This window comes from Electrophorus electricus, chromosome 2 (assembly GCF_041902795.1).
Source record: "Electrophorus electricus isolate QZ-2024a chromosome 2, ASM4190279v1, whole genome shotgun sequence".
In the NCBI taxonomy this organism is placed as follows: Eukaryota; Metazoa; Chordata; class Actinopteri; order Gymnotiformes; family Gymnotidae; genus Electrophorus; species Electrophorus electricus.
The window spans coordinates 5404000-5470658 of NC_137498.1; the positions used below are offsets into that span (position 1 = coordinate 5404000).

The 66659-nt window shown below is 39.8% G+C and overlaps 1 protein-coding gene, 1 long non-coding RNA gene and 11 other non-coding genes across 13 annotated transcripts; 1 reads left to right on the forward strand and 12 right to left on the reverse strand.

The window, feature by feature from the left end:
• Positions 1-5832: 5832 nt before the first annotated feature.
• trnav-aac (transfer RNA valine (anticodon AAC)) lies at positions 5833-5905 on the reverse strand. The gene has a single exon. It is a non-coding gene; the product is annotated as a tRNA-Val (tRNA).
• A 2202-nt stretch (positions 5906-8107) lies between these two features.
• Positions 8108-8180, reverse strand: trnav-aac (transfer RNA valine (anticodon AAC)). Its single transcript has one exon. It is a non-coding gene; the product is annotated as a tRNA-Val (tRNA).
• Positions 8181-10373: 2193 nt separating this feature from the next.
• On the reverse strand, positions 10374-10446 carry trnav-aac (transfer RNA valine (anticodon AAC)). Its single transcript has one exon. It is a non-coding gene; the product is annotated as a tRNA-Val (tRNA).
• A 2202-nt stretch (positions 10447-12648) lies between these two features.
• Positions 12649-12721, reverse strand: trnav-aac (transfer RNA valine (anticodon AAC)). Its single transcript has one exon. It is a non-coding gene; the product is annotated as a tRNA-Val (tRNA).
• Positions 12722-14923: 2202 nt separating this feature from the next.
• On the reverse strand, positions 14924-14996 carry trnav-aac (transfer RNA valine (anticodon AAC)). Its single transcript has one exon. It is a non-coding gene; the product is annotated as a tRNA-Val (tRNA).
• A 2202-nt stretch (positions 14997-17198) lies between these two features.
• On the reverse strand, positions 17199-17271 carry trnav-aac (transfer RNA valine (anticodon AAC)). The gene has a single exon. It is a non-coding gene; the product is annotated as a tRNA-Val (tRNA).
• Positions 17272-19473: 2202 nt separating this feature from the next.
• Positions 19474-19546, reverse strand: trnav-aac (transfer RNA valine (anticodon AAC)). Its single transcript has one exon. It is a non-coding gene; the product is annotated as a tRNA-Val (tRNA).
• A 2816-nt stretch (positions 19547-22362) lies between these two features.
• On the reverse strand, positions 22363-22435 carry trnav-cac (transfer RNA valine (anticodon CAC)). Its single transcript has one exon. It is a non-coding gene; the product is annotated as a tRNA-Val (tRNA).
• Positions 22436-27504: 5069 nt separating this feature from the next.
• Positions 27505-27577, reverse strand: trnav-cac (transfer RNA valine (anticodon CAC)). The gene has a single exon. It is a non-coding gene; the product is annotated as a tRNA-Val (tRNA).
• Positions 27578-35217: 7640 nt separating this feature from the next.
• trnav-cac (transfer RNA valine (anticodon CAC)) lies at positions 35218-35290 on the reverse strand. The gene has a single exon. It is a non-coding gene; the product is annotated as a tRNA-Val (tRNA).
• Positions 35291-40359: 5069 nt separating this feature from the next.
• Positions 40360-40432, reverse strand: trnav-cac (transfer RNA valine (anticodon CAC)). Its single transcript has one exon. It is a non-coding gene; the product is annotated as a tRNA-Val (tRNA).
• A 10813-nt stretch (positions 40433-51245) lies between these two features.
• On the reverse strand, positions 51246-56610 carry LOC145659972 (alpha-1-antitrypsin homolog). Its single transcript, XM_081723866.1, has 6 exons — positions 56399-56610; positions 56063-56210; positions 53166-53477; positions 52625-52905; positions 52398-52487; positions 51246-52255 (listed from the first exon to the last, which is right to left on the reverse strand). Exons 1-3 carry the CDS (start codon positions 56584-56586, stop codon positions 53463-53465), a joined length of 351 nt encoding a protein of 116 aa, XP_081579992.1. The 5' UTR covers positions 56587-56610; the 3' UTR covers positions 51246-52255; positions 52398-52487; positions 52625-52905; positions 53166-53462.
• Positions 56611-62729: 6119 nt separating this feature from the next.
• LOC145659973 (uncharacterized) lies at positions 62730-64999 on the forward strand. Its single transcript, XR_014126182.1, has 3 exons — positions 62730-62792; positions 64587-64640; positions 64945-64999. It is a non-coding gene; the product is annotated as an uncharacterized LOC145659973 (long non-coding RNA).
• Positions 65000-66659: the final 1660 nt, after the last annotated feature.

The following is a 66659-nucleotide window of genomic DNA, read 5'->3' on the forward strand; positions in this document are numbered from 1 at the left end:
CACAATTGTAATTTTCAGAAATATCTGATTCAAACTGTCAGAAAAAAATGCTGTTTAGCTGAAAGGGAACCCTCTAGTCCGACCTACACATCAGTCCAAACTGGTGGTCCTGGAAAATTGTAGGTTCTGTTCTTGCTTTCTAAACCTATGTAGCAGGGCCGTGTGAGCTCTTCACTGCTTAAGGCCATAAAAACCGAAGATCTCTTTCTTTGCAGTCCCAATAGTTGTCCTCAGAACCTCACTCCTCTCAATTCTACCTTGAAGTCATGAACAGTATTTCCTTTTTTTACCATTTTGAGTGCAGTTAAATAGCAGCTCAGCTGCAGTTCCATGATGCTGAGTTTAAGTTGATTTCCCTGTGCAGTTCTTTAGCCTCGCCTGCCCATGCTTCCCTTTGTTCCAACCATTTTATACAGTAAACACCAAAAATGGATGAAAGAGAAATGCTTCTGCACAGTATGGAAGCTGGGACATGTGACCTGGAAAGCAAATGCAATGACCACTACTCTAGACAAATCAAGAGAGTTCAAGATCTATATCAATCAATAATGATCCCCCAAAAAGGTCTTTTAGTCAACAGGATTTATGACAAAATGATGTTGCGATTAGACAAGGAGCTTGGTGCCTCAGTCTGAGGACCTAAAGGGCAAACCGCACAAAGAGTCTCCCAGTTGATACACTGCTTACAAAAAGCACGTGCCCAACTACTGTGCTATCAAGAGGGATGTTTCTGCCAGGTATGGAACAGAGGACCTTTCTCGTGTTAGGCGAACACGCTGAGCACTACACTACAGAAACCACTTTAAAATGCTTCTTTGCCTCTCCAGCTTTTGCTCATTTTTGGGGCTTGAAAATCATAGCTTTAAATCTGGCTAAGCAGTATGACTTCTCAAGCATTAGGATGAAAATTCAGACAACCCCACCAAAGTTCTCTTGTTTCCTACCCTTCGAGAAACAGACTGTTGCTAACTAGGCATAATATGAAGAGTTTTACTTTATCTCTGTAGTTCTCTCATTGGCATTTAGAGCATAACCTATTGCACAAATTGTGTATGCTTGATATTGCCTTGCAAGGATTTGTTCTTTGCCATAGACTTGATGAAAGTAACTTTTAAATTTCAGCTAATTAGCATAACCTCTGTTAGGAAACAAAATGAGAACACACTCACTGAAGTTTATGCTTGAAAGACTTGAATTAGCACAGCCATTATGCTAAGAATTTTAATTAATCAGCTTGCCCATTAATTAAGGAGCCTGACATTTCTCTGTGAAGAACTGCTCTCCATTCAATTGAAAGGACAGCAGTTACACATCTACCAAGAGCTGTGTGCCTGCCTGGTATCGAGCCAGGGACCTTTCGCGTGTGAGGCAAACGTGATAACCACTACACTACAGAAACCCTACAGCACCGGCCGTTCAGGATCAGCCCAGCATTTCCTCCTTTTTGGTGCCTGCAAGGCATAGTTTAAAAACTGGCTTGAATTGTCTTCTCCCCGTTAGGACGCAAAATTCAATCCCACCAAGCAATGTTTTCTTGTTTCATTGCCTTTGAGAGACAGAATGTTACTCCCTAGGAATAATATGAAGAGCTTTACCGGATCACTGTAGGCTTATTCATTGGCATGGAAAGCAGTCCCTAGTGCACAAATTCTGCATCATTAACATTGCTTTGCATAGATTTTAATTGTCAGGAGACTATAAGGATGTTACTTTTAAGAATTTGCTAAGTAGCATAACTTATCTCTGTTAGGAGATCAAATGCAGATGCACTCGTGGAGTTTCTGTTTTGTTTAATTTTGTTTGAAATACATGGATTAGCACAACCATCATGCTACAATGAGTTTTACATCATCCCTGTGACAATTGAAATCAGCCTTAAACACAGCTCCTAAAGCACAGTCCTTGCATCACCGGAGGACAAGCCTGCTGCATATATTGACTTTCTCGGTTTGCAAATGGAGACAGTGATGGGATATTTTTTTCCAACAGAGAAGCTACTCTTTATGTCCATACTAAGATGCTAGTAATCTTCTGATCTTGAAATTTCCATTTTGCACAATGTAGAACCAAGTTGCAGACGAAGAGGTTAGGGATTTCACATGCGTTATAGTGCCGGAGTTTGGAGTACAGGACTTGGAGAACTCAATTGGAGTAACTAGGGAGTTCAGAAAATCATTTCCCTCTGCTGCAAGAAGGCCATTCGATTCCCTGGTGTCTACTTCAAATAGAAGACACAGAAACCAAAGAACCAGCTAATGTTTCTGCTCAGCTTCAATTCAAGGTCCTTTCACACATAATGCAAACGTGATGACCAATTCACTACAGACACCATGCAAAAATGCCTTGATGCAGTATGGTATCACTGCAATTTCAGAACAATTTTTTCACCAGCTCATCCCCAAAACTGAAAATGTGTGCAAATTATTTAGGAGAAAGAATGAACATCATTTATGCCAAAACCTTTCATATTTGGAAGTTCACAAATAGCTGCCATTTTATGCAAATTTCGTGGGTATGTTGGATGGCCTAAAATGCATTTCATGAGCAGACGTAACTAAAATTCAAATGGTTCACAATTGTAATTTTCAGAAATATCTGATTCAAACTGTCAGAAAAAAATGCTGTTTAGCTGAAAGGGAACCCTCTAGTCCGACCTACACATCAGTCCAAACTGGTGGTCCTGGAAAATTGTAGGTTCTGTTCTTGCTTTCTAAACCTATGTAGCAGGGCCGTGTGAGCTCTTCACTGCTTAAGGCCATAAAAACCGAAGATCTCTTTCATTGCAGTCCCAATAGTTGTCCTCAGAACCTCACTCCTCTCAATTCTACCTTGAAGTCATGAACAGTATTTCCTTTTTTTTACCATTTTGAGTGCAGTTAAATAGCAGCTCAGCTGCAGTTCCATGATGCTGAGTTTAAGTTGATTTCCCTGTGCAGTTCTTTAGCCTCGCCTGCCCATGCTTCCCTTTGTTCCAACCATTTTATACAGTAAACACCAAAAATGGATGAAAGAGAAATGCTTCTGCACAGTATGGAAGCTGGGACATGTGACCTGGAAAGCAAATGCAATGACCACTACTCTAGACAAATCAAGAGAGTTCAAGATCTATATCAATCAATAATGATCCCCCTAAAAGGTCTTTTAGTCAACAGGATTTATGACAAAATGATGTTGCGATTAGACAAGGAGCTTGGTGCCTCAGTCTGAGGACCTAAAGGGCAAACCGCACAAAGAGTCTCCCAGTTGATACACTGCTTACAAAAAGCACGTGCCCAACTACTGTGCTATCAAGAGGGATGTTTCTGCCAGGTATGGAACAGAGGACCTTTCTCGTGTTAGGCGAACATGCTGAGCACTACACTACAGAAACCACTTTAAAATGCTTCTTTGCCTCTCCAGCTTTTGCTCATTTTTGGGGCTTGAAAATCATAGCTTTAAATCTGGCTAAGCAGTATGACTTCTCAAGCATTAGGATGAAAATTCAGACAACCCCACCAAAGTTCTCTTGTTTCCTACCCTTCGAGAAACAGACTGTTGCTAACTAGGCATAATATGAAGAGTTTTACTTTATCTCTGTAGTTCTCTCATTGGCATTTAGAGCATAACCTATTGCACAAATTGTGTATGCTTGATATTGCCTTGCAAGGATTTGTTCTTTGCCATAGACTTGATGAAAGTAACTTTTAAATTTCAGCTAATTAGCATAACCTCTGTTAGGAAACAAAATGAGAACACACTCACTGAAGTTTATGCTTGAAAGACTTGAATTAGCACAGCCATTATGCTAAGAATTTTAATTAATCAGCTTGCCCATTAATTAAGGAGCCTGACATTTCTCTGTGAAGAACTGCTCTCCATTCAATTGAAAGGACAGCAGTTACACATCTACCAAGAGCTGTGTGCCTGCCTGGTATCGAGCCAGGGACCTTTCGCGTGTGAGGCAAACGTGATAACCACTACACTACAGAAACCCTACAGCACCGGCCGTTCAGGATCAGCCCAGCATTTCCTCCTTTTTGGTGCCTGCAAGGCATAGTTTAAAAACTGGCTTGAATTGTCTTCTCCCCGTTAGGACGCAAAATTCAATCCCACCAAGCAATGTTTTCTTGTTTCATTGCCTTTGAGAGACAGAATGTTACTCCCTAGGAATAATATGAAGAGCTTTACCGGATCACTGTAGGCTTATTCATTGGCATGGAAAGCAGTCCCTAGTGCACAAATTCTGCATCATTAACATTGCTTTGCATAGATTTTAATTGTCAGGAGACTATAAGGATGTTACTTTTAAGAATTAGCTAAGTAGCATAACTTATCTCTGTTAGGAGATCAAATACAGATGCACTCGTGGAGTTTCTGTTTTGTTTAATTTTGTTTGAAATACATGGATTAGCACACTCATCATGCTACAATGAGTTTTACATCATCCCTGTGACAATTGAAATCAGCCTTAAACACAGCTCCTAAAGCACAGTCCTTGCATCACCGGAGCACAAGTGTGCTGCAAATATTGACTTTCTAAGTTTGCAAATAGAGCCCCAACAGAGAAACTACTCTTTATGTCCATACTAAGATGATAGTAATCTTCTGATCTTGAAATTTTAATTTTGCACAATGTGGAACCAAGTTGCAGAAGAAGACGTTGGGGATTTCACATGAGTTATAGTGCCAGATTTTGGAGTACAGGAATTGGAGACTCAATCGGAGTAACTAGGGAGTTCAAAAAATCTTTTCACTCTGCTGCAAGAAGGCCATTTGATTCCCTGATGTCTACTTCAAATACAAGAGTCAGAAACCAAAGAACCAACTACTGTTTCTGCTCAGCTTCAATTCAAGGACCTTTTACGTATAATGCAAAGGTGATGACCACTTCACTACAGAAATCATGCAGACTCCTTGATGCAGTATGGTATCAATGCACTTTCAGAACAATCTTTTCACCAACTCATACCCAAAACTGATAATGAGTGCAAGTTATTGAGTAAAAGAATGAATAACATTTATGCCAAAACCTTTCATATTTGCAAGTTCACAAATAGCTGCCATTTTACGCAAATTTAGTGGGTATGTTGGATGGCCTAAAATGCTAATAAAGAGCAGATGTAAATAAAATTCAAATGGTTCACAATTCCAATTTTTCAGAAATATCTTATTCAAACTTGCAGAAAAAATATTGGATAGCTGACAGGAAACCCTCTAGTCCGAGCGACACTTCAGTCCAAACTGGTGGTCCTGGAAAATGGTAGGTTCTGTTCTGGCTTTCTAAACTTATGCAGCAGGGACATGTGAGATCTTCACTGCTTAAGGCCATAAAACCCGAAGATCTCTTTCTTTGCAGTCCCAATAGTTGTGCTCAGAACCTCACTCCTCTCAATTGTACTTTGAAGTCATGAACAGTATTGCCTTCTTTTAACGTTTTGAATACAGTTAAAAAGCAGCTCAGCTGCAGTTCCATGATGGTGAGTTTAAGTTGATTTCCCTGTGCAGTTCTTTAGCCTCGCCTGCCCATGCTTCCCTTTGTTCCAACTATTTCAAACAGCTAAAATGGATGAGAAATGCTTCTGCACAGTATATAAGCTGGGACCTGTGACCTGGAAAGCAAATGCATTGACCACTACTCTAGAAAAATCAAGAGTGTTCAACATCTATATCAATCAATAATTATACCCCCAAAAGGTCTGGTTGTTAACAGGATTTATGACAAAATGATGCTGCGATTAGACAAGGAGCTTGGCGTCTCAGTCTCAGGACCTAAAGGGCAAACTGCAAAAAGAGAACCACTTCATACACTGTTTACAAACAACAATTGCCCTACTAGTGTGCTATCAAGAGGGATGTTTCTGCCCAGTTTCGAACTGAGGACCTTTCGTGTGTTAGGCGAATGTGATGACCACTACACTACAGAAACCACTGTTAAAAGAGTCTTTGGGCTCACTCTCCAGCTTTTGCTCATTTTTGGCACTTGAAAATCATAGCTTTAAATCTGGCTAAGGAGTCTGACTTCTCAATCATTAGGATGGAAATTTTCACAACCCCACCAAAGTTCTCTTGTTTCTTACCATTTGAGGAACAGACTGTTGCTAACTAGGCATATTATGAAGAGTTTTACTTTATCTCTGTAGTTCCCTCATTGGCATATAGAGCATAACCTATTGCGCAAATTCTGTATGCTTGACATTGCCTTGCAAGGATTTTTTCTTTGCCATAGAATTGATGAAATTAACTTTTGAAATTCAGCTAATTAGCATAACCTCTGTTGGGAAACAAAATGAGAACACACTCACCAAAGTTTATGCTTCCTGTAGTAATGTTTAAGAAACTGGCTTGAATAGTCTTCACCCCATTAGGACGCAAAATTCAAACCCAGCAACCAATGTTTACTTGTTTCATTGCCTTTGAGAGACAGAATGTTACTCTCTAGGAATAATATGAAGAACTTTACCTGATCACTGGAAGCTGTTTCATTGGCATGGAAAGCAATCCCTAGTGCACAGATTCTGCATCATAAACATTGCTTTGCATGGATTTTAATTGTCAGGAGACTAGAAGGAATTTACTTTTAAGAATTAGCTAAGTAGCATAACTTATCTCTGTTAGTAGATCAAATACAGATGCACTCGTGGTGTTTCTGTTTTGTTTACTTTTGTTTGAAATACATGGATTAGCACACCCATCATGCTACAATGAGTTTTACATCATGCCTGTGACAACTGAAATCAGCCTTAAGCACAGCTCCTAAAGCATAGTCCTTGCATCACCGGAGCACAAGTGTGCTGCATATATTGACTTTCTAAGTTTGCAAATAGAGCCCCAACAGAGAAACTACTCTTTATGTCCATACTAAGATGATAGTAATCTTCTGATCTTGAAATTTTAATTTTGCACAATGTGGAACCAAGTTGCAGAAGAAGACGTTGGGGATTTCACATGAGTTATAGTGCCAGATTTTGGAGTACAGGAATTGGAGAACTCAATCGGAGTAAGTAGGGAGTTCAAAAAATCTTTTCACTCTGCTGCAAGAAGGCCATTCGATTCCCTGATGTCTACTTCAAATAAAAGAGTCAGAAACCAAAGAACCAACTACTGTTTCTACTCAGCTTCAATTCAAGGACCTTTTACGTATAATGCAAAGGTGATGACCACTTCACTACAGAAATCATGCAAAGACTCCTTGATGCAGTATGGTATCAATGCACTTTCAGAACAATCTTTTCACCCACTCATACCCAAAACTGATAATGAGTGCAAGTTATTGAGTAAAAGAATGAATATAATTTATGCCAAAACCTTTCATATTTGCAAGTTCACAAATAGCTGCCATTTTACGCAAATTTAGTGGGTATGTTGGATGGCCTAAAATGCTAATAATGAGCAGATGTACCTAAAATTCAAATGGTTCACAAGTCCAATTTTTCAGAAATATCTGATTCAAACATGCAGAAAAAATATTGGTTAGCTGACAGGAAACCCTCTAGTCCGAGCGACACTTCAGTCCAAACTGCTGGTCCTGGAAAATGGTAGGTTCTGTTCTGGCTTTCTAAACTTATGCAGCAGGGCCATGTGAGATCTTCACTGCTTAAGGCCATAAAACCCGAAGATCTCTTTCTTTGCAGTCCCAATAGTTGTGCTCAGAACCTCACTCCTCTCAATTGTACTTTGAAGTCATGAGCAGTATTGCCTTCTTTTAACGTTTTGAATATAGTTAAAAAGCAGCTCAGCTGCAGTTCAATGATGGTGAGTTTAAGTTGATTTCCCTGTGCAGTTCTTTAGCCTCGCCTGCCCATGCTTCCCTTTGTTCCAACTATTTCAAACAGCAAAAATGGATGAGAAATGCTTCTGCACAGTATATAAGCTGGGACCTGTAACCTGGAAAGCAAATGCATTGACCACTACTCTAGAAAAATCAAGAGTGTTCAACATCTATATCAATCAATAATTATACCCCCAAAAGGTCTGGTTGTTAACAGGATTTATGACAAAATGATGCTGCGATTAGACAAGGAGCTTGGCGTCTCAGTCTCAGGACCTAAAGGGCAAACTGCAAAAAGAGAACCACTTCATACACTGTTTACAAACAACAATTGCCCCACTAGTGTGCTATCAAGAGGGATGTTTCTGCCCAGTTTCGAACTGAGGACCTTTCGCATGTTAGGGGAATGTGATGACCACTACACTACAGAAACCACTGTTAAAAGATTCTTTGGGCTCACTCTCCAGCTTTTGCTCATTTTTGGCACTTGAAAATCATAGCTTTAAATCTGGCTAAGGAGTCTGACTTCTCAATCATTAGGATGGAAATTCTCACAACCCCACCAAAGTTCTCTTGTTTCTTACCATTTGAGGAACAGACTGTTGCTAACTAGGCATATTATGAAGAGTTTTACTTTATCTCTGTAGTTCCCTCATTGGCATATAGAGCATAACCTATTGCGCAAATTCTGTATGCTTGACATTGCCTTGCAAGGATTTTTTCTTTGCCATAGAATTGATGAAATTAACTTTTGAAATTCAGCTAATTAGCATAACCTCTGTTGGGAAACAAAATGAGAACACACTCACCAAAGTTTATGCTTCCTGTAGTAATGTTTAAGAAACTGGCTTGAATTGTCTTCACCCCATTAGGACGCAAAATTCAAACCCAGCAACCAATGTTTACTTGTTTCATTGCCTTTGAGAGACAGAATGTTACTCTCTAGGAATAATATGAAGAACTTTACCTGATCACTGGAAGCTGTTTCATTGGCATGGAAAGCAATCCCTAGTGCACAGATTCTGCATCATAAACATTGCTTTGCATGGATTTTAATTGTCAGGAGACTAGAAGGAATTTACTTTTAAGAATTAGCTAAGTAGCATAACTTATCTCTGTTAGTAGATCAAATACAGATGCACTCGTGGTATTTCTGTTTTGTTTACTTTTGTTTGAAATACATGGATTAGCACACCCATCATGCTACAATGAGTTTTACATCATGCCTGTGACAATTGAAATCAGCCTTAAGCACAGCTCCTAAAGCACAGTCCTTGCATCACCGGAGCAAAAGTGTGCTGCATATATTGACTTTCTCAGTTTGCAAATAGAGCCCCAACAGAGAAACTACTCTTTATGTCCATACTAAGATGATAGTAATCTTCTGATCTTGAAATTTTAATTTTGCACAATGTGGAACCAAGTTGCAGAAGAAGACGTTGGGGATTTCACATGAGTTATAGTGCCAGATTTTGGAGTACAGGAATTGGAGAACTCAATCGGAGTAAGTAGGGAGTTCAAAAAATCTTTTCACTCTGCTGCAAGAAGGCCATTCGATTCCCTGATGTCTACTTCAAATACAAGAGTCAGAAACCCAAGAACCAACTACTGTTTCTGCTCAGCTTCAATTCAAGGACCTTTTACGTATAATGCAAAGGTGATGACCACTTCACTACAGAAATCATGCAAAGACAGCTTGATGCAGTATGGTATCAATGCACTTTCAGAACAATCTTTTCACCAACTCATACCCAAAACTGATAATGAGTGCAAGTTATTGAGTAAAAGAATGAATATAATTTATGCCAAAACCTTTCATATTTGCAAGTTCACAAATAGCTGCCATTTTACGCAAATTTAGTGGGTATGTTGGATGGCCTAAAATGCTAATAATGAGCAGATGTACCTAAAATTCAATTGGTTCACAATTCCAATTTTTCAGAAATATCTGATTCAAACTTGCAGAAAAAATATTGGATAGCTGACAGGAAACCCTCTAGTCCGAGCGACACTTCAGTCCAAACTGGTGGTCCTGGAAAATGGTAGGTTCTGTTCTGGCTTTCTAAACTTATGCAGCAGGGCCATGTGAGATCTTCACTGCTTAAGGCCATAAAACCCGAAGATCTTTTTCTTTGCAGTCCCAATAGTTGTGCTCAGAACCTCACTCATCTCAATTGTACTTTGAAGTCATGAACAGTATTGCCTTCTTTTAACGTTTTGAATACAGTTAAAAAGCAGCTCAGCTGCAGTTCCATGATGCTGAGTTTAAGTTGATTTCCCTGTGCAGTTCTTTAGCCTCACCTGCCCATGCTTCCCTTTGTTCCAACTATTTCAAACAGCAAAAATGGATGAGAAATGCTTCTGCACAGTATATAAACTGGGACCTGTGACCTGGAAAGCAAATGCATTGACCACTACTCTAGAAAAATCAAGAGTGTTCAACATCTATATCAATCAATAATTATACCCCCAAAAGGTCTGGTTGTTAACAGGATTTATGACAAAATGATGCTGCGATTAGACAAGGAGCTTGGCGTCTCAGTCTCAGGCCCTAAAGGGCAAACTGCAAAAAGAGAACCACTTCATACACACAACAATTGCCCCACTAGTGTGCTATCAAGAAGGATGTTTCTGCCCAGTTTCAAACTGAGGACCTTTCGCATGTTAGGCGAATGTGATGACCACTACACTACAGAAACCACTGTTAAAAGGTTCTTTGGGCTCACTCTCCAGCTTTTGCTCATTTTTGGCACTTGAAAATCATAGCTTTAAATCTGGCTAAGGAGTCTGACTTCTCAATCATTAGGATGGAAATTCTCACAACCCCACCAAAGTTCTCTTGTTTCTTACCATTTGAGGAACAGACTGTTGCTAACTAGGCATATTATGAAGAGTTTTACTTTATCTCTGTAGTTCCCTCATTGGCATATAGAGCATAACCTATTGCGCAAATTCTGTATGCTTGACATTGCCTTGCAAGGATTTTTTCTTTGCCATAGAATTGATGAAATTAACTTTTGAAATTCAGCTAATTAGCATAACCTCTGTTGGGAAACAAAATGAGAACACACTCACCAAAGTTTATGCTTCCTGTAGTAATGTTTAAGAAACTGGCTTGAATTGTCTTCACCCCATTAGGACGCAAAATTCAAACCCAGCAACCAATGTTTACTTGTTTCATTGCCTTTGAGAGACAGAATGTTACTCTCTAGGAATAATATGAAGAACTTTACCTGATCACTGGAAGCTGTTTCATTGGCATGGAAAGCAATCCCTAGTGCACAGATTCTGCATCATAAACATTGCTTTGCATGGATTTTAATTGTCAGGAGACTAGAAGGAATTTACTTTTAAGAATTAGCTAAGTAGCATAACTTATCTCTGTTAGTAGATCAAATACAGATGCACTCGTGGTGTTTCTGTTTTGTTTACTTTTGTTTGAAATACATGGATTAGCACACCCATCATGCTACAATGAGTTTTACATCATGCCTGTGACAATTGAAATCAGCCTTAAGCACAGCTCCTAAAGCACAGTCCTTGCATCACCGGAGCAAAAGTGTGCTGCATATATTGACTTTCTCAGTTTGCAAATAGAGCCCCAACAGAGAAACTACTCTTTATGTCCATACTAAGATGATAGTAATCTTCTGATCTTGAAATTTTAATTTTGCACAATGTGGAACCAAGTTGCAGAAGAAGACGTTGGGGATTTCACATGAGTTATAGTGCCAGATTTTGGAGTACAGGAATTGGAGAACTCAATCGGAGTAAGTAGGGAGTTCAAAAAATCTTTTCACTCTGCTGCAAGAAGGCCATTCGATTCCCTGATGTCTACTTCAAATACAAGAGTCAGAAACCCAAGAACCAACTACTGTTTCTGCTCAGCTTCAATTCAAGGACCTTTTACGTATAATGCAAAGGTGATGACCACTTCACTACAGAAATCATGCAAAGACTCCTTGATGCAGTATGGTATCAATGCACTTTCAGAACAATCTTTTCACCAACTCATACCCAAAACTGATAATGAGTGCAAGTTATTGAGTAAAAGAATGAATATAATTTATGCCAAAACCTTTCATATTTGCAAGTTCAGAAATAGCTGCCATTTTACGCAAATTTAGTGGGTATGTTGGATGGCCTAAAATGCTAATAATGAGCAGATGTACCTAAAATTCAAATGGTTCACAAGTCCAATTTTTCAGAAATATCTGATTCAAACTTGCAAAAAAAATATTGGTTAGCTGACAGGAAACCCTCTAGTCCGAGCGACACTTCAGGCCAAACTGCTGGTCCTGGAAAATGGTAGGTTCTGTTCTGGCTTTCTAAACTTATGCAGCAGGGCCATGTGAGATCTTCACTGCTTAAGGCCATAAAACCCAAAGATCTCTTTCTTTGCAGTCCCAATAGTTGTGCTCAGAACCTCACTCCTCTCAATTGTACTTTGAAGTCATGAGCAGTATTGCCTTCTTTTAACGTTTTGAATATAGTTAAAAAGCAGCTCAGCTGCAGTTCAATGATGGTGAGTTTAAGTTGATTTCCCTGTGCAGTTCTTTAGCCTCGCCTGCCCATGCTTCCCTTTGTTCCAACTATTTCAAACAGCAAAAATGGATGAGAAATGCTTCTGCACAGTATATAAGCTGGGACCTGTAACCTGGAAAGCAAATGCATTGACCACTACTCTAGAAAAATCAAGAGTGTTCAACATCTATATCAATCAATAATTATACCCCCAAAAGGTCTGGTTGTTAACAGGATTTATGACAAAATGATGCTGCGATTAGACAAGGAGCTTGGCGTCTCAGTCTCAGGACCTAAAGGGCAAACTGCAAAAAGAGAACCACTTCATACACTGTTTACAAACAACAATTGCCCCACTAGTGTGCTATCAAGAGGGATGTTTCTGCCCAGTTTCGAACTGAGGACCTTTCGCATGTTAGGGGAATGTGATGACCACTACACTACAGAAACCACTGTTAAAAGATTCTTTGGGCTCACTCTCCAGCTTTTGCTCATTTTTGGCACTTGAAAATCATAGCTTTAAATCTGGCTAAGGAGTCTGACTTCTCAATCATTAGGATGGAAATTCTCACAACCCCACCAAAGTTCTCTTGTTTCTTACCATTTGAGGAACAGACTGTTGCTAACTAGGCATATTATGAAGAGTTTTACTTTATCTCTGTAGTTCCCTCATTGGCATATAGAGCATAACCTATTGCGCAAATTCTGTATGCTTGACATTGCCTTGCAAGGATTTTTTCTTTGCCATAGAATTGATGAAATTAACTTTTGAAATTCAGCTAATTAGCATAACCTCTGTTGGGAAACAAAATGAGAACACACTCACCAAAGTTTATGCTTCCTGTAGTAATGTTTAAGAAACTGGCTTGAATTGTCTTCACCCCATTAGGACGCAAAATTCAAACCCAGCAACCAATGTTTACTTGTTTCATTGCCTTTGAGAGACAGAATGTTACTCTCTAGGAATAATATGAAGAACTTTACCTGATCACTGGAAGCTGTTTCATTGGCATGGAAAGCAATCCCTAGTGCACAGATTCTGCATCATAAACATTGCTTTGCATGGATTTTAATTGTCAGGAGACTAGAAGGAATTTACTTTTAAGAATTAGCTAAGTAGCATAACTTATCTCTGTTAGTAGATCAAATACAGATGCACTCGTGGTGTTTCTGTTTTGTTTACTTTTGTTTGAAATACATGGATTAGCACACCCATCATGCTACAATGAGTTTTACATCATGCCTGTGACAATTGAAATCAGCCTTAAGCACAGCTCCTAAAGCACAGTCCTTGCATCACCGGAGCAAAAGTGTGCTGCATATATTGACTTTCTCAGTTTGCAAATAGAGCCCCAACAGAGAAACTACTCTTTATGTCCATACTAAGATGATAGTAATCTTCTGATCTTGAAATTTTAATTTTGCACAATGTGGAACCAAGTTGCAGAAGAAGACGTTGGGGATTTCACATGAGTTATAGTGCCAGATTTTGGAGTACAGGAATTGGAGAACTCAATCGGAGTAAGTAGGGAGTTCAAAAAATCTTTTCACTCTGCTGCAAGAAGGCCATTCGATTCCCTGATGTCTACTTCAAATACAAGAGTCAGAAACCCAAGAACCAACTACTGTTTCTGCTCAGCTTCAATTCAAGGACCTTTTACGTATAATGCAAAGGTGATGACCACTTCACTACAGAAATCATGCAAAGACAGCTTGATGCAGTATGGTATCAATGCACTTTCAGAACAATCTTTTCACCAACTCATACCCAAAACTGATAATGAGTGCAAGTTATTGAGTAAAAGAATGAATATAATTTATGCCAAAACCTTTCATATTTGCAAGTTCACAAATAGCTGCCATTTTACGCAAATTTAGTGGGTATGTTGGATGGCCTAAAATGCTAATAATGAGCAGATGTACCTAAAATTCAAATGGTTCACAAGTCCAATTTTTCAGAAATATCTGATTCAAACTTGCAGAAAAAATATTGGTTAGCTGACAGGAAACCCTCTAGTCCGAGCGACACTTCAGTCCAAACTGCTGAACCTGGAAAATGGTAGGTTCTGTTCTGGCTTTCTAAACTTATGCAGCAGGGCCATGTGAGATCTTCACTGCTTAAGGCCATAAAACCCGAAGATCTCTTTCTTTGCAGTCCCAATTGTTGTGCTCAGAACCTCACTCCTCTCAATTGTACTTTGAAGTCATGAGCAGTATTGCCTTCTTTTAACGTTTTGAATATAGTTAAAAAGCAGCTCAGCTGCAGTTCAATGATGGTGAGTTTAAGTTGATTTCCCTGTGCAGTTCTTTAGCCTCGCCTGCCCATGCTTCCCTTTGTTCCAACTATTTCAAACAGCAAAAATGGATGAGAAATGCTTCTGCACAGTATATAAGCTGGGACCTGTAACCTGGAAAGCAAATGCATTGACCACTACTCTAGAAAAATCAAGAGTGTTCAACATCTATATCAATCAATAATTATACCCCCAAAAGGTCTGGTTGTTAACAGGATTTATGACAAAATGATGCTGCGATTAGACAAGGAGCTTGGCGTCTCAGTCTCAGGACCTAAAGGGCAAACTGCAAAAAGAGAACCACTTCATACACTGTTTACAAACAACAATTGCCCCACTAGTGTGCTATCAAGAGGGATGTTTCTGCCCAGTTTCGAACTGAGGACCTTTCGCATGTTAGGGGAATGTGATGACCACTACACTACAGAAACCACTGTTAAAAGATTCTTTGGGCTCACTCTCCAGCTTTTGCTCATTTTTGGCACTTGAAAATCATAGCTTTAAATCTGGCTAAGGAGTCTGACTTCTCAATCATTAGGATGGAAATTCTCACAACCCCACCAAAGTTCTCTTGTTTCTTACCATTTGAGGAACAGACTGTTGCTAACTAGGCATATTATGAAGAGTTTTACTTTATCTCTGTAGTTCCCTCATTGGCATATAGAGCATAACCTATTGCGCAAATTCTGTATGCTTGACATTGCCTTGCAAGGATTTTTTCTTTGCCATAGAATTGATGAAATTAACTTTTGAAATTCAGCTAATTAGCATAACCTCTGTTGGGAAACAAAATGAGAACACACTCACCAAAGTTTATGCTTCCTGTAGTAATGTTTAAGAAACTGGCTTGAATTGTCTTCACCCCATTAGGACGCAAAATTCAAACCCAGCAACCAATGTTTACTTGTTTCATTGCCTTTGAGAGACAGAATGTTACTCTCTAGGAATAATATGAAGAACTTTACCTGATCACTGGAAGCTGTTTCATTGGCATGGAAAGCAATCCCTAGTGCACAGATTCTGCATCATAAACATTGCTTTGCATGGATTTTAATTGTCAGGAGACTAGAAGGAATTTACTTTTAAGAATTAGCTAAGTAGCATAACTTATCTCTGTTAGTAGATCAAATACAGATGCACTCGTGGTGTTTCTGTTTTGTTTACTTTTGTTTGAAATACATGGATTAGCACACCCATCATGCTACAATGAGTTTTACATCATGCCTGTGACAATTGAAATCAGCCTTAAGCACAGCTCCTAAAGCACAGTCCTTGCATCACCGGAGCAAAAGTGTGCTGCATATATTGACTTTCTCAGTTTGCAAATAGAGCCCCAACAGAGAAACTACTCTTTATGTCCATACTAAGATGATAGTAATCTTCTGATCTTGAAATTTTAATTTTGCACAATGTGGAACCAAGTTGCAGAAGAAGACGTTGGGGATTTCACATGAGTTATAGTGCCAGATTTTGGAGTACAGGAATTGGAGAACTCAATCGGAGTAAGTAGGGAGTTCAAAAAATCTTTTCACTCTGCTGCAAGAAGGCCATTCGATTCCCTGATGTCTACTTCAAATACAAGAGTCAGAAACCCAAGAACCAACTACTGTTTCTGCTCAGCTTCAATTCAAGGACCTTTTACGTATAATGCAAAGGTGATGACCACTTCACTACAGAAATCATGCAAAGACAGCTTGATGCAGTATGGTATCAATGCACTTTCAGAACAATCTTTTCACCAACTCATACCCAAAACTGATAATGAGTGCAAGTTATTGAGTAAAAGAATGAATATAATTTATGCCAAAACCTTTCATATTTGCAAGTTCACAAATAGCTGCCATTTTACGCAAATTTAGTGGGTATGTTGGATGGCCTAAAATGCTAATAATGAGCAGATGTACCTAAAATTCAAATGGTTCACAAGTCCAATTTTTCAGAAATATCTGATTCAAACTTGCAGAAAAAATATTGGTTAGCTGACAGGAAACCCTCTAGTCCGAGCGACACTTCAGTCCAAACTGCTGAACCTGGAAAATGGTAGGTTCTGTTCTGGCTTTCTAAACTTATGCAGCAGGGCCATGTGAGATCTTCACTGCTTAAGGCCATAAAACCCGAAGATCTCTTTCTTTGCAGTCCCAATTGTTGTGCTCAGAACCTCACTCCTCTCAATTGTACTTTGAAGTCATGAGCAGTATTGCCTTCTTTTAACGTTTTGAATATAGTTAAAAAGCAGCTCAGCTGCAGTTCAATGATGGTGAGTTTAAGTTGATTTCCCTGTGCAGTTCTTTAGCCTCGCCTGCCCATGCTTCCCTTTGTTCCAACTATTTCAAACAGCAAAAATGGATGAGAAATGCTTCTGCACAGTATATAAGCTGGGACCTGTAACCTGGAAAGCAAATGCATTGACCACTACTCTAGAAAAATCAAGAGTGTTCAACATCTATATCAATCAATAATTATACCCCCGAAAGGTCTGGTTGTTAACAGGATTTATGACAAAATGATGCTGCGATTAGACAAGGAGCTTGGCGTCTCAGTCTCAGGACCTAAAGGGCAAACTGCAAAAAGACAACCACTTCATACACTGTTTACAAACAACAATTGCCCTACTAGTGTGCTATCAAGAGGGATGTTTCTGCCCAGTTTCGAACTGAGGACCTTTCGCGTGTTAGGCGAATGTGATGACCACTACACTACAGAAACCACTGTTAAAAGAGTCTTTGGGCTCACTCTCCAGCTTTTGCTCATTTTTGGCACTTGAAAATCATAGCTTTAAATCTGGCTAAGGAGTCTGACTTCTCAATCATTAGGATGGAAATTCTCACAACCCCACCAAAGTTCTCTTGTTTCTTACCATTTGAGGAACAGACTGTTGCTAACTAGGCATATTATGAAGAGTTTTACTTTATCTCTGTAGTTCCCTCATTGGCATATAGAGCATAACCTATTGCGCAAATTCTGTATGCTTGACATTGCCTTGCAAGGATTTTTTCTTTGCCATAGAATTGATGAAATTAACTTTTGAAATTCAGCTAATTAGCATAACCTCTGTTGGGAAACAAAATGAGAACACACTCACCAAAGTTTATGCTTCCTGTAGTAATGTTTAAGAAACTGGCTTGAATTGTCTTCACCCCATTAGGACGCAAAATTCAAACCCAGCAACCAATGTTTACTTGTTTCATTGCCTTTGAGAGACAGAATGTTACTCTCTAGGAATAATATGAAGAACTTTACCTGATCACTGGAAGCTGTTTCACTGGCATGGAAAGCAATCCCTAGTGCACAGATTCTGCATCATAAACATTGCTTTGCATGGATTTTAATTGTCAGGAGACTAGAAGGAATTTACTTTTAAGAATTAGCTAAGTAGCATAACTTATCTCTGTTAGTAGATCAAATACAGATGCACTCGTGGTGTTTCTGTTTTGTTTACTTTTGTTTGAAATACATGGATTAGCACACCCATCATGCTACAATGAGTTTTACATCATGCCTGTGACAATTGAAATCAGCCTTAAGCACAGCTCCTAAAGCACAGTCCTTGCATCACCAGAGCAAAAGTGTGCTGCATATATTGACTTTCTCAGTTTGCAAATAGAGCCCCAACAGAGAAACTACTCTTTATGTCCATACTAAGATGATAGTAATCTTCTGATCTTGAAATTTTAATTTTGCACAATGTGGAACCAAGTTGCAGAAGAAGACGTTGGGGATTTCACATGAGTTATAGTGCCAGATTTTGGAGTACAGGAATTGGAGAACTCAATCGGAGTAAGTAGGGAGTTCAAAAAATCTTTTCACTCTGCTGCAAGAAGGCCATTCAATTCCCTGATGTCTACTTCAAATACAAGAGTTAGAAACCCAAGAACCAACTACTGTTTCTGCTCAGCTTCAATTCAAGGACCTTTTACGTATAATGCAAAGGTGATGACCACTTCACTACAGAAATCATGCAAAGACTCCTTGATGCAGTATGGTATCAATGCACTTTCAGAACAATCTTTTCACCAACTCATACCCAAAACTGATAATGAGTGCAAGTTATTGAGTAAAAGAATGAATATAATTTATGCCAAAACCTTTCATATTTGCAAGTTCACAAATAGCTGCCATTTTACGCAAATTTAGTGGGTATGTTGGATGGCCTAAAATGCTAATAATGAGCAGATGTACCTAAAATTCAAATGGTTCACAAGTCCAATTTTTCAGAAATATCTGATTCAAACTTGCAGAAAAAATATTGGTTAGCTGACAGGAAACCCTATAGTCCGAGCGACACTTCAGTCCAAACTGCTGGTCCTGGAAAATGGTAGGTTCTGTTCTGGCTTTCTAAACTTATGCAGCAGGGCCATGTGAGATCTTCACTGCTTAAGGCCATAAAACCCGAAGATCTCTTTCTTTGCAGTCCCAATAGTTGTGCTCAGAACCTCACTCCTCTCAATTGTACTTTGAAGTCATGAGCAGTATTGCCTTCTTTTAACGTTTTGAATATAGTTAAAAAGCAGCTCAGCTGCAGTTCAATGATGGTGAGTTTAAGTTGATTTCCCTGTGCAGTTCTTTAGCCTCGCCTGCCCATGCTTCCCTTTGTTCCAACTATTTCAAACAGCAAAAATGGATGAGAAATGCTTCTGCACAGTATATAAGCTGGGACCTGTAACCTGGAAAGCAAATGCATTGACCACTACTCTAGAAAAATCAAGAGTGTTCAACATCTATATCAATCAATAATTATACCCCCAAAAGGTCTGGTTGTTAACAGGATTTATGACAAAATGATGCTGCAATTAGACAAGGAGCTTGGCGTCTCAGTCTCAGGACCTAAAGGGGAAACTGCAAAAAGAGAACCACTTCATACACTGTTTACAAACAACAATTGCCCCACTAGTGTGCTATCAAGAGGGATGTTTCTGCCCAGTTTCGAACTGAAGACCTTTCGCGTGTTAGGCGAATGTGATGACCACTACACTACAGAAACCACTGTTAAAAGGTTCTTTGGGCTCACTCTCCAGCTTTTGCTCATTTTTGGCACTTGAAAATCATAGCTTTAAATCTGGCTAAGGAGTCTGACTTCTCAATCATTAGGATGGAAATTCTCACAACCCCACCAAAGTTCTCTTGTTTCTTACCATTTGAGGAACAGACTGTTGCTAACTAGGCATATTATGAAGAGTTTTACTTTATCTCTGTAGTTCCCTCATTGGCATATAGAGCATAACCTATTGCGCAAATTCTGTATGCTTGACATTGCCTTGCAAGGATTTTTTCTTTGCCATAGAATTGATGAAATTAACTTTTGAAATTCAGCTAATTAGCATAACCTCTGTTGGGAAACAAAATGAGAACACACTCACCAAAGTTTATGCTTCCTGTAGTAATGTTTAAGAAACTGGCTTGAATTGTCTTCACCCCATTAGGACGCAAAATTCAAACCCAGCAACCAATGTTTACTTGTTTCATTGCCTTTGAGAGACAGAATGTTACTCTCTAGGAATAATATGAAGAACTTTACCTGATCACTGGAAGCTGTTTCACTGGCATGGAAAGCAATCCCTAGTGCACAGATTCTGTATCATAAACATTGCTTTGCATGGATTTTAATTGTCAGGAGACTAGAAGGAATTTACTTTTAAGAATTAGCTAAGTAGCATAACTTATCTCTGTTAGTAGATCAAATACAGATGCACTCGTGGTGTTTCTGTTTTGTTTACTTTTGTTTGAAATACATGGATTAGCACACCCATCATGCTACAATGAGTTTTACATCATGCCTGTGACAATTGAAATCAGCCTTAAGCACAGCTCCTAAAGCACAGTCCTTGCATCACCGGAGCAAAAGTGTGCTGCATATATTGACTTTCTCAGTTTGCAAATAGAGCCCCAACAGAGAAACTACTCTTTATGTCCATACTAAGATGATAGTAATCTTCTGATCTTGAAATTTTAATTTTGCACAATGTGGAACCAAGTTGCAGAAGAAGACGTTGGGGATTTCACATGAGTTATAGTGCCAGATTTTGGAGTACAGGAATTGGAGAACTCAATCGGAGTAAGTAGGGAGTTCAAAAAATCTTTTCACTCTGCTGCAAGAAGGCCATTCGATTCCCTGATGTCTACTTCAAATACAAGAGTCAGAAACCCAAGAACCAACTACTGTTTCTGCTCAGCTTCAATTCAAGGACCTTTTACGTATAATGCAAAGGTGATGACCACTTCACTACAGAAATCATGCAAAGACAGCTTGATGCAGTATGGTATCAATGCACTTTCAGAACAATCTTTTCACCAACTCATACCCAAAACTGATAATGAGTGCAAGTTATTGAGTAAAAGAATGAATATAATTTATGCCAAAACCTTTCATATTTGCAAGTTCACAAATAGCTGCCATTTTACGCAAATTTAGTGGGTATGTTGGATGGCCTAAAATGCTAATAATGAGCAGATGTACCTAAAATTCAAATGGTTCACAAGTCCAATTTTTCAGAAATATCTGATTCAAACTTGCAGAAAAAATATTGGTTAGCTGACAGGAAACCCTCTAGTCCGAGCGACACTTCAGTCCAAACTGCTGGTCCTGGAAAATGGTAGGTTCTGTTCTGGCTTTCTAAACTTATGCAGCAGGGCCATGTGAGATCTTCACTGCTTAAGGCCATAAAACCCGAAGATCTCTTTCTTTGCAGTCCCAATAGTTGTGCTCAGAACCTCACTCCTCTCAATTGTACTTTGAAGTCATGAGCAGTATTGCCTTCTTTTAACGTTTTGAATATAGTTAAAAAGCAGCTCAGCTGCAGTTCAATGATGGTGAGTTTAAGTTGATTTCCCTGTGCAGTTCTTTAGCCTCGCCTGCCCATGCTTCCCTTTGTTCCAACCATTTTATACAGTAAACACCAAAAATGGATGAAAGAGAAATGCTTCTGCACAGTATGGAAGCTGGGACATGTGACCTGGAAAGCAAATGCAATGACCACTACTCTAGACAAATCAAGAGAGTTCAAGATCTATATCAATCAATAATGATCCCCCTAAAAGGTCTTTTAGTCAACAGGATTTATGACAAAATGATGTTGCGATTAGACAAGGAGCTTGGTGCCTCAGTCTGAGGACCTAAAGGGCAAACCGCACAAAGAGTCTCCCACTTGATACACTGCTTACAAAAAGCACGTGCCCAACTACTGTGCTATCAAGAGGGATGTTTCTGCCAGGTATGGAACAGAGGACCTTTCTCGTGTTAGGCGAACATGCTGAGCACTACACTACAGAAACCACTTTAAAATGCTTCTTTGCCTCTCCAGCTTTTGCTCATTTTTGGGGCTTGAAAATCATAGCTTTAAATCTGGCTAAGCAGTATGACTTCTCAAGCATTAGGATGAAAATTCAGACAACCCCACCAAAGTTCTCTTGTTTCCTACCCTTTTAGAAACAGACTGTTGCTAACTAGGCATAATATGAAGAGTTTTACTTTATCTCTGTAGTTCTCTCATTGGCATATAGAGCATAACCTATTGCACAAATTGTGTATGCTTGATATTGCCTTGCAAGGATTTGTTCTTTGCCATAGACTTGATGAAAGAAACTTTTAAATTTCAGCTAATTAGCATAACCTCTGTTAGGAAACAAAACGAGAACACACTCACTGAAGTTTATGCTTGAAAGACTTGAATTAGCATAGCCATTATGCTATGAGTTTTAATTAATCAGCTTGGCCATTAATTAAGGAGCCTGACTTTTTTCTGTGAAGAACAGCTCTCCATTCAATTGAAAGGACAGCAGTTACACATCTACCAAGAGTTGTGTTTCTGCCTGGTATCGAGCCAGGGACCTTTCGCGTGTGAGGCCAACGTGATAACCACTACACTACAGAAACCCTACAGCACTGGCCGTTCAGGATCAGCCCAGCATTTCCTCCTTTTTGGTGCCTGCAAGGCATAGTTTAAAAACTGGCTTGAATTGTCTTCTCCCCGTTAGGACGCAAAATTCAATCCCACCAAGCAATGTTTTCTTGTTTCATTGCCTTTGAGAGACAGAATGTTACTCCCTAGGAATAATATGAAGAGCTTTACCGGATCACTGTAGGCTTATTCATTGGCATGGAAAGCAGTCCCTAGTGCACAAATTCTGCATCATTAACATTGCTTTGCATAGATTTTAATTGTCAGGAGACTATAAGGATGTTACTTTTAAGAATTAGCTAAGTAGCATAACTTATCTCTGTTAGGAGATCAAATACAGATGCACTCGTGGAGTTTCTGTTTTGTTTAATTTTGTTTGAAATACATGGATTAGCACACCCATCATGCTACAATGAGTTTTACATCATCCCTGTGACAATTGAAATCAGCCTTAAACACAGCTCCTAAAGCACAGTCCTTGCATCACCGGAGGACAAGCCTGCTGCATATATTGACTTTCTCGGTTTGCAAATGGAGACAGTGATGGGATATTTTTTTCCAACAGAGAAGCTACTCTTTATGTCCATACTAAGATGCTAGTAATCTTCTGATCTTGAAATTTCCATTTTGCACAATGTAGAACCAAGTTGCAGACGAAGAGGTTAGGGATTTCACATGCGTTATAGTGCCGGAGTTTGGAGTACAGGACTTGGAGAACTCAATTGGAGTAACTAGGGAGTTCAGAAAATCATTTCCCTCTGCTGCAAGAAGGCCATTCGATTCCCTGGTGTCTACTTCAAATAGAAGACACAGAAACCAAAGAACAAGCTAATGTTTCTGCTCAGCTTCAATTCAAGGTCCTTTCACACATAATGCAAACGTGATGACCAATTCACTACAGACACCATGCAAAAATGCCTTGATGCAGTATGGTATCACTGCAATTTCAGAACAATTTTTTCACCAGCTCATCCCCAAAACTGAAAATGTGTGCAAATTATTTAGGAGAAAGAATGAACATCATTTATGCCAAAACCTTTCATATTTGGAAGTTCACAAATAGCTGCCATTTTATGCAAATTTCGTGGGTATGTTGGATGGCCTAAAATGCATTTCATGAGCAGACGTAACTAAAATTCAAATGGTTCACAATTGTAATTTTCAGAAATATCTGATTCAAACTGTCAGAAAAAAATGCTGTTTAGCTGAAAGGGAACCCTCTAGTCCGACCTACACATCAGTCGAAACTGGTGGTCCTGGAAAATTGTAGGTTCTGTTCTTGCTTTCTAAACCTATGTAGCAGGGCCGTGTGAGCTCTTCACTGCTTAAGGCCATAAAAACCGAAGATCTCTTTCATTGCAGTCCCAATAGTTGTCCTCAGAACCTCACTCCTCTCAATTCTACCTTGAAGTCATGAACAGTATTTCCTTCTTTTACCATTTTGAGTGCAGTTAAAAAGCAGCTCAGCTGCAGTTCCATGATGCTGAGTTTAAGTTGATTTCCCTGTGCAGTTCTTTAGCCTCGCCTGCCCATGCTTCCCTTTGTTCCAACCATTTTATACAGTAAACACCAAAAATGGATGAAAGAGAAATGCTTCTGCACAGTATGGAAGCTGGGACATGTGACCTGGAAAGCAAATGCAATGACCACTACTCTAGACAAATCAAGAGAGTTCAAGATCTATATCAATCAATAATGATCCCCCTAAAAGGTCTTTTAGTCAACAGGATTTATGACAAAATGATGTTGCGATTAGACAAGGAGCTTGGTGCCTCAGTCTGAGGACCTAAAGGGCAAACCGCACAAAGAGTCTCCCACTTGATACACTGCTTACAAAAAGCACGTGCCCAACTACTGTGCTATCAAGAGGGATGTTTCTGCCAGGTATGGAACAGAGGACCTTTCTCGTGTTAGGCGAACATGCTGAGCACTACACTACAGAAACCACTTTAAAATGCTTCTTTGCCTCTCCAGCTTTTGCTCATTTTTGGGGCTTGAAAATCATAGCTTTAAATCTGGCTAAGCAGTATGACTTCTCAAGCATTAGGATGAAAATTCAGACAACCCCACCAAAGTTCTCTTGTTTCCTACCCTTTTAGAAACAGACTGTTGCTAACTAGGCATAATATGAAGAGTTTTACTTTATCTCTGTAGTTCTCTCATTGGCATATAGAGCATAACCTATTGCACAAATTGTGTATGCTTGATATTGCCTTGCAAGGATTTGTTCTTTGCCATAGACTTGATGAAAGAAACTTTTAAATTTCAGCTAATTAGCATAACCTCTGTTAGGAAACAAAATGAGAACACACTCACTGAAGTTTATGCTTGAAAGACTTGAATTAGCATAGCCATTATGCTATGAGTTTTAATTAATCAGCTTGGCCATTAATTAAGGAGCCTGACTTTTTTCTGTGAAGAACAGCTCTCCATTCAATTGAAAGGACAGCAGTTACACATCTACCAAGAGTTGTGTTTCTGCCTGGTATCGAGCCAGGGACCTTCCGCGTGTGAGGCCAACGTGATAACCACTACACTACAGAAACCCTACAGCACTGGCCGTTCAGGATCAGCCCAGCATTTCCTCCTTTTTGGTGCCTGCAAGGCATAGTTTAAAAACTGGCTTGAATTGTCTTCTCCCCGTTAGGACGCAAAATTCAATCCCACCAAGCAATGTTTTCTTGTTTCATTGCCTTTGAGAGACAGAATGTTACTCCCTAGGAATAATATGAAGAGCTTTACCGGATCACTGTAGGCTTATTCATTGGCATGGAAAGCAGTCCCTAGTGCACAAATTCTGCATCATTAACATTGCTTTGCATAGATTTTAATTGTCAGGAGACTATAAGGATGTTACTTTTAAGAATTAGCTAAGTAGCATAACTTATCTCTGTTAGGAGATCAAATACAGATGCACTCGTGGAGTTTCTGTTTTGTTTAATTTTGTTTGAAATACATGGATTAGCACACCCATCATGCTACAATGAGTTTTACATCATCCCTGTGACAATTGAAATCAGCCTTAAACACAGCTCCTAAAGCACAGTCCTTGCATCACCGGAGGACAAGCCTGCTGCATATATTGACTTTCTCGGTTTGCAAATGGAGACAGTGATGGGATATTTTTTTCCAACAGAGAAGCTACTCTTTATGTCCATACTAAGATGCTAGTAATCTTCTGATCTTGAAATTTCCATTTTGCACAATGTAGAACCAAGTTGCAGACGAAGAGGTTAGGGATTTCACATGCGTTATAGTGCCGGAGTTTGGAGTACAGGACTTGGAGAACTCAATTGGAGTAACTAGGGAGTTCAGAAAATCATTTCCCTCTGCTGCAAGAAGGCCATTCGATTCCCTGGTGTCTACTTCAAATAGAAGACACAGAAACCAAAGAACAAGCTAATGTTTCTGCTCAGCTTCAATTCAAGGTCCTTTCACACATAATGCAAACGTGATGACCAATTCACTACAGACACCATGCAAAAATGCCTTGATGCAGTATGGTATCACTGCAATTTCAGAACAATTTTTTCACCAGCTCATCCCCAAAACTGAAAATGTGTGCAAATTATTTAGGAGAAAGAATGAACATCATTTATGCCAAAACCTTTCATATTTGGAAGTTCACAAATAGCTGCCATTTTATGCAAATTTCGTGGGTATGTTGGATGGCCTAAAATGCGTTTCATGAGCAGACGTAACTAAAATTCAAATGGTTCACAATTGTAATTTTCAGAAATATCTGATTCAAACTGTCAGAAAAAAATGCTGTTTAGCTGAAAGGGAACCCTCTAGTCCGACCTACACATCAGTCGAAACTGGTGGTCCTGGAAAATTGTAGGTTCTGTTCTTGCTTTCTAAACCTATGTAGCAGGGCCGTGTGAGCTCTTCACTGCTTAAGGCCATAAAAACCGAAGATCTCTTTCATTGCAGTCCCAATAGTTGTCCTCAGAACCTCACTCCTCTCAATTCTACCTTGAAGTCATGAACAGTATTTCCTTCTTTTACCATTTTGAGTGCAGTTAAAAAGCAGCTCAGCTGCAGTTCCATGATGCTGAGTTTAAGTTGATTTCCCTGTGCAGTTCTTTAGCCTCGCCTGCCCATGCTTCCCTTTGTTCCAACCATTTTATACAGTAAACACCAAAAATGGATGAAAGAGAAATGCTTCTGCACAGTATGGAAGCTGGGACATGTGACCTGGAAAGCAAATGCAATGACCACTACTCTAGACAAATCAAGAGAGTTCAAGATCTATATCAATCAATAATGATCCCCCAAAAAGGTCTTTTAGTCAACTGGATTTATGACAAAATGATGTTGCGATTAGACAAGGAGCTTGGTGCCTCAGTCTGAGGACCTAAAGGGCAAACCGCACAAAGAGTCTCCCACTTGATACACTGCTTACAAAATGCACGTGCCCAACTACTGTGCTATCAAGAGGGATGTTTCTGCCAGGTATGGAACAGAGGACCTTTCTCGTGTTAGGCGAACATGCTGAGCACTACACTACATAAACCACTTTAAAATGCTTCTTTGCCTCTCCAGCGTTTGCTCATTTTTGGGGCTTGAAAATCATAGCTTTAAATCTGGCTAAGCAGTATGACTTCTCAAGCATTAGGATGAAAATTCAGACAACCCCACCAAAGTTCTCTTGTTTCCTACCCTTTTAGAAACAGACTGTTGCTATCTAGGCATAATATGAAGAGTTTTACTTTATCTCTGAAGTTCTCTCATTGGCATATAGAGCATAACCTATTGCACAAATTGTGTATGCTTGATATTGCCTTGCAAGGATTTGTTCTTTGCCATAGACTTGATGAAAGTAACGTTTAAATTTCAGCTAATTAGCGTAACCTCTGTTAGGAAACAAAACGAGAACACACTCACTGAAGTTTATGCTTGAAAGACTTGAATTAGCATAACCATTATGCTATGAGTTTTAATTAATCAGCTTGGCCAATAATTAAGGAGCCTGACTTTTTTCTGTGAAGAACAGCTCTCCATTCAATTGAAAGGACAGCAGTTACACATCTACCAAGAGTTGTGTTTCTGCCTGGTATCGAGCCAGGGACCTTTCGCGTGTGAGGCGAACGTGATAACCACTACACTACAGAAACCCTACAGCACCGGCCGTTCAGGATCAGCCCAGCATTTCCTCCTTTTTGGTGCCTGCAAGGCATAGTTTAAAAACTGGCTTGAATTGTCTTCTCCCCGTTAGGACGCAAAATTCAATCCCACCAAGCAATGTTTTCTTGTTTCATTGCCTTTGAGAGACAGAATGTTACTCCCTAGGAATAATATGAAGAGCTTTACCGGATCACTGTAGGCTTATTCATTGGCATGGAAAGCAGTCCCTAGTGCACAAATTCTGCATCATTAACATTGCTTTGCATAGATTTTAATTGTCAGGAGACTATAAGGATGTTACTTTTAAGAATTAGCTAAGTAGTATAACTTATCTCTGTTAGGAGATCAAATACAGATGCACTCGTGGAGTTTCTGTTTTGTTTAATTTTGTTTGAAATACATGGATTAGCACACCCATCATGCTACAATGAGTTTTACATCATCCCTGTGACAATTGAAATCAGCCTTAAACACAGCTCCTAAAGCACAGTCCTTGCATCACCGGAGGACAAGCCTGCTGCATATATTGACTTTCTCGGTTTGCAAATGGAGACAGTGATGGGATATTTTTTTCCAACAGAGAAGCTACTCTTTATGTCCATACTAAGATGCTAGTAATCTTCTGATCTTGAAATTTCCATTTTGCACAATGTAGAACCAAGTTGCAGACGAAGAGGTTAGGGATTTCACATGCGTTATAGTGCCGGAGTTTGGAGTACAGGACTTGGAGAACTCAATTGGAGTAACTAGGGAGTTCAGAAAATCATTTCCCTCTGCTGCAAGAAGGCCATTCGATTCCCTGGTGTCTACTTCAAATAGAAGACACAGAAACCAAAGAACCAGCTAATGTTTCTGCTCAGCTTCAATTCAAGGTCCTTTCACACATAATGCAAACGTGATGACCAATTCACTACAGACACCATGCAAAAATGCCTTGATGCAGTATGGTATCACTGCAATTTCAGAACAATTTTTTCACCAGCTCATCCCCAAAACTGAAAATGTGTGCAAATTATTTAGGAGAAAGAATGAACATCATTTATGCCAAAACCTTTCATATTTGGAAGTTCACAAATAGCTGCCATTTTATGCAAATTTCGTGGGTATGTTGGATGGCCTAAAATGCGTTTCATGAGCAGACGTAACTAAAATTCAAATGGTTCACAATTGTAATTTTCAGAAATATCTGATTCAAACTGTCAGAAAAAAATGCTGTTTAGCTGAAAGGGAACCCTCTAGTCCGACCTACACATCAGTCCAAACTGGTGGTCCTGGAAAATTGTAGGTTCTGTTCTTGCTTTCTAAACCTATGTAGCAGGGCCGTGTGAGCTCTTCACTGCTTAAGGCCATAAAAACCGAAGATCTCTTTCATTGCAGTCCCAATAGTTGTCCTCAGAACCTCACTCCTCTCAATTCTACCTTGAAGTCATGAACAGTATTTCCTTCTTTTACCATTTTGAGTGCAGTTAAAAAGCAGCTCAGCTGCAGTTCCATGATGCTGAGTTTAAGTTGATTTCCCTGTGCAGTTCTTTAGCCTCGCCTGCCCATGGTTCCCTTTGTTCCAACCATTTTATACAGTAAACACCAAAAATGGATGAAAGAGAAATGCTTCTGCACAGTATGGAAGCTGGGACATGTGACCTGGAAAGCAAATGCAATGACCACTACTCTAGACAAATCAAGAGAGTTCAAGATCTATATCAATCAATAATGATCCCCCTAAAAGGTCTTTTAGTCAACAGGATTTATGACAAAATGATGTTGCGATTAGACAAGGAGCTTGGTGCCTCAGTCTGAGGACCTAAAGGGCAAACCGCACAAAGAGTCTCCCACTTGATACACTGCTTACAAAAAGCACGTGCCCAACTACTGTGCTATCAAGAGGGATGTTTCTGCCAGGTATGGAACAGAGGACCTTTCTCGTGTTAGGCGAACATGCTGAGCACTACACTACAGAAACCACTTTAAAATGCTTCTTTGCCTCTCCAGCTTTTGCTCATTTTTGGGGCTTGAAAATCATAGCTTTAAATCTGGCTAAGCAGTATGACTTCTCAAGCATTAGGATGAAAATTCAGACAACCCCACCAAAGTTCTCTTGTTTCCTACCCTTTTAGAAACAGACTGTTGCTAACTAGGCATAATATGAAGAGTTTTACTTTATCTCTGTAGTTCTCTCATTGGCATATAGAGCATAACCTATTGCACAAATTGTGTATGCTTGATATTGCCTTGCAAGGATTTGTTCTTTGCCATAGACTTGATGAAAGTAACTTTTAAATTTCAGCTAATTAGCATAACCTCTGTTAGGAAACAAAACGAGAACACACTCACTGAAGTTTATGCTTGAAAGACTTGAATTAGCATAGCCATTATGCTATGAGTTTTAATTAATCAGCTTGGCCATTAATTAAGGAGCCTGACTTTTTTCTGTGAAGAACAGCTCTCCATTCAATTGAAAGGACAGCAGTTACACATCTACCAAGAGTTGTGTTTCTGCCTGGTATCGAGCCAGGGACCTTTCGCGTGTGAGGCCATCGTGATAACCACTACACTACAGAAACCCTACAGCACTGGCCGTTCAGGATCAGCCCAGCATTTCCTCCTTTTTGGTGCCTGCAAGGCATAGTTTAAAAACTGGCTTGAATTGTCTTCTCCCCGTTTGGACGCAAAATTCAATCCCACCAAGCAATGTTTTCTTGTTTCATTGCCTTTGAGAGACAGAATGTTACTCCCTCGGAATAATATGAAGAGCTTTACCGGATCACTGTAGGCTTATTCATTGGCATGGAAAGCAGTCCCTAGTGCACAAATTCTGCATCATTAACATTGCTTTGCATAGATTTTAATTGTCAGGAGACTATAAGGATGTTACTTTTAAGAATTAGCTAAGTAGCATAACTTATCTCTGTTAGGAGATCAAATACAGATGCACTCGTGGAGTTTCTGTTTTGTTTAATTTTGTTTGAAATACATGGATTAGCACACCCATCATGCTACAATGAGTTTTACATCATCCCTGTGACAATTGAAATCAGCCTTAAACACAGCTCCTAAAGCACAGTCCTTGCATCACCGGAGGACAAGCCTGCTGCATATATTGACTTTCTCGGTTTGCAAATGGAGACAGTGATGGGATATTTTTTTCCAACAGAGAAGCTACTCTTTATGTCCATACTAAGATGCTAGTAATCTTCTGATCTTGAAATTTCCATTTTGCACAATGTAGAACCAAGTTGCAGACGAAGAGGTTAGGGATTTCACATGCGTTATAGTGCCGGAGTTTGGAGTACAGGACTTGGAGAACTCAATTGGAGTAACTAGGGAGTTCAGAAAATCATTTCCCTCTGCTGCAAGAAGGCCATTCGATTCCCTGGTGTCTACTTCAAATAGAAGACACAGAAACCAAAGAACAAGCTAATGTTTCTGCTCAGCTTCAATTCAAGGTCCTTTCACACATAATGCAAACGTGATGACCAATTCACTACAGACACCATGCAAAAATGCCTTGATGCAGTATGGTATCACTGCAATTTCAGAACAATTTTTTCACCAGCTCATCCCCAAAACTGAAAATGTGTGCAAATTATTTAGGAGAAAGAATGAACATCATTTATGCCAAAACCTTTCATATTTGGAAGTTCACAAATAGCTGCCATTTTATGCAAATTTCGTGGGTATGTTGGATGGCCTAAAATGCGTTTCATGAGCAGACGTAACTAAAATTCAAATGGTTCACAATTGTAATTTTCAGAAATATCTGATTCAAACTGTCAGAAAAAAATGCTGTTTAGCTGAAAGGGAACCCTCTAGTCCGACCTACACATCAGTCGAAACTGGTGGTCCTGGAAAATTGTAGGTTCTGTTCTTGCTTTCTAAACCTATGTAGCAGGGCCGTGTGAGCTCTTCACTGCTTAAGGCCATAAAAACCGAAGATCTCTTTCATTGCAGTCCCAATAGTTGTCCTCAGAACCTCACTCCTCTCAATTCTACCTTGAAGTCATGAACAGTATTTCCTTCTTTTACCATTTTGAGTGCAGTTAAAAAGCAGCTCAGCTGCAGTTCCATGATGCTGAGTTTAAGTTGATTTCCCTGTGCAGTTCTTTAGCCTCGCCTGCCCATGCTTCCCTTTGTTCCAACCATTTTATACAGTAAACACCAAAAATGGATGAAAGAGAAATGCTTCTGCACAGTATGGAAGCTGGGACATGTGACCTGGAAAGCAAATGCAATGACCACTACTCTAGACAAATCAAGAGAGTTCAAGATCTATATCAATCAATAATGATCCCCCTAAAAGGTCTTTTAGTCAACAGGATTTATGACAAAATGATGTTGCGATTAGACAAGGAGCTTGGTGCCTCAGTCTGAGGACCTAAAGGGCAAACCGCACAAAGAGTCTCCCACTTGATACACTGCTTACAAAAAGCACGTGCCCAACTACTGTGCTATCAAGAGGGATGTTTCTGCCAGGTATGGAACAGAGGACCTTTCTCGTGTTAGGCGAACATGCTGAGCACTACACTACAGAAACCACTTTAAAATGCTTCTTTGCCTCTCCAGCTTTTGCTCATTTTTGGGGCTTGAAAATCATAGCTTTAAATCTGGCTAAGCAGTATGACTTCTCAAGCATTAGGATGAAAATTCAGACAACCCCACCAAAGTTCTCTTGTTTCCTACCCTTTTAGAAACAGACTGTTGCTAACTAGGCATAATATGAAGAGTTTTACTTTATCTCTGTAGTTCTCTCATTGGCATATAGAGCATAACCTATTGCACAAATTGTGTATGCTTGATATTGCCTTGCAAGGATTTGTTCTTTGCCATAGACTTGATGAAAGAAACTTTTAAATTTCAGCTAATTAGCATAACCTCTGTTAGGAAACAAAATGAGAACACACTCACTGAAGTTTATGCTTGAAAGACTTGAATTAGCATAGCCATTATGCTATGAGTTTTAATTAATCAGCTTGGCCATTAATTAAGGAGCCTGACTTTTTTCTGTGAAGAACAGCTCTCCATTCAATTGAAAGGACAGCAGTTACACATCTACCAAGAGTTGTGTTTCTGCCTGGTATCGAGCCAGGGACCTTCCGCGTGTGAGGCCAACGTGATAACCACTACACTACAGAAACCCTACAGCACTGGCCGTTCAGGATCAGCCCAGCATTTCCTCCTTTTTGGTGCCTGCAAGGCATAGTTTAAAAACTGGCTTGAATTGTCTTCTCCCCGTTAGGACGCAAAATTCAATCCCACCAAGCAATGTTTTCTTGTTTCATTGCCTTTGAGAGACAGAATGTTACTCCCTCGGAATAATATGAAGAGCTTTACCGGATCACTGTAGGCTTATTCATTGGCATGGAAAGCAGTCCCTAGTGCACAAATTCTGCATCATTAACATTGCTTTGCATAGATTTTAATTGTCAGGAGACTATAAGGATGTTACTTTTAAGAATTAGCTAAGTAGCATAACTTATCTCTGTTAGGAGATCAAATACAGATGCACTCGTGGAGTTTCTGTTTTGTTTAATTTTGTTTGAAATACATGGATTAGCACACCCATCATGCTACAATGAGTTTTACATCATCCCTGTGACAATTGAAATCAGCCTTAAACACAGCTCCTAAAGCACAGTCCTTGCATCACCGGAGGACAAGCCTGCTGCATATATTGACTTTCTCGGTTTGCAAATGGAGACAGTGATGGGATATTTTTTTCCAACAGAGAAGCTACTCTTTATGTCCATACTAAGATGCTAGTAATCTTCTGATCTTGAAATTTCCATTTTGCACAATGTAGAACCAAGTTGCAGACGAAGAGGTTAGGGATTTCACATGCGTTATAGTGCCGGAGTTTGGAGTACAGGACTTGGAGAACTCAATTGGAGTAACTAGGGAGTTCAGAAAATCATTTCCCTCTGCTGCAAGAAGGCCATTCGATTCCCTGGTGTCTACTTCAAATAGAAGACACAGAAACCAAAGAACAAGCTAATGTTTCTGCTCAGCTTCAATTCAAGGTCCTTTCACACATAATGCAAACGTGATGACCAATTCACTACAGACACCATGCAAAAATGCCTTGATGCAGTATGGTATCACTGCAATTTCAGAACAATTTTTTCACCAGCTCATCCCCAAAACTGAAAATGTGTGCAAATTATTTAGGAGAAAGAATGAACATCATTTATGCCAAAACCTTTCATATTTGGAAGTTCACAAATAGCTGCCATTTTATGCAAATTTCGTGGGTATGTTGGATGGCCTAAAATGCGTTTCATGAGCAGACGTAACTAAAATTCAAATGGTTCACAATTGTAATTTTCAGAAATATCTGATTCAAACTGTCAGAAAAAAATGCTGTTTAGCTGAAAGGGAACCCTCTAGTCCGACCTACACATCAGTCGAAACTGGTGGTCCTGGAAAATTGTAGGTTCTGTTCTTGCTTTCTAAACCTATGTAGCAGGGCCGTGTGAGCTCTTCACTGCTTAAGGCCATAAAAACCGAAGATCTCTTTCATTGCAGTCCCAATAGTTGTCCTCAGAACCTCACTCCTCTCAATTCTACCTTGAAGTCATGAACAGTATTTCCTTCTTTTACCATTTTGAGTGCAGTTAAAAAGCAGCTCAGCTGCAGTTCCATGATGCTGAGTTTAAGTTGATTTCCCTGTGCAGTTCTTTAGCCTCGCCTGCCCATGCTTCCCTTTGTTCCAACCATTTTATACAGTAAACACCAAAAATGGATGAAAGAGAAATGCTTCTGCACAGTATGGAAGCTGGGACATGTGACCTGGAAAGCAAATGCAATGACCACTACTCTAGACAAATCAAGAGAGTTCAAGATCTATATCAATCAATAATGATCCCCCAAAAAGGTCTTTTAGTCAACTGGATTTATGACAAAATGATGTTGCGATTAGACAAGGAGCTTGGTGCCTCAGTCTGAGGACCTAAAGGGCAAACCGCACAAAGAGTCTCCCACTTGATACACTGCTTACAAAATGCACGTGCCCAACTACTGTGCTATCAAGAGGGATGTTTCTGCCAGGTATGGAACAGAGGACCTTTCTCGTGTTAGGCGAACATGCTGAGCACTACACTACATAAACCACTTTAAAATGCTTCTTTGCCTCTCCAGCGTTTGCTCATTTTTGGGGCTTGAAAATCATAGCTTTAAATCTGGCTAAGCAGTATGACTTCTCAAGCATTAGGATGAAAATTCAGACAACCCCACCAAAGTTCTCTTGTTTCCTACCCTTTTAGAAACAGACTGTTGCTATCTAGGCATAATATGAAGAGTTTTACTTTATCTCTGAAGTTCTCTCATTGGCATATAGAGCATAACCTATTGCACAAATTGTGTATGCTTGATATTGCCTTGCAAGGATTTGTTCTTTGCCATAGACTTGATGAAAGTAACGTTTAAATTTCAGCTAATTAGCGTAACCTCTGTTAGGAAACAAAACGAGAACACACTCACTGAAGTTTATGCTTGAAAGACTTGAATTAGCATAACCATTATGCTATGAGTTTTAATTAATCAGCTTGGCCAATAATTAAGGAGCCTGACTTTTTTCTGTGAAGAACAGCTCTCCATTCAATTGAAAGGACAGCAGTTACACATCTACCAAGAGTTGTGTTTCTGCCTGGTATCGAGCCAGGGACCTTTCGCGTGTGAGGCGAACGTGATAACCACTACACTACAGAAACCCTACAGCACCGGCCGTTCAGGATCAGCCCAGCATTTCCTCCTTTTTGGTGCCTGCAAGGCATAGTTTAAAAACTGGCTTGAATTGTCTTCTCCCCGTTAGGACGCAAAATTCAATCCCACCAAGCAATGTTTTCTTGTTTCATTGCCTTTGAGAGACAGAATGTTACTCCCTAGGAATAATATGAAGAGCTTTACCGGATCACTGTAGGCTTATTCATTGGCATGGAAAGCAGTCCCTAGTGCACAAATTCTGCATCATTAACATTGCTTTGCATAGATTTTAATTGTCAGGAGACTATAAGGATGTTACTTTTAAGAATTAGCTAAGTAGCATAACTTATCTCTGTTAGGAGATCAAATACAGATGCACTCGTGGAGTTTCTGTTTTGTTTAATTTTGTTTGAAATACATGGATTAGCACACCCATCATGCTACAATGAGTTTTACATCATCCCTGTGACAATTGAAATCAGCCTTAAACACAGCTCCTAAAGCACAGTCCTTGCATCACCGGAGGACAAGCCTGCTGCATATATTGACTTTCTCGGTTTGCAAATGGAGACAGTGATGGGATATTTTTTTCCAACAGAGAAGCTACTCTTTATGTCCATACTAAGATGCTAGTAATCTTCTGATCTTGAAATTTCCATTTTGCACAATGTAGAACCAAGTTGCAGACGAAGAGGTTAGGGATTTCACATGCGTTATAGTGCCGGAGTTTGGAGTACAGGACTTGGAGAACTCAATTGGAGTAACTAGGGAGTTCAGAAAATCATTTCCCTCTGCTGCAAGAAGGCCATTCGATTCCCTGGTGTCTACTTCAAATAGAAGACACAGAAACCAAAGAACCAGCTAATGTTTCTGCTCAGCTTCAATTCAAGGTCCTTTCACACATAATGCAAACGTGATGACCAATTCACTACAGACACCATGCAAAAATGCCTTGATGCAGTATGGTATCACTGCAATTTCAGAACAATTTTTTCACCAGCTCATCCCCAAAACTGAAAATGTGTGCAAATTATTTAGGAGAAAGAATGAACATCATTTATGCCAAAACCTTTCATATTTGGAAGTTCACAAATAGCTGCCATTTTATGCAAATTTCGTGGGTATGTTGGATGGCCTAAAATGCGTTTCATGAGCAGACGTAACTAAAATTCAAATGGTTCACAATTGTAATTTTCAGAAATATCTGATTCAAACTGTCAGAAAAAAATGCTGTTTAGCTGAAAGGGAACCCTCTAGTCCGACCTACACATCAGTCGAAACTGGTGGTCCTGGAAAATTGTAGGTTCTGTTCTTGCTTTCTAAACCTATGTAGCAGGGCCGTGTGAGCTCTTCACTGCTTAAGGCCATAAAAACCGAAGATCTCTTTCATTGCAGTCCCAATAGTTGTCCTCAGAACCTCACTCCTCTCAATTCTACCTTGAAGTCATGAACAGTATTTCCTTCTTTTACCATTTTGAGTGCAGTTAAAAAGCAGCTCAGCTGCAGTTCCATGATGCTGAGTTTAAGTTGATTTCCCTGTGCAGTTCTTTAGCCTCGCCTGCCCATGGTTCCCTTTGTTCCAACCATTTTATACAGTAAACACCAAAAATGGATGAAAGAGAAATGCTTCTGCACAGTATGGAAGCTGGGACATGTGACCTGGAAAGCAAATGCAATGACCACTACTCTAGACAAATCAAGAGAGTTCAAGATCTATATCAATCAATAATGATCCCCCTAAAAGGTCTTTTAGTCAACAGGATTTATGACAAAATGATGTTGCGATTAGACAAGGAGCTTGGTGCCTCAGTCTGAGGACCTAAAGGGCAAACCGCACAAAGAGTCTCCCACTTGATACACTGCTTACAAAAAGCACGTGCCCAACTACTGTGCTATCAAGAGGGATGTTTCTGCCAGGTATGGAACAGAGGACCTTTCTCGTGTTAGGCGAACATGCTGAGCACTACACTACAGAAACCACTTTAAAATGCTTCTTTGCCTCTCCAGCTTTTGCTCATTTTTGGGGCTTGAAAATCATAGCTTTAAATCTGGCTAAGCAGTATGACTTCTCAAGCATTAGGATGAAAATTCAGACAACCCCACCAAAGTTCTCTTGTTTCCTACCCTTTTAGAAACAGACTGTTGCTAACTAGGCATAATATGAAGAGTTTTACTTTATCTCTGTAGTTCTCTCATTGGCATATAGAGCATAACCTATTGCACAAATTGTGTATGCTTGATATTGCCTTGCAAGGATTTGTTCTTTGCCATAGACTTGATGAAAGTAACTTTTAAATTTCAGCTAATTAGCATAACCTCTGTTAGGAAACAAAACGAGAACACACTCACTGAAGTTTATGCTTGAAAGACTTGAATTAGCATAGCCATTATGCTATGAGTTTTAATTAATCAGCTTGGCCATTAATTAAGGAGCCTGACTTTTTTCTGTGAAGAACAGCTCTCCATTCAATTGAAAGGACAGCAGTTACACATCTACCAAGAGTTGTGTTTCTGCCTGGTATCGAGCCAGGGACCTTTCGCGTGTGAGGCCATCGTGATAACCACTACACTACAGAAACCCTACAGCACTGGCCGTTCAGGATCAGCCCAGCATTTCCTCCTTTTTGGTGCCTGCAAGGCATAGTTTAAAAACTGGCTTGAATTGTCTTCTCCCCGTTAGGACGCAAAATTCAATCCCACCAAGCAATGTTTTCTTGTTTCATTGCCTTTGAGAGACAGAATGTTACTCCCTCGGAATAATATGAAGAGCTTTACCGGATCACTGTAGGCTTATTCATTGGCATGGAAAGCAGTCCCTAGTGCACAAATTCTGCATCATTAACATTGCTTTGCATAGATTTTAATTGTCAGGAGACTATAAGGATGTTACTTTTAAGAATTAGCTAAGTAGCATAACTTATCTCTGTTAGGAGATCAAATACAGATGCACTCGTGGAGTTTCTGTTTTGTTTAATTTTGTTTGAAATACATGGATTAGCACACCCATCATGCTACAATGAGTTTTACATCATCCCTGTGACAATTGAAATCAGCCTTAAACACAGCTCCTAAAGCACAGTCCTTGCATCACCGGAGGACAAGCCTGCTGCATATATTGACTTTCTCGGTTTGCAAATGGAGACAGTGATGGGATATTTTTTTCCAACAGAGAAGCTACTCTTTATGTCCATACTAAGATGCTAGTAATCTTCTGGTCTTGAAATTTCCATTTTGCACAATGTAGAACCAAGTTGCAGACGAAGAGGTTAGGGATTTCACATGCGTTATAGTGCCGGAGTTTGGAGTACAGGACTTGGAGAACTCAATTGGAGTAACTAGGGAGTTCAGAAAATCATTTCCCTCTGCTGCAAGAAGGCCATTCGATTCCCTGGTGTCTACTTCAAATAGAAGACACAGAAACCAAAGAACCAGCTAATGTTTCTGCTCAGCTTCAATTCAAGGTCCTTTCACACATAATGCAAACGTGATGACCAATTCACTACAGACACCATGCAAAAATGCCTTGATGCAGTATGGTATCACTGCAATTTCAGAACAATTTTTTCACCAGCTCATCCCCAAAACTGAAAATGTGTGCAAATTATTTAGGAGAAAGAATGAACATCATTTATGCCAAAACCTTTCATATTTGGAAGTTCACAAATAGCTGCCATTTTATGCAAATTTCGTGGGTATGTTGGATGGCCTAAAATGCGTTTCATGAGCAGACGTAACTAAAATTCAAATGGTTCACAATTGTAATTTTCAGAAATATCTGATTCAAACTGTCAGAAAAAAATGCTGTTTAGCTGAAAGGGAACCCTCTAGTCCGACCTACACATCAGTCGAAACTGGTGGTCCTGGAAAATTGTAGGTTCTGTTCTTGCTTTCTAAACCTATGTAGCAGGGCCGTGTGAGCTCTTCACTGCTTAAGGCCATAAAAACCGAAGATCTCTTTCATTGCAGTCCCAATAGTTGTCCTCAGAACCTCACTCCTCTCAATTCTACCTTGAAGTCATGAACAGTATTTCCTTCTTTTACCATTTTGAGTGCAGTTAAAAAGCAGCTCAGCTGCAGTTCCATGATGCTGAGTTTAAGTTGATTTCCCTGTGCAGTTCTTTAGCCTCGCCTGCCCATGCTTCCCTTTGTTCCAACCATTTTATACAGTAAACACCAAAAATGGATGAAAGAGAAATGCTTCTGCACAGTATGGAAGCTGGGACATGTGACCTGGAAAGCAAATGCAATGACCACTACTCTAGACAAATCAAGAGAGTTCAAGATCTATATCAATCAATAATGATCCCCCAAAAAGGTCTTTTAGTCAACTGGATTTATGACAAAATGATGTTGCGATTAGACAAGGAGCTTGGTGCCTCAGTCTGAGGACCTAAAGGGCAAACCGCACAAAGAGTCTCCCACTTGATACACTGCTTACAAAATGCACGTGCCCAACTACTGTGCTATCAAGAGGGATGTTTCTGCCAGGTATGGAACAGAGGACCTTTCTCGTGTTAGGCGAACATGCTGAGCACTACACTACATAAACCACTTTAAAATGCTTCTTTGCCTCTCCAGCTTTTGCTCATTTTTGGGGCTTGAAAATCATAGCTTTAAATCTGGCTAAGCAGTATGACTTCTCAAGCATTAGGATGAAAATTCAGACAACCCCACCAAAGTTCTCTTGTTTCCTACCCTTTTAGAAACAGACTGTTGCTATCTAGGCATAATATGAAGAGTTTTACTTTATCTCTGAAGTTCTCTCATTGGCATATAGAGCATAACCTATTGCACAAATTGTGTATGCTTGATATTGCCTTGCAAGGATTTGTTCTTTGCCATAGACTTGATGAAAGTAACTTTTAAATTTCAGCTAATTAGCGTAACCTCTGTTAGGAAACAAAACGAGAACACACTCACTGAAGTTTATGCTTGAAAGACTTGAATTAGCATAACCATTATGCTATGAGTTTTAATTAATCAGCTTGGCCAATAATTAAGGAGCCTGACTTTTTTCTGTGAAGAACAGCTCTCCATTCAATTGAAAGGACAGCAGTTACACATCTACCAAGAGTTGTGTTTCTGCCTGGTATCGAGCCAGGGACCTTTCGCGTGTGAGGCGAACGTGATAACCACTACACTACAGAAACCCTACAGCACCGGCCGTTCAGGATCAGCCCAGCATTTCCTCCTTTTTGGTGCCTGCAAGGCATAGTTTAAAAACTGGCTTGAATTGTCTTCTCCCCGTTAGGACGCAAAATTCAATCCCACCAAGCAATGTTTTCTTGTTTCATGGCCTTTGAGAGACAGAATGTTACTTCCTAGGAATAATATGAAGAGCTTTACCGGATCACTGTAGGCTTATTCATTGGCATGGAAAGCAGTCCCTAGTGCACAAATTCTGCATCATTAACATTGCTTTGCATAGATTTTAATTGTCAGGAGACTATAAGGATGTTACTTTTAAGAATTAGCTAAGTAGCATAACTTATCTCTGTTAGGAGATCAAATACAGATGCACTCGTGGAGTTTCTGTTTTGTTTAATTTTGTTTGAAATACATGGATTAGCACACCCATCATGCTACAATGAGTTTTACATCATCCCTGTGACAATTGAAATCAGCCTTAAACACAGCTCCTAAAGCACAGTCCTTGCATCACCGGAGGACAAGCCTGCTGCATATATTGACTTTCTCGGTTTGCAAATGGAGACAGTGATGGGATATTTTTTTCCAACAGAGAAGCTACTCTTTATGTCCATACTAAGATGCTAGTAATCTTCTGATCTTGAAATTTCCATTTTGCACAATGTAGAACCAAGTTGCAGACGAAGAGGTTAGGGATTTCACATGCGTTATAGTGCCGGAGTTTGGAGTACAGGACTTGGAGAACTCAATTGGAGTAACTAGGGAGTTCAGAAAATCATTTCCCTCTGCTGCAAGAAGGCCATTCGATTCCCTGGTGTCTACTTCAAATAGAAGACACAGAAACCAAAGAACCAGCTAATGTTTCTGCTCAGCTTCAATTCAAGGTCCTTTCACACATAATGCAAACGTGATGACCAATTCACTACAGACACCATGCAAAAATGCCTTGATGCAGTATGGTATCACTGCAATTTCAGAACAATTTTTTCACCAGCTCATCCCCAAAACTGAAAATGTGTGCAAATTATTTAGGAGAAAGAATGAACATCATTTATGCCAAAACCTTTCATATTTGGAAGTTCACAAATAGCTGCCATTTTATGCAAATTTCGTGGGTATGTTGGATGGCCTAAAATGCGTTTCATGAGCAGACGTAACTAAAATTCAAATGGTTCACAATTGTAATTTTCAGAAATATCTGATTCAAACTGTCAGAAAAAAATGCTGTTTAGCTGAAAGGGAACCCTCTAGTCCGACCTACACATCAGTCCAAACTGGTGGTCCTGGAAAATTGTAGGTTCTGTTCTTGCTTTCTAAACCTATGTAGCAGGGCCGTGTGAGCTCTTCACTGCTTAAGGCCATAAAAACCGAAGATCTCTTTCATTGCAGTCCCAATAGTTGTCCTCAGAACCTCACTCCTCTCAATTCTACCTTGAAGTCATGAACAGTATTTCCTTCTTTTACCATTTTGAGTGCAGTTAAAAAGCAGCTCAGCTGCAGTTCCATGATGCTGAGTTTAAGTTGATTTCCCTGTGCAGTTCTTTAGCCTCGCCTGCCCATGGTTCCCTTTGTTCCAACCATTTTATACAGTAAACACCAAAAATGGATGAAAGAGAAATGCTTCTGCACAGTATGGAAGCTGGGACATGTGACCTGGAAAGCAAATGCAATGACCACTACTCTAGACAAATCAAGAGAGTTCAAGATCTATATCAATCAATAATGATCCCCCTAAAAGGTCTTTTAGTCAACAGGATTTATGACAAAATGATGTTGCGATTAGACAAGGAGCTTGGTGCCTCAGTCTGAGGACCTAAAGGGCAAACCGCACAAAGAGACACCCACATAACAATTGCAGCACTAGTGTGCTATCAAGAGGGATGTTTCTACCCAGTTTCAAACTGAGGACTTTTCTCGTGTTAGGTGAATGTGATGACCACTACACTACAGAAACCACTGTTAAAAGACTCTTTGGGCTCACTCTCCAGCTTTTGCTCATTTTTGGCAATTGAAAATCATAGCTTTAAATCTGGCTAAGGAGTCTGACTTCTCAATCATTAGTATGAAAATTCTCACAACCCCACCAAAGTTCTCTTGTTTCTTACCATTTAAGGAACAGACTGTTGCTAACTAGGCATAATATAAAGAGTTTTAGTTTATCTCTGTTGTTCTCTCATTGGCATATAGAGCATAACCTATTGCGCAAATTCTGTATGCTTGACATTGCCTTGCAAGGATTTTTTCTTTGCCATAGAATTGATGAAATTAACTTTTGAAATTCAGCTAATTAGCAAAACCTCTGTTAGGAATCAAAATGAGAACACACTCACCAAAGTGTATGCTTCCTGTAGTAATGTTTAAGAAACTGGCTTGAATTGTCTTCACCCCATTAGGACGCAAAATTCAATCCCAGCAACCAATGTTTACTTGTTTCATTGCCTTTGATAGACAGAATGTTACTCTCTAGGTATAATATGAAGAACTTTACCTGATCACTGGAAGCCGTTTCATTGGCATGGAAAGCAGTCCCTATTGGACAGATTCTGCATCATAAACATTGCTTTGCATGGATTTTAATTGTCAGGAGACTATAAAGAATTTACTTTTAAGAATTAGCTAAGTAACATAACTTATCTCTGTTAGTAGATCAAATACAGATGCACTCGTGGTGTTTCTGTTTTGTTTACTTTTGTTTGAAATACATGGATTAGCACACCCATCATGCTACAATGAGTTTTACATCATGCCTGTGACAACTGAATTCAGCCTTAAGCACAGCTCCTAAAGCACAGTCTTTGCATCACCGGAGCACAAGTGTGCTGCACATATTGACTTTCTCAGTTTGCAAATAGAGACCCAACAGAGAAACTACTCTTTATGTCCATACTAAGATGATAGTAATCTTCTGATCTTGAAATTTTAATTTTGCACAATGTGGAACCAAGTTGCAGAAGAAGACGTTGGGGATTTCACATGAGTCATAGTGCCAGAGTTTGGAGTACAGGAATTGGAGAACTCAATCGGAGTAACTAGGGAGTTCAAAAAATCTTTTCACTCTGCTGCAAGAAGGCCGTTCGATTCCCTGATGTCTACTTCAAATACAAGAGACAGAAACCAAAGAACCAACTACTGTTTCTGCTCAGCTTCAATTCAAGGACCTTTTACATATAATGCAAACGTGATGACCACTTCACTACAGAAATCATGCAAATACTCCTTGATGCAGTATGGTATCACTGCACTTTCAGAACAATCTTTTCACCAACTCATCCCCAAAACTGATAATGAGTGCAAGTTATTGAGTAAAAGAATGAATATCATTTATGCCAAAACCTTTCATATTTGCAAGTTCATAAATAGCTGCCATTTTAGGCAAATTTAGTGGGTATGTTGGATGGCCTAAAATGCTAATAATGAGCAGATGTATCTAAAATTCAAATGGTTCACAATTCTAATTTTTCAGAAATATCTGATTCAAACTTGCAGAAAAAATATTGTTTAGCTGACAGGGAACCCTCTAGTCTGAGCGACACTTCAGTCCAAACGGGTGGTCCTGGAAAATGGTAGGTTCTGTTCTTGCTTTCTAAACTTATGCAGCAGGGCCTTGTGAGATCTTCACTGCTTAAGGCCATAAAACCCAAAGATCTCTTTCTTTGCAGTCCCAATAGTTGTCCTCAGAACCTCACTCCTCTCAATTGTACTTTGAAGTCATGAACAGTATTGCCTTCTTTTAACGTTTTGAATACAGTTAAAAAGCAGCTCAGCTGCAGTTCCATGATGGTGAGTTTAAGTTGCTTTCCCTGTGCAGTTCTTTAGCCTCGCCTGCCCATGCTTCCCTTTGTTCCAACTATTTCAAACAGCAAAAATGGATGAGAAATGCTTCTGCACAGTATATAAGCTGGGACCTGTGACCTGGAAAGCAAATGCATTGATCACTACTCTAGAAAAATCAAGAGAGTTCAACATCTATATCAATCAATAATTATCCCCCCAAAAGGTCTGGTAGTTAACAGGATTTATGACAAAATGATGCTGCGATTAGACAAGGAGCTTGGTGTCTCAGTCTCAGGACCTAAAGGGCAAACTGCAAAAAGAGACACCCACTTCATACACTGTTTACAAACAACAATTGCCCCACTAGTGTGCTTTCAAGAGTGATGTTTCTGCCCAGTTTCAAACTGAGGACCTTTCGCATGTTAGGTGAATGTGATGACCACTACACTACAGAAACCACTGTTAACAGACTTTTTGGGCTCACTCTCCAGCTTTTGCTCATTTTTGGCACTTGAAAATCATAGCTTTAAATCTGGCTAAGGAGTCTGACTTCTCAATCATTAGGATGAAAATTCTCACAACCCCACCAAAGTTCTCTTGTTTCTTACCATTTGAGGAACAGACTGTTGCTAACTAGGCATCATATGAAGAGTTTTACTTTATCTCTGTAGTTCTCTCATTGGCATATAGAGCATAACCTATTGCAAAAATTCTGTATCCTTGACATTGCCTTGCAAGCATTTTTTCTTTGCCATAGAATTGATGAAATTAACTTTTGAAATTCAGCTAATTAGCATAACCTCTGTTAGGAAACAAAATTAGAACACACTCACCACAGTTTATGCTTCCTTTTGTAATGTTTGGAAAAACTGGCTTGAATTGTCTTCTCCCCATTAGGATGCAAAGTTCAAGCCCACCAACCATTGTTTACTTGTTTCATTTCCTTTGAGAGACAGAATGTTACTCTCTAGGAAGAGTTCAAGAGATTTCAACATCTATATCAATCAATAATTATACACCTCTTATGTCTGCCTGTATTTCTACATTCTGTTTTCCAGGTTTTGCCTCTGCCTCTATTCCAAACCACACCAGGTTTTCCAGTGAGCAGAGGACAACATAAAAGGAAGAGACAAAGCGCTTGGCTTAGATTTCATTGGTGAAGAGTTTGCTGTTGTTGGTTTTGACTTGTTAGATTTTGAGGTTATGTTTGGGGGACTTTATGACTTTGGATTTGCCCCTTGTTTGATTTCTGGATAATATATGTTTCTTGTGTCATATATATATATATTGTCCCGTATATAGTTACACACTGGTGGTAGGGAGTGGCTGCCCTTTTGTTTGGGTGTGGGTTTATCTTTGTTTCACACAGTGTAGTCATTGTAAGTTTCATTTGTTAGCTTAGTCAGTTGTTGTTTTGTTTCTAGTGTGACTTTGTTGTGTTGGCCTTGGTCACTCCTGATGTGATTGCACCATTTTCTTTTCTTTAAACACTTAAAGCTTGTAACTTCCCATTACTCATTTCTGCTGTTGTAATACTCAACCCTGTGTTATGGCCTCCCAGCCTAGACAGGGTCGTAACATAATCGGGGCGTTATTGTATCCTTTGTTCCTTTTTTTCTTTGCCCCTTGTGTGTTTTGGTGAGTTTTTTCTGTGCTGGTTGGTGGTGTTCTCTTGTGGGTGGGGTGGTTGTGTGTTTGTGTGTAGTTTGGGTTTTGCCATAGTGTGTTGGGAGCACTTGTGTTAGGATTGTGAGTTTTGATTAGTCTGGTTTTACTCTTTGTCCTACTCTGGAGCAGTTTGATCTGTGTAGAAAGGCAGACCTGTTACTACTAGCAGATTTCTTTGATGTCGTGGTGACCTGTTCAGCCACAAAATGGGAAATCATGGAAGTCTTGGAGGCCTGCTCAGGACAAGAGGGAATTTTGCCAGAACGAGGTGGTCCTGTTGGTGTTGTGGTGAACCTGACACAGGGCATGTCAATGGTGGAAACCAGAGATGACACTGTAGTCGGCTCACACATAGAGCCTCACGTCATCCGGTTTCCTGGTGGTGACCAGATGCTGGCTCTGAAGCTAAAGGAAATCGAGCTGGAAATCAGGAGGCAGGAACATGAGACAGTTACTGAGGGTGTGGGCCTTACAGCTGGAGGTTGCAAAGACAGATAAGGAGGCAGGTTAAGACTAGCCAAGTTATGGTTCTAATTTGCCCAAATAAATCTAGAATGGTTCAGCTCACTTTAATAACATTTGTAGATAAAAAAACATAAATGTACACTTTCATGTCACTCAGCATTAAAAGAGAATTTCACACTCACCTTCAATTAGATGAAGTACAATGAAGAGAATACACAAACTGAGAAACATTGTCACTATGGAAACACCACTGACCTCCCAGCACACACTGACAACTCTACACCCAGAACTTCACTACCATTGTGGACACACACTAACGCCAGAACTCTCTCAGCAGTACTTCAGTCCATCATTTTTTGTCCCGTCCAGCTTCAAGTGATCCACCATCGTCCCCGTCCCGAAGAAACCTCGACCCTCTGACCTCAATGACTACCGCCCTGTTGCCATCACATCAGTCGTGATGAAGTGCTTTGAAAAGCTAGTCAGAGACTTCATCACATCTTCACTGCCAGCCTCCATGGACCCACTGCAGTTTGCATACCGCCACAACCGCTCCACTGACGATGCAATTGCACATCTGCTCCACACTACACTGACTCACCTGGACGAAGGGAGGGGAAATTATGTTAAAATGCTGTTTGTCGACTACAGTTCAGCATTTAACACTGTCATCCCCTCCCTACTCACTACTAAGTTGGGGGATCTAGGAGTGCATACATCCCTGTGCAACTGGATCTCCAACTTCCTAACAGACAGGCCACAATCAGTACGGGTGGGCAACTGCACCTCATCCACCCTGACCCTCAGCACTGGAGCTCCTCAGGGTTGTGTCCTAAGCCCCCTGCTCTACTCACTGTACACCCACGACTGCACAGCCACTTCCAGCTCCACCATCATTGGCAAGTTTGCTGACGACACCGTTGTCATGGGTCTGATCTCGGACAATGACGAGAGGGCCTACCTGGAGGAGATTAAACACCTGGAAAACTGGTGCCAGGAAAATAATCTCCTCCTAAACATCAGTAAGACAAAGGAGCTGATCGTGGATTGCAGCAAGAAGCAGGAGCGGCACTACCAACCTGTGAGGATAAGTGGAACCACGGTGGAGAGAGTAGATAGTTTCAGGTACCTTGGTGTTCACATCTCGCAGGACCTGTCCTGGTCCCGCCATACCGACTCCCTGGGAAAGAAGGCTCGTCAGCGTCTTTACCACCTCAGACGCCTAAGAGACTTCAGACTGCCCTCCAAGGTACTGCGGAACTTCTACACCTGCACTATTGAGAGCATCCTCACGGGGAACATCACAGTCTGGTTTGGGAATAGCACCAAGCAGAACAGACAAGCACTCCAAAGGGTAGTGCGTTCAGCAGAGCGCATTACTCACACGGAACTTCCTGTCCTGCAGACCATCTACTACAAGCGGTGCCAGACCAAGGCCAGGAGGATTGTGAAGGACCCCACCCATCCCAACAATAGACTCTTCTCTCTGTTGAGGTCAGAGAGGCGCTTTCTTTCCCTGAAGACCAAGATAGAGAGACTGAAGAGGAGCTTCTTCCCACAGGCCATTCGGGCCCTGAATCAGGGAAACTGATCAACTGTGGGGACCACCACCACCATGTAACATAACTGTATAACTGTACATATATATATATATATATATATTCAATTACCTTGTAACACAACTGTACATATGTTATGTTATTCCACAAAACGGGTCTGTACATTCTGTACATTGTGTACATATATACACAACCATATACCTTGTACATTGTGTATATAATCATAATATACATATATTGTACATACATTGTTAATATATTTTGTACATACATAGAATATATATATTTCTCTTTGCATATATATATATTTCACATATATAGAATATCTATATTTCTCTATGCACCCCTGTTTTCTTTCCTGTTTGGACAGAGCACTCTCAACCATTTCACTGCGAGTTATACTGTGTATGACTATGTATGTGACAAATAAACCAAACTTGAAACTTGAAACTTAATAAAACATCAGACCCTAATGTCCACCCAGCAGAGAGGAACTGAGAACAAATAAGGTTGGCCAGAGCTCTTACGTTCTTTAATGCTCTCATGAGCAGTTTTTTTTAGTCTCACAAAACTAAACCCAGTGCCACATGGGTCCTAGAAGACTTGCTGTTACTCTGTTATAACTTCACTTCACAGCGCATACACCCACCCTAACCCAGCTGCTGTCCCTGTGAAATGCACATGCATGGTGTGGCCACAGGATGGAGCTGTTTCCTGCACAAACCTGTTTCCTACTCTCACTGTGTTTTCTCTGCTTAGACTGACAGAGACTAGAAAGCACACACAGGCTTTCGCTGGTAATCCATAAACATGATTTGCTAGGGGTTCACACATTTTTCCCAAATTTCTAAATACAAATATTGTCATTTGCAGAACATAACATCTGGTCAAAATAACAAAATCGATGCAATGTTTACAGACCTCAAAAATGCAAAGAAAACAAGTTTACATTAATTTTTAAACAACACTAATAATAATAATAATAATAATAATAATAATAATAATAATTCCAAAATCAATATTTAGTGGGATGACCCTGATTTTCAACCACAGCTTTCATGTGTGTTGGTTTGCTCTCCACCAGTCTCTCATTGCTCATTAAATTAGATTAAACAAGAGGTGATGACCCAGTCAGAACCTCATTAATTATATATTAACATGTGTGTGTGTGTGTGTGTGTGTGTGTGTGTGTGTGTGTGTGTGTGTGTGTGTGTGTGACCAAAAACATTTTTTGCAAAGTCACCTTTTGTGAATGAAACAAAGTGGAGAGAAAATTAAATCTCACAAGCATTCTCAGTAAGAAACACTGACAGCTCTTCACTGAGACCCACTACCACTGACTACAGAACACTCTGTGCACAGCTTCACTGGAAACACCCACAGTGTCGCCCCATTACAGAGGAGACGAGTTCACATCAGCTTGGTCAGAGCTCCTCTATATTTAACATTTATCAGCAGCTGTTTTGACATGTGCAAACCCACAGCCAGTGCCTTGTTGTTCTCTGAGCCCTGAGAACTCTTTCTGTTTCTTCTCCTGTACAGCATCGCTTCTCAGGTGCTGCATCTGTGAAACCTTTTACAAGAGCCACATGCATAATGTGACGGGAGTGACATGACAGAGGTGACATGAGAAACAGAAGAACTTTTCCTAACATTGTAAATGTGTCCTTTAGATCCTGCCAAGACCCCTTATATCAGAACTGACCAAACTCATCCCACCAGTGATAACATCTCTCTCAGTGAACCACTACTGTTAACATAAGCCATTCTCTCATCCATCAGTATCAACTCAGACATACATCATGCCTGTTCTTATACACATTATAGAGTGAGTGTGGATTTGCCATTGAAAACACCATGTAGCCTTCACCTAACTTTAGTGCATGTTTCCAACAGCAGGCCTTAGACCTTTGTTGCTCACTGTGTGAAACCATGACAACTAAAGCCACGACAAACACCCAGACCACAAATGGCACCTCTCTCTTCTATCGGCCTTACAAGCTACCGTCTGTCCTTAATGTATTATTAAACTTCTTTTTAAAGGTTGATGATGTAAAATCACTATGTTCTTAAAAAGTATTGGTAATAAAACACAAGAGTACTCAATGCATTTTCATGAGTCTTTATTTATAATTACTTATTTAGTTACCTGAAAAATTGCAATTAAGCTTATCAAAGCAATAAAGACAATACAAGAGAACAATTTGTAAAATTTGTAAAATATGTAAAAAATGAGATTTACACTGAGGTGGGATAGATGCCATACAACCCTTTTCTCTTTAACCAATTCGACAAAATGTCAGTAATGTTAAAAATAGTAAATGATTCCTCTGGTTCTTACAGTAGCAGCAGAACAGGAATGGTGATGTAAGTCAGGAATGAATGAGTGGACACTTCTGTGTGTAAACAAACCAATAATTGTTTTTTTTACATGTTTATATATTTATGTCTGTTTTGAATCTGTGTAGGTAAAGACATTATTTAATTACAATAATAATACACACATCAATGGAGAGGATAGTAATACAAGATAGATGTACAACTCAGTTGTGTCTTTGTGTGTTTGCATGAGCGAGAGAAGAGAAAGAGTGAGAGAGAGAGAGAGAGGACTGCATCCTGTGTCTGATGGTACCATGCACTGTGTGTGTGTGTGTGTGTGTGTGTGTGTGTGTGTCTTTGTTTGGTGTTTTAGCCCATGTGGTTTATTTTGTTAATAAGAAAACATAACAGTATTCTTACCTTCAGCAGGGGCCCCTGTGCTGTGCTCACTGTGTCTGCCGGTAGGCTTTTGAGTGGATGTAGTCGCTGGTCTCGTCTGGCCAGTGATCACTGGAGTAGATTTTGTAGTTTTAATTGGAACCTCTGGAAAGAGAGAAGATTTCAGACCTGTGATGAGAATTCTGCATTTCTTACTACAGGACAGTCTTTGGTTTGGTTTAGTTTGGTTCATGCTGTAATGCTCACTAAGTCTTTACAGATTGGATACTGTACACATAAACTCAAAATACATTTCCTACAGGATTTTGCAACAAACCTGCACAGCATTCTCACTGTGTGAAGTATTCCTTCAGGAAATGTCCCTCAGTTCAGTTAGAACATCCTACATACAAGATATGATGAGTAAGAAAAAGGAAATATAATATTGACATATTGTTTAAAACAAAGCTTTTAAAACAAAGGTTGTTGTAACGGTCTGAGTGGCGCAGAGCAAGGAGCAGGTCGTTCAGACTCCCTCGACAGTAATAGACGTTTATTGTGAAACACAGAACACAAGGGCAGTCACACAAACGGTGTAAATGTAGTACATAAAACATCATGAAACACAAACATTAACACTAACAAGCAACGATACACGTATGTTTAGGTTTAACGACAACACAGCGCACACCAACATCGCTTTAAATACACACAGATAATATACACTAAACCATCTGCAGGTGTGTGCTGACACCAGGGGTGTGGCTACAAACAAAACAATTACAGTAAATTCCTACTGCACGAGAGGGGCCGAACTACGTGAAACGGCAAAGCCTGGTGGCCACCCAACACAAGGCAGGCTAGGAACTGCCAACAAGGGAGAGCTCTCAGAAGGAGGGAGAAAGGCAGAGTCCATGCCTCTCTCAGGGCAGTCCACTAAGCTCCATATAATGAGGATGCACCTATAAACACACAAAAGGCACAGATATTCACAAACAGATGCACCTATAGACACACACATAAGGCGCTGTAATGCAGCACGCGCTGGCAGTGCAGGCTCTGGTGGCGTGTCCTTGGCCCCACTGGACACGCAGAGGTGCACGTCCGTCCAGGCTCCAAATGTGCTACTCCCTTTAATGGTCCTTCTTTTGCCAGCCACCCTAGGAGCGCCCCAGAGGCAGTCCATCCCCTGGGATTTGGGCAGACCCATCCAGTATTCCTGGCATGTCCACGGGAAGAGGAAGAACTTGGGCTTTTTCTTCACTTGCCAGGGACCTAGCCGACTCCACCATACCGCCGTCACCGCGGTCCCTGTGGAGCCCCTCTGCTCTCCTTGATCCTGGCTCGGTAGCCCAGGCCCCCCCAAGAAATTCCAAGGGGCGTTCCACTCCTTCTTCAGAGTGGCCGCAAACGCCGGTTGCAGTACTCTCCCCAAGATCCAGGGATCCCGACAGCAGCTTGGTACGTGCCTAAGCACTTCCCTCTAGGAAGTCAGTTTGCCGTCGAGAGAGTAGGCATCCTGTGGCAGTCAGTCGTTCTGTAACGGCCCGAGTGCCACAGGGCAAGGAGCAGGACGTTCAGACTCCCTCAAAGGTAATAGATGTTTATTGTGAAACACAGAAGACAAGTGGAAAGAGGAGCAGTTCGTGACAGTTGTTATACCTGTAGGTGAAGAGAGAGAGATCTGATTACAATCTCAGGACAGCTCAAAACTGCTTGTGAACTAAATTAAAACTGAAGATAGTTAAATTACCTGTAATGTCTTTACATCTTAACTAAACACATCAGAACTATGACCTCTTACCTTTATTTGGGGTCTCTGTGCTGTGTGTCCCTATAGATCTTTGATATGATGCTGTGGTTAAAGGTACTGATCTAGTCTGGACTTTGGTCACTGGAGTAGAGTTTGTAGGAAAAGTAGAGAGAGAGAGAGAGAGAGAGAGAGAGAGAGAGAGAGAGAGAGAGAGAGAGAAATTTCTGTATATCTTAAAACAGCATGCAAACTAAGTAAAAACTGCCAAAGTCTTATACCTGTGATGTCAAGTAGTACGCTCCTGAAGGGCTTACTGCTGATAACACATACATACACTTCTTGATCCTCCTCAGTCAGCTGTGATTTGCGTAGAGAGATATTTCCTGAGAATAACTGAGCCACTGAACTCTGCCTGTGTAATGCTGAGTCTGGTCAGTGGGGTAGATTTCTTTGTCTCTGAAGGTCCATTTAAGAGTGTGTGGTTTGGTGTGTAGTCCAGTCCTGGAGCAGGGCAATAGAACAGACTCTCTCACATGACCCTGTAGATTCATCTGTCCAGCTGTGGACGTGCAGTCAGTGGATCACACAGGAACCAAAGTAGATCATTATAGACACATAGCTCAAATAAACTGTCATGTAATCATAACAATCATGTGATTAAGAAGTACAACTCTATGGTGATCTTTAGAATGTTAATAGTGTTGACCTACAAGGAGATGGCAAAGACATTTGTCATGTATATTTAAAAAAAGCAACATACAGGTTAGGGTAAAATGAGTTTTGTTAAGTCAGTAAAAATACAGATCTAAATTGTTTTACCTCTAACAGTGAGTTGCATGTCTGTGTATTCAGTCCGATTAATATAACACCTGTAGTGTCCCTCATCCTCTTCAGTCAGGTGTGACATGAGTAGAGAGAGATTTCCTGGAGAGTGAGCAGTACCCAGCTGAACTCTGTTTCTGTACTGTTCACTCTCACTGGAGATCCCTGTGTATCTGGACTTTTCAAATTGATAGCAGGTGAAACTCTCAAGTCTGCTGTGTCGGTCAGTGCAGGAACAGGGCAGCAGTGCTGAGTCTCCTACATGTGCTTGGATATTTAATGTTCTTCTACTCTTTACCAGAGTGCAGCCTGCAGAAACACATAACAGTAAATTAAGATAATCAGGATAATCCTTTTGAAGCTTTATTGTGTATTTAAAACGAAGTCACAAAATGCAGGAGTGACCAATGATTATTTGTGAAGCAAACAATGAATCAAATTCTGACAAGATAAAAGAGAAGACTCAGTGACTCACACATAAATGTAAAGTTTCATATAAATGTACAGTTTCATGTCACTGAGCATTAAGAAAGAATTTCACACTCACCTTCAGTGGGATGAAGTGAAGAGAAGACACAAACTCAGCAGCATTGTCACTATGGAAACATCACTGACCTCCCAGTACACTGACAACTCTACACCCAGAACTCTACTACCACTGTGGACACACACTGACTCCAGAATTCAGTCCAGAACTCTCTTAGCAGCACTTCACTGAAGTCCACAAAGACTTCACTACGTCCCCCACAGTAATTGAGTGTCTTGTGAGTCCTGAGAACACCTGAGGTCTGTTTTTTCATTGTGTAGTTTCACAGAGCCCACAGGGCCCCTGGTGCCTCTGTTAACCAGACTTACATGTTGTGGTTTCAGTGTGGGGGTGTCTATGGGGGAAGAAAGAGGAGGCTTTCACCTGAAGGCTGAGAAGACCTCCTTGTTGACTACAAGCCATAACTAACTATGTTAAAGCAGCCATGTAACACAGCCAATCTACTGATGGACACGATCTGCATATGCTACTTATAGTGTAGCCATAACATATACACATAATACTTAAAACAGCTGGTTAAAACCACAAGGACTGAAACCATGACTAACAGCTCACACAGACCAGGTGTTTCTTTTTAAGAACAGGTCAGCTAGCACAGAGGTTTAAATCCAGTCATTGTGGCCCCCAGCAACATCATTATTTTTCATGTTCCTGTGCCTCATACACCTTCACTATGTCCCAATCACATTTCACCCCTTGACCCTACCACTTAGCCCTGCCCCTCCATATGCAGTGCTCGTGAGCAGGGGTAGTGTATCTGATAAAGGGCTAGGGTGCACTGTTAGGGCTTCAGGTCCCTCTAAACAGAGGGTTTTCAGAGTCTCACTCCAAATTGAGCGTTAGGAGAAATTTCTCAGAATCCCTTGTGAATCATTGACAGAATGGATGCAGAAGCGAGGGGGAAGATTTAATCTAATCATATAATGGTTTAAAAACATACTACTTTTAATATGCATGGTTTTAAATATGCCTATCTTTTACCTAATCCTAGAGATATGTAATAAGGTTTAGAAATCTGTTACAGGTCAAGTGTGTTTTCAGGTCCAGTGCAGACAATAAATCATACAAGATCAAATATACTTGAAAAATCACCTAAAATTCTGTCTCTAGAAAGAAACAGCTTAAAAAAATTTAGATCCCCTCTAAAATCCTCATTGTCAGACCTAGCTACCATATACTGTACATTCTTTAACTGGAGAACAGCATTTTGAAGTCTGATTTCTGACTCAGTTACCGCTCAAATGGTCAAACCACAACCGTATACATATTTTTACAAATATGGAACCTCCAGGTACTGGTTTAGAAGCAGTGTTAGTGTTAGTGAGGCGATAAGTATGATTTTGAACCCTGACAGACTCAGAGGGGCCAGGATGTTTCACTAACTGCTGTGATCAGATCATCATAGTGAATCAACATACAAGACAGCACACTGGGAAAGAACTCCACACTGGGAAAGAACTTATGTATAAATTAGTCACAGGTCAGTCAGAGAGCTTAATGTACGTTTGTCACATTGCCACATCTGTTTAAGAATTACATTGTTCCACTTAAGTAATATGTGTATTGTCACATTGCCACATCTGTTTAAGAATTACATTGTTCCACTTAAGTAATATGTGTATAAAACACTGACAAATATCACCAACATCCCTAATATTATAACTTTCCCTGATTTGTGTGTTCGAAACTGCTATGACTGATTTGTCAAATCAAATGAAAACCCATTCAAGTCTCACTCAAAGCCTTTATTACCATTCAGATGCCTGAGTTTGTGTACATCTGTGATCACTGTGATGTCAGAAATAATCCAACAGTCTGTTTTCTTTTTCTCATATCTGGTGTAAGGGGACTGGACTAAGTCTGAAAGCAGCATTTTATTTTTAGTTTGTTTATAGCTAAACAAAGTCCCTTCTGTATGCCTGTTACTGACTAAACTAGCACGACCTTTAGCCTTTGATTGCTCTGAGATAATACAGAGATGTGACTATATATCTGTTGCTAATTGATATGAGAGATAATTCAGTAGCACTCCCATCGTACTGCTGACTAGACAATGGGGGAGACGTCTGACACTATGCAGTGGGGTCAGTTATCTTTCCCATGAACAAGATATTTAAGATGGGCAGTCTCTGCCGAGATCCCACCAAGTTTCCCAAAACAGATTGATCCCATAACAGAATGATTGCTTTAGTGTTGTTACCAAAACAAAAAGACATCAGAAAACCATTAGGTTTTTGCCCCAAAGATCCCTCAGACATCTAATGAGATGGCTTTAAACATTATTTTCCACACTCGTAATGTGAGACTCTAGAAATCACAGCGTATCACTTAAAGTTTCTCCACATACCTTAGAAACAGCCACTTTGGCCCCCTTACTGATTCCAGAGAAGTCTGTGCTGTCTGAGAATGCATCAACTATTCCCATTTCCTTCAGAGTGTCCCCAAGGCCGGAGGAGGCAGAGACAGAGAACTTGGGCATAAACAAGTCCAAAGTGCTGGAAAACAGAGATGATCAGATAGGCAAATGCACTCTTACATGGAATAGCATAAGCAAAATCATTTATTTAAAATATTTTTGAAGTTGGTAACCTTGTCATGGATTAAAGGTTCTATTGTGGGTAATATTTCACATTCATAAGTGAAATTATATAAAAAGAAAATAATGAATTTCATGATACATTACGTTTTGTGGGCTTTGTCCTTCCAGTACTTGAGGTGATCCTTGCTGATGTGTTTCTCCACCTCCTCCATTTTTCCCTGGTCAGGCAGGACGATCATCATGGAGACATTTCCATTATATGACAGCATGATAACAGACGTAAAGTTGCCCTGGTCATAGTAGAAGTCATATTCACCATTTCTGTTCATCATATCCACAGACACTGTGGTGTTCTCATCCACATTAAAGTCACCTTTGCTGGTGTCCTCCACTTTAAAAGCCTCTTCCCATTTACCTGAGAGAATGAAATCCAAGACTGGTTACTGCAGTTCAGGTGAAATACATGAAAAATTATTTTAATCTCTAGTGGGTTCTACTTGTCTACTCTTACTTTTGAAATACATATAGTTGATGAGCATCATCACAGTGGCAGCATCCAGACTCTTGACCATATCAGTGATCATGTCCTTGGTCTTTTTGGCAATTAACTTGTTGATTTCTTGCACAGCGACTTCAGGTATGGAAAAGTCCACACTGATGGCTTCACCTTTGTAGAAATGCTGGACGTCTTTCAGAAACTTGCCTTCAGGATTGAAGCCTTTTTGTACAGCTGCAGCTCCTCCTATCTCCAACAGAGATCTACTTTCCGAGCTCTTTGTATGTCAGTGCCACTGACCTCTCTGAGAACCTTCACATGGCTTGAACGATTCCTCGCCATCGCAGCAAGTTTTGAAAGCTTTTTGAAAGCACACATTTGGCCACAAAGCACATTTCAGTCTCAGGTGTATGCATTTATATTTTAGTTATTTACCTCATATTTCAATTTAAGCCTGTATCATTAGCTCTGCTGTCATCATTTGTCATCGGGATCAGCTGCAAACTCTCTCTGAGCCTTTATGTGGTTTAAATGCACAGCAGTACTGTAGCATGACCTGATGGTGTAACATTTATTTGCCTTTACAAAGAAAAAACACATATAATTATATATTAAGATAATTAAGACAAGATTTTCTGTTTTATTAACTCCAAACATCTTTCACTGGTTAATGCTGGTTATAGTTTTTCCTTCTTGAATAAAGTGCATAGATCTTGTTGCATTTCTAGAATCATGCAAGGCAGATGCATGACGCACCAAACCCTCCACTGAGTCACCAATGTAAAGAGAAAGATCGAGACTCTACGGATCCACCTCGTTTGACACAAGGAATTCCTGCTATGCCCAACGTAACTTAGCGTGTCAATCACACATAAGGTTAGAGTGACAATAGTCAGACATCTTAAATGACATCACATTAATATTAATCCAAATGGCGTGGAAAGGGAGATATGTTTTACAAAGGGTTGGTTGTCCACATGTATTTTTTTTTACTGCATCTCCTCACATCCCTCCTCTAATCAAGCCCTTAATACAGTTCTGGATTTTAAAATATTACTAAACGTGTGTAACTCGTGGAAGGTGGAGGGCGAACACACGTGCGTAGTACCATCGTCTCTGACATGCGAGTGAGCGGAATCAAAAACAGGAGAAAACAAACTATAGACAGAACAGTGAAAAGGAACAAGTTTAATAAACACCAGGAGAACACAATACAGGACAAAACCAAGGAACAAACAAAAGAAGAACAGGCTAATCAGGGTGAGGATGAACACTACGTAAATTAGGGAAATAAATATTTAAGGAAAGACAAACGGGAAAACAATGAAACATAAAACTAAGACAAGCGAGGGAAGAAGAAACAAGGAAGGGGAGCACACAGAACCGGCTACTTTAGCTAGACTAAAGGTAAGAGACAAACACAGGTAACAGAACTAAAAGGAAAACCACACAACACTATCGTATATGAAAATGGTAAAGGAAACCTAAACAGAAACGAAGCAACGGGAGAACACCTGACGCGAAAAGAGAAAGCAACGTAGACGAGAGAACAGTGAGAAAGTACAATGGATGAGGGAACAGAATAAAACAGAGAGAGAGAGAGAGAGAGAGAGAGAGAGAGAGAGAGAGAGAGAGAGAGAGAGAGAGAGAGAGAGAGAGAGGGAGGGGATGGTGGGAAAACAAGGAAGTGGTTAGGTAGCCATGGAAACGGGCGGCGCTCCGGTCCATGAGCATGCTATGCCAACCCATTATGTTTTACTGCCCCTCAAAGAAAGCAATCTAGCAATCTAATTGGAGCTGTTGAAGTATATTGTTAATTTTATTCTAAAAGGGAGAACAGCATTGTGCACGCAGTGAATTTTGATTTTAAGTTCAGTTCCAGCTCACATGGAATTAAACCCCTTATATGTTTTATTTAGCACATGATTCTATTGGTAAGGGTATGAAGCTTGTCTCTGCAGTGCCTGGCATGACAGTATTACTGAGATTTCTTATGATCATGTTCTTAGCTAACCTACATACAAAGAGCCAAATGTTCAAATGTTGTGTCCAGTGTTCATTTGATCCCAAAGTTAGCTGAAGAGTATTTGTACTTTTTTTTGCTATTCTAACAAGATAAGGCAAGCAGACTTAAGCTTGTGAGATTTTTTAATGACTTAGTACATTTGGTTTGGCACAAGTTCAGGACATGAGCTGAATAAACTGTTTTGTGAACTCTGATAGAATAAGAGGTCTGAGAGTTGGTACCAACTTCTGTGGAAAGTCCTTCATGATCAGCCAGCATACATGAAGAGCAAACAAACTGGAAGCTTGTGTCATTACATTTGTCTTCTTGACATTTCTGTTTTGTACATTTTCCAGTTCCACAGGATTCAGTGATACATGTTTATGAAATGATAAGAATTCGAGCAGGAATGCTAATGTTAGATGTGACTCTAATTTACCTATTACAGACCTCCCAGTGGAGCTGAGGAGTGCCTGATGGAGCTGATGTGTACCTGGTGGAGTTAAATTCTGCCTGGTGGAGTTATGGTGTACCTGGTGAAGATGAGGTCTGCATGGTAGAGGTCCACCTGAGCTGCACATGGTGGATTTGAGGTGTGCCTTAATACTACTTTATTGAAGCACACACACAGTGTCACAGCATGTTTATATTTCCCCCTAAGATAATATAAGAGAAATTATAAACATTAACTTCCTGTCACACACTTAACCTTTTAGTTAACTGTTGGAAAATCTACTTACATTGTAAAACATTCCTTGATGACACTAAGCAATAAGTAGGAATAATTTTATTTTCCTTCCTGAAGGTACTAAGAAGATTAATCACACTGTGAACTGTTTGTCTTTTTTTCTAATTCACAGCCACAATCCACAGGAATATTTCCCCAGGACAATTTTAGCTTCAATACTTGTTTGGGGAAGGATCAATCTGGCATTCTCTTGATTTTTGGTTAAGGTAACATTAGCTAATTTTACTCCCAGAGTGTCCTTTTTAGCAAGAGGAACCATATGAATCAAAATAATGATAACTCAGGATATGACATCATACACATCATAACTGATAATGTAACATCAGACTAATGACATCATCACATAATGTAAAGGCAACCTGGTGAATTTTATGTAGAATGTAACATATAGAATAAGAACTCTGAGTTGTGTTAATTGTGTAACATTGACTTAAACTTTTTGAGATGTTGAGAAAGATACCTTGAGAGGAATGTTAGCACTGAATATATGTTTAGCACACAATCTTTAGTAAATCCTTCATACAAAACTGGAAACTGAACAGCAAACTCAACAACAAAAAAAGAACTAAGATTTACTAAATGGCCCTGTTTGTGTCTGTAATTTCAGCACTATGGGCAGCAGGCAGGCTGTCGAGGACTTCAGAACTCTCTCAGAAGTGCTTTGCTTTACTTAATAATACCTTAGTGCATAAGGGACTCAGTCTCTCTTACAGAGTAACTGTAAGGAGAGTGAGCCCTCTGAGTGAGCGCACGGTCACACACACTTTCTTTAGTTCCTCTAAACCCTTGTGGTTTCCCTGACCCCCCTGCTGTTCCTCAAGTGCTCCTTTCCTGGATGACAGCCAACTCACTCTTTCCATCACATTTGACAGCCGTAATCACGCACATGGTTCCTGTTATTCAGCTCTTGTGTTCTGTCCTCTCAGAGCAAGAGACACACTAAAGTTTAGCAATTATAAAACTCAGACAGATGGATAAAGGGTTCAGGAAAGTGAGAACAGGTTTGTGCTGTGTCAACGGTGGACACGGTGGAGTTAAATAACGCATTGAAATATTGCCTTCTGCCTGAGCTGTGATTGATTTCCAGAGTTGCACCACATCAATGAATACAGATGCATGCGTTCTTTCACAGGTGAAGAATGTACAAAAAAGGGAGGAAGCGTCAGTTTCTGTCTGAAGAGTCAGACAAAGCAAACAAAGAGAAATACAGTGCCATGTAGGCCCAGGGCACAGTGAGTCCTCAAGATGACACTGTTTCTCCTGGTGAGGCCAAGTTTTCTGTCAGATAGTGTAGTGGACAACATATATTCTACATAGTGCAGCTTTCACTTTATTTGGAAAATTTATTCCATGATTATAGACATTTAGTTAATAGTCTATAGACATTTTAGGTCATTTTAGCTTTCACTTTAATTGGACAGTCCAGTCTTTTGTTGTAGATGTTTAGAGGACAGTCTATATAACATCAGTTTGTTTCAAGTGCTAGTAAAATTTCACTAGTCCAATTGATACCTGTACATATTTAAGAGTCAGGTAACATGTAAGACATGATCAGGTGTTGTACTGTTTACCAATTATGAGTTATGCTATTAATTTTATTTTACAATTCCCTTTGGATCCATATATAAAACATTAAATAGATGCATTTGTTTTTGTCTACAAACTCACAGACCCTGTGCCCCAGGTCGTCTTTCTGTTTCTAGTAAAGTGGGTTGTGAGTATATAAAAGTATGTGTGTTATTTATAATCCATGCTGTAGCATTAGATATGATCTGAAAACGTATAGTAAAAGTTGATAAATTCGATAATTCTGGTAGTTATTTTTATCAGGTGAATTTTACAGTTATATCTAATTATATATATATATATATATATATATATATATATATATATATATATATATATATATATATATATATATATATATATATATACATATATATATATATATATATATATATATATATATCACAGATATCTATGCACTAAGACAAATAATCAAATAATCAGAGTAAGTAATCATTACGTGGTGACAGAGTAAATGTTACTTTAACCAAATAAATAAATGTACTGGTAACAGTACAGTGCAATTTTCATTAGTGTAATGGATCATTATGCCTTTGTAGGGGGATTAGTCACTGCATTTATTCACCCCTACTCATAATTAAGACAATAGAGTCAGAATGTAGGAGAATCAACAGACTTCATATGAGTTTACATGTAGAAAAAATTCAAACCAACAATTAAGTTAAAATCCAGTAAAAACTGCAATTTAACATTTTACCACTAGGTGGACCCATGCTACAAATTTTACATAAATCATATGGCAACACTAGGACTATAAAAATGACAAATTTCTTATTAAGACTGATTTATAGAAAGAAAAATGTCAAATTTTCCTTCTACAAGATGAATGTATTTTTTTTATTTACATAATTCACACCTTTAACCTCAGCATTATTACATGGACCAAGAAAAGGCTTTTGATATGCAGAAGTTGAACGCAACAGTACATTTGTGGTGTGAGCAGAGTTCACATCTCTAGTGGTGGAGTGACATTCTTATAGTGTGAAGACCATCTTTTGACCAGCAAACACATCTCTCCTGCAAACTAATTACCCATCAAATTTGAAATGGAAACACACTACTCAAGCTGAAAATGTGCAATTAAAATTCACCCTGACTTATGTTTCATGCACTGCATTGTGGGTAAAAAATAATGCTCTGAAATTAAATGCTCCTTTAAACAACTGTTCACACTTTTTTTAATGTCTCAGGTAGCCAGTTCTGTGGCTGCTGTAATTCCACCTGCTATTTTCATTAATAATCATTTGAAGTACTTTGGGCGCCATAGTGAAATGAACGGACCAAACAGTAGTGAGGGAGGTTATGTTGGATCTCACCCCCTGAGCTTCTACATCGTGTCTCTTTGACAAAGGACGGAGCCACTTAACTAAGAATGAGACCGTCCTCACTGACAATTTGAGAATATCTGCTAGATCACGGAATGATAAAGAAGAAAGAGGACATACCACACGACAACTTACAAAATCTCCCGCATCTCTATATTTGGTGTGTGTGTTGTGTTGAGGTTAGTTCGTCAGAACTTCATTTGAATACACTTCCTCTCCACTGTAAGTCTAGTTGTCAGATCATTCAGTAGACTGTATTGAAGAGTGTGTGTACGGTATATATCAGAAGTCCTGCTGTAGCTGTGTTTAGTGTGTTTGGAACTCAGTAAGAATGCAGGTGTGTGTTTATCTGCCTCTTGTGCTCCATGCTGCTGATGGTGAGTGTGACTTTCTCTCTAATTCTGTAGATGATCAAATATCTACTCAGTAGCTACTTTATAAGTAACACATGGCCGTATTAAATATATTTATTCATTTCATTCCATTGTGGGTGTCAGTGATGACCTCTCAACCCTGGCCTGGTATCAGAGGCCTGACACATGTGGCCTCAGATTCTGTTCTGCTGACACTGTTTTCATATTTGTGTTACATACCGCTCTAGCTCTGACTCTTCACTCTGTGTGTGTGTGTGTGTGTGTGTGTGTGTGTGTGTCAGTCAGAAGGTCCTGCGTTCAGTCTCCACTACTGCCAAGTTGCCATTGTTGGGCACTTCAGCAAGACCCTTAGCCCTCATTTGCTCAAGTTGTACTCAGTCATAAGTATAAGTTGCTTTAGATAAAAGTGTCACATAAATCTAAAACTCACTGTTTAGATTTTGCATGAATTCATAGTGCTTATTTGCTCCTGTGTTTGTCTCGGTTTCAGTTCTCATGTGTTCACTCACTCACTCACGCCACAGTCCTAAAAACAGTGTGTGTATGTATGACAGGCTTCGTTGAGGAGCACTCAGATAGTTCTTCATGTAGTCAGTGATGTCTCACTCCTGCTGCAGGGACATCACACGTACAGTAAGACAGTCACAGATCAGCACTAAAGAGGATAGAGGAGGACAGCACACGACATACACACACGTACAACAGATGAGTGTGTGGGGCAAATATACACATGCACTGTAGACCTGTGTGTGTGTGTGTGTGTGTGTGTGTGTGTGTGTGTGTGTGTGTGTGTGTGTGTATTTAATGTGTAATTAAAATGTCAACGCAAAACTTATTCAATTTAACATTCTGGAAATTATCTTTTCCAGGTGCACTTTAGTTATAAAATCCTGTCAAAACCAGAATCTAACGTTTTACCACTAGGTGGACCTTAAATTATATGGAAACACTGCGGAAAAAAAGCAATATATTTCTTATTAAGACTGATGTCATTTCTTTAAAAAAAAATTTAAATTAACTCGTTTTCCTTCTATAAGATTGATGTATTTTTTTAAATTATTATTGTGATAAAGACACGAGTTAAAAAATTCACGAGTTAAATAATTCAACCAGCACATCATTGTAGGTAAGATAAGACTTTTGATATGCAGAAGCTGAAAGCAACAGTACATTTGTGGTGTGAGTAGAGTTCACATCTCTAGTGGTGGAGTGACAGTGTTGCACAGCGTGGACCAGTTTTTGGCCAACAAACATTTCCCAAATATGTTCCATCAAATGTGAAACTGAACCTCACTAAACAACTGAACATGCGCAGTTCAAATCAGCTGAGAATTACCTGTCTTGCAGTGCATTATGGGTAAAACATGCCCTGATATTACAACGCTACTTTATAAGTTTGTTCAACATGTCGTACAAATCTCAAATATTCAGTACTTTGGCTGCTGTAATTCCACCTGGGTTTTTATTGTATAATAATAAAAGATCCATTTGGTCATATGCAAGTTTGACTGATGAGGAAGAAAGAGGATGTACCAAATGAAGACTTCCAAATTTATCGCTGTGTGTATCTTGCGGACAGAAGTAAGTCAGAGTTTCCTCTGAATACACTTTCTCTCCACTATAAGTGAAGCTGTGAAGTCATTCAGTAGACTGTATTGAAGAGTGTGTACGGTGTGTATCAGCAGTCCTGCTGTAGCTGTGTGTAGTGTGTGTGTAACTCAGTAAGAATGCAGGTGTGTGTTTATCTGCTCCTTGTGCTCCACGCTGCTGATGGTGAGTGTTACCTTCTCTCTACAGGTGTTTCAGAAGAGCTGAGCAGGGGTCCAGTCTAATCTAAGTCACTACACTATGGTCAGTATCCCTGAGCAGCACATGAGTGATGTCACAATGTGTGCAGCCATTAGCCAGAATGATGTCATTTATCATCATGTCACTCTTGGTCCCTACAACTGCCCACGTCATCACCTTCCTCCATACACTACACAACACACTCATTCCCCATCACTAGGGGACTGGACCAGAGCAGTCCAGGTTTGTTGTTGTCTGCAATAACAAGTTTCTGCCAGGCTGCTCTGGTACACACTGAACACTCATGATGTGTTGTGCTTCACCTTCCACTACTCTCCATTCCTAAATCCTGTTGAGTTCTTTTCAGCATGGAGGTGGAAGGTCCATGATCACCAACCCCACCTACACATACACCTTCTCCAGGTGATGGAGGAAGCTTGTGGTGACATTGATGATGGAGCATGTCAGGGGTGGATACGTCACTCCAGGTGGTACTTCCCTCACGGCCACAATGACCGGATTTAGAACCTCTGTGCCAGCTGAGCTGTTTTTAAAAAGAAACACGTGATCTGAGCGAGTCGTGGTTTTGGTCCTTGTGGTTTTAACCAGCAATTTTTAGTATTAAGTGTAATGGCTCATATCAAAGGCACAGTCTAATTATAACTGATCACCCAGGCTCTGTTTAACTGGCTTGTCAAATATCTTTCAAATACATAATAAATAGAATAATACAAATATTTACACTTTATTACATTTTATATTTACACTTTATATTTACACTCTATTGCTGATTTTATGTATTTATGCTGTGTGATGTTTGCTGTATTTATGTATTTTATGTTTATAAAGTGTCATGGCTACACTATAAGTAGCGTATGCAGTTTTTGTCCACCAATAGACTGGCTGTGTTACATGGCTGCTTTAACGGTAAGTTGTCAACAAGGAGGCTTTTTCAGCCTTCTGGTGGTTTCTCAAGCCTCGTCTTTCTTCCCCCACAGACACCCCCACACTGAAACCACAACATGCATGTCTGGTTCACAGAGGCACCAGGGGCCCTGTGGGCTCTGTGAAACTACACAATGAAAAAACAGACCTCAGTTGTTCTCAGGACTCACAAGACCCCACATTACTGTAGTGAAGTCCTTTTGGACTTCAGTGAAGTACTCCTGAGAGATTTCTGGACTGATCTCTGGAGTCAGTGTGTGTCCACAGTGGTAGTGGAGTTCTGGGTGTAGAGTTGTCAGTGTGTGCTGGTGTTTCCATAGTGACAATGCTGCTGAGTTTGTGTCTTCTCTTCACTGATAGTGAGTGTGAAATTCTCTTTTAATGCTGAATTGCATGAAATTGTACATTTATTTGTTAATGTTAATAAAAATGTTATTTAAGCAAGCTGACTTTTTTTCAGGTTGAACTGGAAAAATGTTTTGCTTAACAAATAATTATTAAATATTTCTGCATATCTTATGATTCCATCTTATGAAGTCTGTGTACTTTTTAATATAGTTAAAATACAATTGTCCTATATTTCCTGGTATACGTTTCTATAGGCTACACTGTAAAGAGTAGAAGACAATTACATGTTATTGCTTTAGTATGTCTTTGTCTCCATGTGCTTTTGTATGTTTTAGTTTGTAGCTCCTCCCCTGCTCTGCTCCTTGACATGTGTCTCATGTGAGTTTTGTCTCTTACCCCTCCCAGTAATTGTTCGCAGATATTCCCTGTTTGTCTACTGCTGAATAAATACCCTAATGCTAATGTCTGCAGTCATGGTCAGTGTATGACCCTACTTTCATGTAAATACTTGTGTCATGAAATATCTCAGCTCAGTGAATACATCAGATATAACATACAGGCTCCACTTTTACAGCAGTGTTCTTAATCTATTAGTGGTGTGAGAAAAATATGGTTTGTGGACTAAATTGTGGTAGAAAAGTATTTGATATGTGTATGGCATCTTAATGTGAATATGTGCAGTTTTTAAAGTCAATAAACATTTTGCTCTCAAAACAGCTTATGAACACCCCATAAGAAGGAGGAGACTGTTCTGGTCTGAGAGCTCAGGATGTCTGATGTGGTTTCATT

Excerpts from the sequence above, each read along its gene's own strand:
- LOC145659972 (XM_081723866.1), bottom strand. The coding sequence starts at position 56,586 with ATGATGAACAGAAATGGTGAATATGACTTCTACTATGACCAGGGCAAC. Across the intron at positions 56,211-56,398 it reads AAGGACAAAGCCCACAAAAC|CACTTTGGACTTGTTTATGC; the intron begins GTAATGTATCAT and ends TCTGTTTTCCAG.